Source organism: Akebia trifoliata, chromosome 4, assembly GCF_017979445.1.
Source record: "Akebia trifoliata isolate Shusen 1 chromosome 4, ASM1797944v1, whole genome shotgun sequence".
In the NCBI taxonomy this organism is placed as follows: domain Eukaryota; kingdom Viridiplantae; phylum Streptophyta; class Magnoliopsida; order Ranunculales; family Lardizabalaceae; genus Akebia; species Akebia trifoliata.
This window is the reverse complement of record NC_141378.1, coordinates 45,052,871-45,123,248: the sequence shown is the minus strand read 5'-3', so window position 1 is coordinate 45,123,248 and position 70,378 is coordinate 45,052,871. Positions and strand designations below refer to the sequence as shown.

The 70,378-nt window shown below is 33.6% G+C and overlaps 4 protein-coding genes across 14 annotated transcripts in view; 3 read left to right on the top strand and 1 right to left on the bottom strand.

The window, feature by feature from the left end:
- Positions 1 to 12,953: 12,953 nt before the first annotated feature.
- LOC147405243 (protein EARLY-RESPONSIVE TO DEHYDRATION 7, chloroplastic-like) lies at positions 12,954 to 19,914 on the bottom strand. The gene is made up of 4 exons (XM_086441485.1): positions 18,778 to 19,914; positions 17,914 to 18,080; positions 14,826 to 14,910; positions 12,954 to 13,343 (listed from the first exon to the last, which is right to left on the bottom strand). The coding sequence occupies exons 1-4, from the start codon at positions 19,782 to 19,784 to the stop codon at positions 13,151 to 13,153; spliced, it is 1,452 nt and encodes a 483-aa protein (XP_086297611.1). The 5' UTR covers positions 19,785 to 19,914; the 3' UTR covers positions 12,954 to 13,150.
- A 3,585-nt stretch (positions 19,915 to 23,499) lies between these two features.
- LOC147405242 (ATP binding microtubule motor family protein) lies at positions 23,500 to 38,151 on the top strand. 4 transcript variants are annotated; one of them, XM_086441484.1, is made up of 21 exons: positions 23,500 to 23,650; positions 24,422 to 24,949; positions 25,104 to 25,306; positions 25,425 to 25,548; positions 25,692 to 25,786; positions 26,665 to 26,800; positions 30,295 to 30,360; positions 30,534 to 30,596; positions 30,993 to 31,043; positions 31,526 to 31,608; positions 32,963 to 33,065; positions 33,301 to 33,349; positions 33,475 to 33,680; positions 33,936 to 34,175; positions 34,331 to 34,429; positions 34,515 to 34,586; positions 34,711 to 34,810; positions 34,924 to 35,036; positions 36,566 to 36,690; positions 36,847 to 36,925; positions 37,653 to 38,151. In XM_086441484.1, exons 2-21 carry the CDS (start codon positions 24,467 to 24,469, stop codon positions 37,749 to 37,751), a joined length of 2,589 nt encoding a protein of 862 aa, XP_086297610.1. In that variant the 5' UTR covers positions 23,500 to 23,650; positions 24,422 to 24,466; the 3' UTR covers positions 37,752 to 38,151. The 4 variants fall into 4 exon arrangements, with proteins under 4 accessions (XP_086297610.1, XP_086297608.1, XP_086297609.1 ...); XM_086441482.1 differs by lacking the exon at positions 37,653 to 38,151 and having other exon boundaries at positions 33,478 to 33,680; positions 36,847 to 37,039; XM_086441481.1 differs by lacking the exons at positions 23,500 to 23,650; positions 37,653 to 38,151 and adding an exon at positions 23,695 to 24,132 and having other exon boundaries at positions 36,847 to 37,037.
- A 12,694-nt stretch (positions 38,152 to 50,845) lies between these two features.
- LOC147405241 (uncharacterized) lies at positions 50,846 to 66,013 on the top strand. Of its 8 annotated transcripts, XM_086441473.1 has the most exons (10): positions 50,846 to 51,092; positions 51,159 to 51,406; positions 51,501 to 51,572; positions 57,885 to 58,681; positions 58,802 to 61,368; positions 62,035 to 63,656; positions 63,757 to 63,851; positions 64,193 to 64,318; positions 64,480 to 64,555; positions 65,520 to 66,013. In XM_086441473.1, the coding sequence occupies exons 4-5, from the start codon at positions 57,968 to 57,970 to the stop codon at positions 60,497 to 60,499; spliced, it is 2,412 nt and encodes an 803-aa protein (XP_086297599.1). In that variant the 5' UTR covers positions 50,846 to 51,092; positions 51,159 to 51,406; positions 51,501 to 51,572; positions 57,885 to 57,967; the 3' UTR covers positions 60,500 to 61,368; positions 62,035 to 63,656; positions 63,757 to 63,851; positions 64,193 to 64,318; positions 64,480 to 64,555; positions 65,520 to 66,013. The 8 variants fall into 8 exon arrangements, with proteins under 8 accessions (XP_086297599.1, XP_086297601.1, XP_086297600.1 ...); XM_086441475.1 differs by having other exon boundaries at positions 51,261 to 51,406; positions 58,802 to 63,656; XM_086441474.1 differs by having other exon boundaries at positions 51,221 to 51,406; positions 58,802 to 63,656.
- A 2,294-nt stretch (positions 66,014 to 68,307) lies between these two features.
- LOC147405240 (26S proteasome non-ATPase regulatory subunit 4 homolog) overlaps positions 68,308 to 70,378 on the top strand; it is an 11,350-nt gene continuing 9,279 nt past the window's right edge. The window contains exons 1-3 of the mRNA XM_086441480.1: positions 68,308 to 68,460; positions 68,578 to 68,691; positions 68,892 to 68,997. Of these exons, the coding sequence (XP_086297606.1) occupies positions 68,386 to 68,460; positions 68,578 to 68,691; positions 68,892 to 68,997 (295 nt within the window). The 5' untranslated portion in view covers positions 68,308 to 68,385. The remainder of the gene's footprint in view (positions 68,461 to 68,577; positions 68,692 to 68,891; positions 68,998 to 70,378) is intronic.

Sequence of the window (70,378 nt, the reverse complement as noted above, 5' to 3'; positions counted from 1 at the left end):
GGTCATCTTGGTTAAACATTAAGAAAATCAAACCTCGAGAGACCTTATAATTATAGTAGCTGATTTCAAATTCCAATTAACGTATAATCTTTAGAAAAAAAAAATGTGTTTAATCAATATTTTAAATTACAAAGACTTTTTTGATATATGTGAATTTGCAAATGTTGCTTCGATATCTATATAATAAAACACAATTGTAGGGCATACTTTTGTGGGGGACAAACTTCCATCCAATTACGATAAATTGTAGTAAAATTCATAATTTTTTATAGTGTCTTGTTGGGGGCAAGTTTTGAACTAAAGACTTCTTTTAGTGAAACCTAAAGTAAAGAGTTTTTTTTTTTCTTTTATGTGAAAATTGAAAGTCAAAAATTTTCTTTACTTTTCTTATTTGTGAGAATTGTAGAAATAACTCTTTAAAACTCTAATCCCTCAAATAAATATAAGAGTAGTGTTTAATTAATAAAGGATCTCACCCTCCCTATTGCTTAGATATAAGTGAAAAAGAAATTGGTCTTTGCACGCACATGGGAGCCCAAGGCATCGTGGACTGCAACATATGTGTTTGGGTCAACTCACTAGAAAACACTAATGTGCGCACATCACATGCGCAATAACACACGTGCGCCAAGCTTGGGTTTGGGTTTGTTATTATGTATTAAACATTGGCCTCATTAAGTTTTAATATGTTGGCCCAGTACCGTGATCTATAAAAGGGCCCCAACGTTAACAAAAGAATATATTACTTTCTAGTTTTTCTTTTATCTTTCTACTATACAGAAATAACAGAGAACAAATTCATTCAACTTTTGCTCTTAGCTTCTTTTCAATACATTGTTGTTTATATTGGTTTGATCGAGTTCATTGCAAGTATGATATTTTCGAGTGCACGGTTAGCAAGTTTGTGACTGTTAAATCTTGAAAACTCACCGTCGGAGTGTTTTACCCTATGTATATAATTCTAAAGGGGCGTGAATTTAATTTTAAAGACAATAGCTTCTTCGTACCTCAATCATCGATAAGTTTTTCAAATTTCTTCATGCCTTTACATTCTATTGCTGTTTAAATATATTTGTTTCTAGAACACATAACCAAAGCACAAAACCAAAATACACAACATAAACATCCTATCCAAGTACAATTCTTATAGGGCCCACTTTATTGATTTTATCTTCGCCCTCTCTAACTTTACTATATTTTCTCTTTCATTCATTTAACGCACTTTATTGTTTTTTATTTTTTACCCCTTAACCTCCATTTTTTTAATAATATTTCTTAACTTTATTTTTTTTCACTTTTACTTCCTTTAATCCCAAAGAGGATGCCTGCCTTGTGGAAATATATTATAGCATTCACCTGATAATCTTAGGATGACAATTTTGGTTGACAAAATTTGTCCTAAATGGCTTAAAAGTTTTGGATTGAGCAAATTTTTTGTAAGGATGATCTTTATGGTGAGGAGATCATCATTACAAAAAATCAACTCAATCTGAAACTTATAACCTCATTAAAAGTTGTTTACAAAGTTGAAGAACAGGGGTTCATCGATTTTCATTGTAAATTTGTAATTCACTTTTAATGAGGTTAAAAGTTTTAGATTGAGCTGATTTTTTGTAAGGATGATTTCCTTAGCATAGAGATTATCCTCACAAAAATTAGCTAATCTAAAATTTTTAAGTTGTAGACACCCCAATTTGCACGAACCCATTAAAAAAGTCTCAATTTTCAAAATCTTTAGTTGATATTAATTAAGAACTTAAAGTCCTTCAACTGACCCACATTGCATAATAATTACCACTTAGCACATTTGTTTATGCATACATGCACACATGCTTCATATCATATCATTTTGCAAACTCAAACTTTGTCCTTAATCCATATCCAATTCCATGTCCACTTCTTTAACCCATTGCTTCAAACTCATAAACCGACTCAAGTTCATACTCACCCCTTAATCCAAACCTATGTTCTATTATCCAATCTATTATCCATATCTTATCCAATATCAATTACACATTCAAGTCTAGTTCAAATACCCAAATCTAAACCATCCTAAGTCCAAAACCAAAATCCAATCCTAAGCCTATTGTCTTACACCTCCCCTAAGAAATGACACATGTTGATCCTCATAAGCTTCAACACCCAAGAAGGCTCATCATTTGTGAGTCAATTCTCCAATTTAATTGGATAGTTAACTCCCTTCAGAAATCTCACAATGCCCTCTTCAAAAAGTGTAATCAAACCAAAAATGTGTTTTGGTCTTTGGTAAAAATCTCTAAAGTTAGAAGAAATTTCATCCTACCCCCAAAAGATGGGATTTTTCAAATACATACATGGACTCTTCTGTTAGTTAATTTCAAAAATATACATCCACCCTACCTTTATGAGTTATTTATAAATGAACTAAGGTCTATTTTTTACTTACCACTCCACTTTTACATATGTCACTCTCCTACTTATCCTTCCAAAAACATTTTTGTTCTCTTACCTTATTTACCAAAAAATCAAAAATAAAAAATACTTTTAGGGTTTCTTTTCACAAATTTCACTTTATCTTCATAAAAATAAAAAAATCCAAAAATAAATAATCAAAATCTCATATCATACATCCACTTACATATGCTTAACAATGATGAAGAAATGTGTCACCCTCTTATTAGGATTGAAACACTAAGTTTCTATTCTTGCATACATGCATTAATATTGTGACATTAAAGGAATTTCATCATGAAATCTCTCTAAAAAATACAAATCAACATTTCTACTTATAAAAATAATGTAGGCTATATGGGTCATCATTTTTCATAAGATGTCTTCAATGTCTCACATTGACATCAAAACCCTTTTTGAAGGGAACATTTTCACTTATTATACACACCACCTCTAAACATGCATTTTTTTTTTACTTTCTTAAGTTTTTCAAAAGATTTGTTAAGTTTCAAAAGTAAACTACCTTTGGTGGAGAGGATGGGGTGCCTAAGACCTTCATCATCCTCTAACTGGACTTCTCTACTTAGATCCTAGGTAGGCCATGCATTTATTCATACGTGAGAGTCACTACAATTATATAAAAAAATTCAAAGTCATTTTGAGTACCCATTCACACTTATTTTCAAAAAAAAAAAAAAAATGGTGATTACTCCAAATAACATAGCATTGGGGTTCTACGATGAACATCTCATATTTACTTAAGTCATATAGGATAAATTTTGTCAACCAACGTTGTCGTCCAAAGATTGTCAACTAAACGTTGCTCATATATAGGGGGTTGGGATCCGTTGACTCCTAAGAATGACTCATGAAAAAAATGCATGATCCCAACCCTCTAAACACAAAATCCAATGTTTGAGATTTATGCGTATCTTGATAACACAAATCTTGAAGATATTATCCCGAGGATAATCTTAACCTTTTAATTTTGCATTTAAAGGGTTGGGATCATGTGCTTTTTTAATAAGTCATTCCTACCTACTACGCGGTCCTTTGATGACCTGAGTACACCTACATTGAACTAAATTTGAGTCACAAATTATAATGGTGTCTACATGCCACGTTACAATTAGAGATTAAACGCATTGACCTACGTGCAAGGATTGGTTAGGAGTCCGAGGTCTTTTAAACTCCAACAAAATCATACCACGCAGAGGCCATTCCTAAGTTATAGGAACGGGATATCGTATTGGATCCTGAGTCATTAAATTTTTGGAAAATGTTAAAATAACATTGAAATTGAAATTGTTTCACACATTGCTAAGGTGGATGTGTGTATAGAACCATAAATGCTTTTTCATCGAGATACGAGTTAGAAGCATCCATGGTTCTATGCACACCAATGTGTGAAATGATGGTAATTTCAATGTCACTCTCGCACGCGACTCTTTTTTATTTTTTATTTTTTTTTGGCAAGGCTCACACATTTTTTGTTGTATCATGTATTTTTTTTTCCCTAAGAAAAAGAGATTGACCCGTAATTAATAGGAGAATGTGGATTTTAAGCCCAATTCAAGATATCAACATTGATAGATTTTAATCAACTTAAAAAGATTGCACCTTCTAAATTAAACCATATCTTAATTGCAAAGCCCATATGTGTGTGTGTGTGTGTGTGTGTGTGTGTATTTGCCTATTGAAGGTGTATTTGAGGAGGAAAAACCAATGACACTGTTCTACGGTGATGCTAAGGTGGATAAGGACTTAGAATCATGTGCCATGAGGGGTTACATATAAGAGAAATCCAACATGCACGAAAAGCATTGGGTAGACATTTAGACATCGTAGCACCACTTCTGAGGGACAAATTTCAAAGTGCCTTGAGTAGTAGACCATTAGAAAATATAGGTAATGTCCAAGGCCATTGTATCACTACGATAACCATTGAGTTCAAATTCCGTTATTGACCACTCACAAGGATTTGTTCTGACTTACTTGGTATATCTGTGTGGTTTGTGAGGTATTGCATGTACCTAAGTTAGACAAGATATGGTGTTCTAAGAAGCAAGTTGGCTCACCTAATTGGGCTTATGGGTCTAGACGCCTCATCATCAAAAAAAAAATTATTATATTTCAATAACAAAATTAAATACATCTCGGTTATCGAGTTTGCAAATGGATTTTTCTAGGCTCAACTCACGTTTGAGGCTCTCCATCAACATGACCATTATCCCAAAAATCAGTTCCAACATTTCCTATGGAATTTCTAGCATCCAAACAGTCATATTGACGAAGAGCATAACCCGTGGGTTTAGATGTCATTGTAATTCGTTTGGTACCGTTGGTGTAATGTCCATGTCCAGTGAACAAATTTGGAAATTTAGATTTCCTTCCCATCATACAAATATTAACTTTATATATATTTAAAACAAAACAAAGATGGATACACGACCTTTCTAATTGGCAAAACATCATCAAAGCACAATTATGGTAATTCAGTCCAATATCTCTGGGCCCTACACTATCAACTCTATTGAAAAGAAAATTTCAAGTCTCACAGATCTTATCAAAGGATGTGGAAAGAGCCGTCCGAATCCCATATAATCGCTGCCATTGACCTTCTAAGATATTTAAAAGAATTTTGATAATATGACACTCTTTTTGGCACAAAGACCCATCTCTTTCTTGTCTATGGTGAGAAAAAAAAAAAAACTTTCTGATCTGGTCACCTTGTGACATTCAAAAACATTATCGATGCATTGGAGTTGTAGAGGACAAAATTATATGAACTCTAAAAGAAAAAATTAAAAAAATATATTTTTCACCTTTGAATTTTTTTTTTAAATTTGGGTGTTCGGTAACATTTCATTTTCAACACCTTGGATCAAACTCAAAAAATAATATTTCTTTTAATATGAATATTTTCATGAAATCTAAAAAGCTTTGTTGTTGGATTGTCAATGTGCTAATCAATGCAGGCCCAACGATCCTCTTTTAAGATTTGAAATCTCAAAAAATAAATCGGTGGTAGTGAGTCGCATCACATGTCAAACGTCTGTTTGGCTGTGAGCAAACACTTCAGGGGCGTCAGGGCGTGCATCGAAAAAGGTGTTATATTATCAACACTATTTAAAAACAATAATAATAGTATTAATGAAAATAATGAATTGATTTTTGTAATAAGATCGGGAAGAGCTGAATGGCTCAGTTCTTCCAATCAGATTAGTTTCTATCATGTGAGGCCTATTCCAAGGGTTGACAAATAATCTTTATGATTCAGTCCAATAATTGGGGTCGAAAGCATGACTATAGATCCACGTAAACAAACCGTAATAACTTTATATTATAGAAGATTATTAATGATAAAACGTCACGATCATTTGACCAAAGTATATATATATATATATACACGTTTCTTCTCACACCTTCTCTATCCATATTTACCACGAAACTCATTCGTGGTTTTAAAATTTGTGGCCTCAGAGACTAAGACTTTGGAGACTTATAGATTGAGATATACTCTCTTTCTTTTCTATTTTTTCTTCTTCTTCTTCAATTTTTTTATTTTTTTTATTTTTTCATCTTATTCGTTTATGGTCGACACATTGAATCGACCTTAAAAATAGTCAGAGACTAAGATGACAGGTATGATTCATGAACAAGTTGCGATATTGGGCGGATTTAAAAACATACCCTCACTAACTTTTTTTATATCATAAACTAAGATTATTATCTTTCCTACTTAGTATTTTACATTGAACTTTGGCGAAATCCTTATCCATACTCTTATGTTATCAAATATAAAGTTCCTTATCTCTTCCTAAATTATTATGTGTGGTGTCTAAATCTATAATTACTATTTGTTTGTACCCCCTTGGAAGATAAATAGATAATATTAGGGTAAATTACCATTTCGTGAACCAAATATGACCAATTTTTTATTTCGGCTTAATCGATTTCTCAGAGGTTTTTCAAGTGACGATCTCATATGTTTAAAGAGACAATTTCGCTGGTTTGTTTCCCTTAAAGAGAATCTCGCTGGTTTATATAGTGAAAATCTCACTAAAACTAGTAAACCTGCAAGGCTGTCACTTTAAAACCTGAGTTTTTCACGTTCACGGCTAGGGAACTAAAATGAATAGTGACTCTGAATCGGAATTTAGTTAAAAGTCGATGACGTTTTGGTAAAAATTCCATAATATTATGGATGACCAAAACATATATTGAGTCATTCTCAAAATGATAATCATATTTTTTTAAATTTGAATCAGTTCTTAATGAGGTCAAATATGTCAAAATGTTTGATATTTTGTATCATAGTCCTAGGACCATCTAAGGATGTCTGGGTATTATTAATTTATTTCACAACTCCTCGTTGTTATTCTATTAGTGTATCTACACCAACCAGGTCAAGGTGGTTGTACTCAAATCTTAATAAGTGAATGATTGAAAATAAGCAAAAGTTGGAGCCCCAATAGAAGTTCTCTCGTTTATTGTTTTCGAACGAGGCGTTATAATATTACTTGCCAGGTGACATACTCAAATGACTCCATGACGTGACAAGTTCAAGTACCATAGCTATGTACACATCGAGATATATGATTGCACTTCCCCATAAAAAGTGTATCCGGAGGAAAGTGTCTATCCCGAGGGGTATAAATCTACGGTTCTCACATTTGTCCACGTCATGGAGTCATTTGAGTACGCCACCCGACAAGTCATTTTATCAAGAATCTTCGACAATTTATCTTAACGCATTCAATCAACATCTATATATTATGGTACGTTGCTAATATACGCCATTGGTGTCCTTAACCGATTTTTGTGAGGTCCCCTCTCTCTATGTCCCCACATCTTCCGCTATGTTATATGTGAAATAGAGTGCGATTTTGTTGATGGGCATATAGTTGACGCATGGTAACCACACAATCTTATTGGAGGATTTCTTGAAATATTTTTGCAGCAATCTCTCCATCTTAATTTTGTCTACAATCCTTATACTCTTTACTAATTAAATTCAAATCCAAACACCGTCATTTTCAATTGTAATAGCAAAATACTTATCTTACTAATGTAATAAGATTTTAGTCCTTACTAAGGATCTTTTTACTCATATGAATAATCACATCACCAGTCCAACACTACCGCAGCCCTCTAAATTTCAATGAAAGTCTTAGATCAAAAAATAAATAAAATTCAAGAAACAAATTTTTTTTAGCTAGATGTACATTTTTGAAAATTACCGAACTTTCAAATAATTCCCAAACTTAAAAGTGAAATACAACGGTGAAAAATAACTTTTTTGGGGATTTATTTTTTCAAAGTTCATATAATTTTGTTCTCGACAATATTGAAGCATCCGATCATGTTTTTGGATGCCACAAGGTGAGTCCAAGGTTAGTCGAAAATAGTCAAATATTTTAGAGAAGCAGTTTTCCTACTAACTTAGTAAGATTTGAAATTTTACTAAAGATCATTGAGCTCAAATAGATTATCAATTTGACAATTAAAAACTAAGGTTTTTGTTCCTAGAAAAAAAAAATTATATATTTTTTAATGAAAATGATTTTCTCAAAAAATTCAAATAAAAATAATAATAATGAATGAAAAATATTTTTCTAATTAACCTACAAAAATAAAACTAGGTGTTTCAACTTTTTTACTATGAGAGATATTTTAAGAGAGGGGCTATTGATACCCTAACTTTTACTTATTACATTCCAATGACTCAAATTAATTATCACACCCAATTAAAGATCAAAAGACACTCTTCAAAAAGTACTAAGGTTTGCTTCAAATTACAATCTCATCATAATAAAATATTATAACACTCATTCAAATAATTTCAGTAGTTTTTTACAATTAAAAAAGGTTCATATAAAATCCTAAACTTAAAACAAAAGAATCTAAGAAAAATAAATGAGAATTTCTATTGGCACCCCAACTTTTACTTATTCTCAACTGAATTACCCATTCTCTTTATTTATTACAAAGGTTTGCTTCTAATTACAATCTCAACATAATAAAATATTATAGCACTCATTCAAACAAATTCAATAGTTTTTTTACAATTAAAAAAAATGTTCATATAAAATCTTAAACCTAAAACAAAAGAATTTAAGGAAAAAAATTGAGAGTTTCTATTGGCACCCCAACTTTTACTTATTCTCAACCATTCACTTATTTTCTTTATTTATTACTAAAGTTTGTCTCAAATTACAATCTTAACATAAAAAATATTACAGCACTCATTCAAATAATTTTACTAGTTATTTACTATTTAAAAAAGGTTCATATAAAATCCTAAACCCAGAACAAAATAATTTAGCAAAAGAAAAGAAAAAAAGTGAGAAAGTTTCTATTGGCACCTCAACTTTTACTTATTCTAAACCATTTAATTGTTTTCTTTATTTTTACTTGGGGTGTAATAAGCAAAAGTTGGGGTGTCAATAACACCTACATTAAAATATCTCTTATAGTAAAAAATCGAAACACCTCTTTTTATTTTTGCAGGTTAATTAGAAAAATATTTTTCATTCATTATTGTGTTTTTTTTTTTTCATTTTTTTATCTGCATTTTCAAGAAAATCATTTCATTCAAACAACATAATTTGTTTTACATAAATTTTTTTTTTTTTTTTTCATAATCGAAAACCTTAGTATTGGATTACCTGGTAATTCATTTGAGCTCAACAACCCTTAGTAAGATTTCAAATTTTACTAAGTTGGTAAGAGAAGTGTTTCTCTAAAATACTTTATTATGTCCAAGTAACCTTGGGCTCAACTTGTGGCATCCAAAAACAAGATCGGATGCTTCAATATTGTAGTGAACAAAAGTATATGAACTTTGAAAATACAAATCCCAAAAAAAACAGTAATTTTCACCGTTGTATTTCAATTTTAAGTTTGGGAGTTATTTGAACGTTCAGTAGCCATCAATTTTCAAAAACTTAGATCAAGCTAAAAAGAAAAAATGTTTCTTTGAATTTTATTTTTTTTTATTGAGTTTTCGATGAAACTTAGAGGGATGTGGTAGTGTTGGACTGGTGATGTGGTTATTCATATGAGTAAAACGACCTTTAGGATTAAAATCTTACTACATCAGTAAGACAAGTGTTTCGTTATTTTAATTGAAAATGACAGTATTAGAATTTGTATTTAATTAATAAAGAGTATAAGAATTGTAAAAAAAATTAAGATGGAGGGACAACTGCAAAAGTATTCCAAGCAATCCTCCAATAGGATTGCGCGATTACTATGCATCAACAATATGTGCATCAACAAAATCGCACTTTGTGAAATGTCTAGCTTAAGAAGTCTTCCTACCTACCACATCAGACAAGTGACTCACATGCAATTTTAAATATTTTTTCAAATAGATTGACAGGACCTTTTTTTCTTAAAATTTTGTTAAAAATTCAAAATAATTGTCCACTATATTTTTGTGATTCATCGAATAATTCCTAATTATTGGATTTTATGACTATTTAAAAAGCTTGTACTCATTTGATTTTTTTCTTGAGTAAAAAATTCAAAGTGCATAACATGGGACATGCATTTATCAAAAGGCTAATGATAATCCGACTCTCTTTCTAGACGCCCCCATATGTTCTCTAACTTGGTAGTTATAGAATCATAGATTTTTTTCTTGTGTATCCCAAAGTAAAGGATTACGATCTTGTGATGGGGGCATCTGAAAAAAGAGAACCATATTATCACAACTCTTATCAAAATAAGATTCATCAAAGGAAAATATTGAAGTGACTGTCCAAAACATTGCATTTCACATTTTGTTGACGTGGATTTGTGCACAGAATCATAAATACTTCTCATTCGTATCTCGAGAAAAAGCATCTATAGTTCCATGCACACATCCACATCAATGCAGTCCTTGCGAAGACACTCCAACACGACTCTTCAACAAAATAGGCATTAGAATGCATGTTGCACTTCTATCATTGGCTTATATTGCGATTCTATTTATTTTCTAATAATATATTTATAAATAATCAGTAAATTCAGTTAAAAGAGTTTACCTAATCTAGTCAAGTCAATATTGATGGGGTGCGAAGATGAGACAAAGTATCGAGCTTTAAAACCATGGTGAGGTTTGAACTCACCCTATTAAGACCATTGCTAGATAGACATGAAACTTTTGGCATAGTACACTTTGCTCACAATAATGTTGGGAGTCATTTTAAATTGACTTCCTTCGACACTGGGCTGATGGGCAGTGTGCAAAGAACCATATTTATTTTATCTATGATTCTCTCCACACACCAACGTCAACGTGGTGCCAAGAGGAAGGCATGAATTGTGTATAATCTTCTATTTGACTAAAGGGGAGCCCTTCAATAAAAAGGAGGAAAATGCTGAACTAACTCCGTTGGACACTGTGTTGATGTGGCAATGCATAGAGAACCATTGTTTTCTTTCATTGAATCTAATGAAGAACATTTGTGGATCTTTTGTGCACTGCCACGTGAGCACAGAGTTAAATGCACTGTCCAACGAAGTCGGTTTAGAATGACTTTAAAAAGAATCAGGATGAGGTGAGGTGTCTCATCCAAGCTGAGCGTTCAGACACTTTTGAGGCATTGTTAAGGAATAAGCTATAGTATTTTTCTTTTTTTTTTTGATACATGGGTATCTAGACTTAGTCCGAATAATCTCATGGACACGCCTGTTAAGACGTAAGTCCTAGTTGCAAATAGAAATTCTTTTTTTTTTCTTAACTTATTTTTATTTTTTTAAAGCGTTTTTCTATACTTATGCTTCTCATACTACTAAATAAGTTGCTGTCGATGTGAATTTTTTATAATGGTGGATAATAGGTATGATTAACATTGGGTATTAACTATTGAATCTTAATTATAGGGAATTAAAATTTGAATTTTATTGTGGATTGAAATTTGAAATATTAGAAATATTAAAATATGTGTTGGTTATCTTATTTTTAAATTATAAATTATTTATTTAAAAAAAAAAAAATTTATACACATGAGACTTACGTCTCAAGGTACTGAAAATACCGATGCCTCGCCTCAGACCATAGCGTCTAAATACATTGGTCCATATTGATACAGTCCAGTTTGTTTTACCCTTGCAGGTACAAAAGCTACTATAACAGTTACCTTATAATATTAGACAAAACATTTGATTACCAAATAGGAAACATCCCCTTAAATCCCTGAATTCTTTACACATAATTTAATGACTTGGTCTTGGATCAGTTTGGAAAGTCTAGAATCTAGATTCAATTACTTGCTAGTCCTCTGGATGTGACATGAAACATAATTATTATATTAAATAAAATAAAAAACAGAGATACGAAAGATGACTGACCTTAAAACCTAAGCATAGTCAAATCTTAAATTAAGATGATTTGGTGTAATAATCTGCAGATGCCGTAGTGATGACCCACTGTTTTTTAATTTGATATTATATTCATAAGCCAACTGCCATTTGACTATCTAAAAATATTGAAAGATAGTGAGTCATTATCATCCCCTCCATGTTTTAATGAGCCTATTTGTATTGTTTTGATAAATATCAGCCAGTTTGGATCTGATGAATCAATGAATCAATCAATCAGAATCCAACCCCTTTCGTACGTTAATGATTTTTAAAACATTTTATTGACCTACCCCTCCATGCATCTTTTCTTCTTCTACCTTTAATGAAAAAATTAGCTTTAACACCTCTAACCCTCTCATTAAAAATAATATTTTGTTATAGAGAATTTTAATGCAGGTTAGAACTTTTAGTAGTTGAAGTTGATGGTTTTCACATATAAACTCAAAAAGTGATTTTTTTTTTTTTCTTTTCTTTTGCACTAGAGATTGAAGATAATAGAGCTTTCAAGTCAATTTTCTATTTAGTCCCTCAAATAGAAATGTAGAATATGTCAAAACTTTGAAGACAAAGGTAGTAAATCGAATCAAATCAAACCTTTGTTACTTGTTTCGGTATTCAAACTCGGGTTTGAATGTTTTAAAATGATTTTAAACAATTACAAAAAAAAAAAAATACTAATGTTCATGTTTTGAATATTTGCACAAATATTACTATACAAAATCACAATAACCTCCTTACCTTAAATCACTAAAATTAGCTAAAACCAAATGGCATTGAAGGTTGCCAAGGTTTGAAAACACTTCAACTTAAGAAAGAGCGCTTCATTAACATTCCCCATAAATACAAAATTCAGCGAATTGAAACCAATGCAATGCACCAGTACGAATCACAAAACAAATAGATCCATAACTCCCCAACTCACCCTAGCACACAAGTTGAACTACCTTCACTTCCCTCTGGACATCCCCAGAAGAGGCACTAGCCTCCTCTCCCTCTCTAATGAGCAACAACACACCCCTCCCTTCACTTTCCCAAGCACATATCATGTTATTCCTTTTCAATTGCCTACCCCTTGCAATACAATACCAAGAAACAAATCCATAATCTTTGGAAGTTAGGAAGGCCGGACCCATTGATTGAAATTAAAAAGACAAGAACACCACAAATACACTATAAACATACATGTAAATAATTCCATTCCAGCTATTCGATAACACAAGTATTCGTCTAACATCTAATGACCCATATCAACAGCAACCAAGTACAAGCTTGGCATTCTGTAAAACTTTCACACAAAAAAAGAGCTCATATCAAATCGTGACAAGTACATTTAATAAAATGATCAAACAGGTAAGAACTCGCACTACTTGCTCTTCCTTTTAGACTTCACCTCTGTAGCTGCAGCTTTAACAGCTGACTTAGCAAGGGTAGAGGGTTTAATGGAATTCTTTGGGTTGAGTGCTTTCCGCAACTTGAATACAGCCCAAGCAGTCCCCATGGCATGCCCTGCAGCGTCAAGCCCTTCACTCGTGGCCCCAGCTGCTTTTTCTCCATACCTGCAACAAAAAAAAATCTCAATAAACTACCACATGGCGGTTCATGCTCAACAAATATTTTTGTGCTCAAGTTTAACCAATCTTATCGCTGTTAAAAAGGGTAGTAGAGGCCTAGAGGGTACACCTTCATAGGAACTAGGGCATCTAATAGGGATCAATCACAGCCCTTTTAACATTTACAAGAGCCGTAACAAGAGTTTGAACAATCAAGCCCAAACCTTGATTTGGTGGGATCATAATGAAGTCGGTCTACCTGAAAGCTTCTTTAGTTGATGGAAAACACACATGGGTAATTTAGGCATTGCAAATAGTAGGGGGAAGCTATTAGTTGGGAGATCTAACTATTAACTTCTTTAGTTGATTTGGTGGCACTATATAAGTATTATTTTGAGTTTTTTTAGTAGATCTACTAAACAAAAACTACAAATTGCTTTTTCTTCTCTTAAATTTGTGAAGCTTAAAGAAACCCAATTGTGATTCTTAGGATAATATTTATGTTATATCAATGAATCTATTAAAACTTCAAGAAATCCTAGGTGTGTTTCTTAAAATAATATTGGTGTGATATCAATAGATCTATCTCTTATTCTTATTTCTCACTATTATTTTTCTTTCCAAACATAAGATTCTCCACTTATTCCTTCTTCAATGCACCCAAAACCATAAAAGTCTGTTCTTATTGCCTATTTTACCTTTTAAAACCACAAGATACCAACTTCAAATTTCTTTCAAAATTACAACCCCTTTCCTTAAGATCTTTAGTAGTTCTTTAACCCTAATGATTGGAAACCTAAACGTGAACCAATCATTGGAAACCCTACATCAGCACCAAAAAGAATAAATGCATCTAGGCACTTGCTCTTGTCAAAAAACGACGCAGTAAAGAGAACAAAAATCGCACACGAGAACTAGGATTTATGTGATTCAGAAGTGTGCCTATGTCCACGGATCCGATCAAGAACAATTACCATTCTTTTTCACACGTTTTACAGCCCTAGGAGATCTCTATTTATAAAACCAGGAGTTGTTAAAACGCGTATATCTCCCCAAAAATAGAAAACCCTTGAGAAAATATTGCAAATTGCCTTTTAAGCGACCCTAAAAAATTTGGTCCCGGGGCGCTGCCCCAGCAACTACAAGACATATACACAATACCTCTCAGATAGTAGTTTGATCATGATTGTATAATACAGATATTGGGCAGGATTATCATCCATTTCCAATGTGGTATCTATAAGATTAGGCACAATATGCAATTCAGAATTTAAGGATGTTCTGTTAATGCCCTGGGATGGTCAAAGAAAATACATACCATTCCCAGATAAAAATTCATGCAAGAAACAAAATATGAAAAATGTAAAGTTAACTTGAAAATAACAGGAGACTCGGCTCCAGACAGAAAGGAATGAAGTAACTGAGAAATATTTGGGATAAGGCTTTGTTGTTGTTGTTGTTGTTGTATGAAGTTAACTTTAGATTTACCTGTGAGTAACAACTTTGGTAGTAACAACTGATGTCGTTGACATGACATTCTTTCCAGCTACTTCAACAGCATCACAGACCTTGCCTATTCAGAGACCAAGAAAAAAATTAGAAACCTTATTATTGGAAGCAGGATGCATGCCTCAAGATATGCAGATGAGAAAATTGAGAGGCAGTTCTTTATAACTTTAAACAAATAAATAGGAGTAGAGAGCTCAAGTCAACAAACACTTCACCATGCTCAAAAATTTACTCCAAACCAACCCTCTCAATCTCACCCAATTTAGCAAACCTTCAAACACTTAGCCCTGGACCAACCAAAATTATCCAGCCAGCAGGTACATCTGTTTAAGGAACTTGTTGATCATGTTTTCATACCACAATTTCCTCATTGCTCAAGGTGGATTGTGGAATTCATTAATATTCTAATTCTATGGTATTGCTATCACATCCACTTAAACTAACACTGATGTCTCATTAACGCCTCATCCATCCATGGGATCTATTGGTTTGCAGAAAGCATATAGGACAACCTATAAATATTGACCACAAGCATCCAATGATTCATTGCAACTAAAATTAATTAATGGGCAGTTGAACAGCTGCCACTTTAAGGACAGATCTACCTTTACCTCTACCTCAACTTGTACCCAAGAAAATTTGGAGTGGTTTAAGTAAATAAACTTCATAGCTTGTCAATCCCAAACTCATTTTTACAGCTTGAATAACCTGTAATAAAAACATTGATGTTGATGGAAAGAGAATCCTGTGACCACAAAGAATGCTATTGTACAACTGCCAACATTAGCGTTGTTTCTTGTGAATGCGTATGAGTTCTCTTCACAAATAACTAGAAAGGGTGATGCAAGACGGTGAGGGGAGAAAACAAAATAAGGGGGTTTACGGAAACCTAATTGGGGATGATTTTGGAATTGGGTCAAGGACTTGGGTGACGATCGGAAAAGAGTTTCGAAAATCCCAATTGGCTATATGTTGAAATGTAAAACACAGTTTTACATTTACAACATTTTGAACTTATGATTATGATTTTGGATAAGGATTAAGGATTTGAGATTGGGTTTACGATTTGAGTTAGGATAGGGTAAACCCAAAAGGTAAAATGAAAATTTTATTTCAATTATTGTAGGATAAAGAAAAGGGTCAAAGGTTTAGGTTTATAGGGTAGAGTAAGGATTAAAAGTTAAGGTTTATAGGGTAGAGTAAGGATTAAAAGTTAAGAAAATAGAGAAAGGATCAAGGGTTGAGGTTTGTAGGTTTCAAGAATCAGGAATAAAAAATAAAAAAAGAATAGAAAATAAAAATAAAGATTAGAGGAAAAAAGATAGAACCTTGGAATCACACCAAAAATGATAGATAACTCACTTCACTCCATGAAAGAAACACATTCTTTATTCATCAAAATCTTCATTGTCCATTTATAAAAATTAAATAAATTAAAAAATTAAAAAAAACCGTAATACAATCTATATAAAGAAAATAAATCAAAAATCCTAGTCAGACTAAAATACCAAATAAATAAATCTATTTTTCATAATTTTCTCTCTCCTAATTTTCAAACCTTAATAAACTTAAATAAAAGACAAAGTAAAGTTACTAAACTACCCCTAAATATTATACTAAGACCATAGGCCAATAAAAAATCAAAATAAGTCCAAAAATATAAAATTAAACCCCTAAAACGTAAATCTAAATAAAAACTAAAATCTACTCTTCAAATTTTAATGTCCTCGTCAAAGGAGCTCAACTCTCAAGCACAATGGTCATAAAAGGATGATTTGACAAGTTAACCTAAAGGCAAAATAGAAATTTTGAATCCAGTTAAAGGGATCCTTGAGAAAAGGATTTCATCACTCATTCTAAAAGACTAGTTATTGATTTCCCATGCAAATGATTTTAAAAACATCACCAATTCACAGATGCTAAACCAGATATATAACCTCCTGACATGCCTAACTTCCCATGTAATGTATACTGCCGAAGAGAGGACAAAAAAACAAAGACACTAGGTGACCATACAAATGACTAGCTTTGACTACATTTTAGACATAAGATGACTTCCGTAGAAGCATGGATTACAGCCAAAATCTGCAAACCCCACCCCAAATTACTGACAAGTACAACTAATGCAAATAAGAAATTCAAAACCAACTTCCAACCACATAGTTAACAGAGACTCACGATGGATTAGTCCAGGGGCAGATTTAGAGTGGGGCCGTGGGGGCACTTGCCCCTCACAAGAGTTTTCAAATTCTATGGATTAATGTGCTATTGCAACAGATTTTAGCGGCGGATAAAAAAATCTGGCACTATTGCCCCCTCAAATTTTGTTTTCACTCTTAATTGTCCCCACAAATTTTTTTCTACTCTTGGTTGCCCCCATATGAGCAAAATCCTGGTTTCGCCCCTGGATTAGTCAGATACAAAACCTTTGGCCAGCCACAAAGTCACTAACAAAGCCCGCATACCAAAACTTTGGCAATACATAAAGTAAGTGAGCAAGCTAATGTAGATAAAAAAAAATAAAAAAAAAAATAAAAAAGCTTGACATAGTAGTGTGAAGGACACTTCTCATATCATAAAGCCTAAAGAGGAGGGGGAGAGGGGGGTTCAAGTTGAATCAATCAATCGACAATATATGATAAAATATAACTGAGTGAATGCTATGTGTTACATTAGAAAAGTGAAGTGATGTGGAGTGGTACTCTGTTACTACCACAAACTGGTAAGGGACGACTCCGAAAGATAATACATGAAGTTAAAATAAACAAGATAAGCGATGGAAATTATAAGAAAGAAACGAAAATAAATAAGAGAGTAAGTGAGCAAGCTAATGTAGATAAAAATAAATAAAAATAAAAAAGCAATAATTAATGTTAAATCACCTACTTAACCAAGCAGGGATTGGACCATAAACACAGAAAATGAAATAACGGTTTAAGTACTTAAAAGTCCAGAACAAGGAATCACAAGCAAGAGCACTAGACAGAAGGCTTAATGATACTCAATTTTCATCAGAAATTCAATGAGGAAAAAAAAAAGAATCAAGGGAGAGAAAGGATCAACATACTAAATCCATCAAGAGAAGCAAGAACTACTTCCCCGGGCAGGAGACTGAAAAATTTCTTGCCCACTGTTGAGTTCACAACTGTGCTTGTGATGAAACCTGAGACCATGACTACGCCAGAAAGGATTCCAGTTGCCACTTTCTCCGACATCTTTGACATCTTCTTAACCCTGCGGGATATCATCATAACACTGAGAATGAATACAATTATTGATTTTACATTATATAAACCCAGCCAGAAAGAATAAAATTTCCATCATTTGTTATTTATGATCTGTGGAGGTATGCAGGACTTGGGCTTGTTGCAAAGTGCCGGGGGTTCAGGGTCGACAGGCCCCCGAGGACATTTTTGTCGTCGGTACAACTGCTGGGGGCACTTTCTGTACTAGAAAATACGTTGGAAGCCCTAAGAAGCTATATATTTTTCTGTCTCTGGAAAACCTTATTTCTTTTATTGTTTTCTACGACTTCATCAATGAGAAACTTTCAATGCCCGTGGTAGGCAATTTTGCCAAACCACATAAATCTTCCCTTGTGCTCATTTTGTGTTGTTCTTTTTCTTTTGCGTACTTGTTTATGTGTTCATCGTAGGGTATTTGGGTTGGTTACGCACAACATCAACAAATATTAGGGTCTGCTACACTAATCCTACTTTACCATCCAACTCTATCTTAAGCCATATCACCAAGCTTGGATCCAAGTTGAGGTTTGACACTATTTTACACCCTACTCCAATAAACAGGATTGGGACCAATTCTCGCACAGACAAAGTTTTGAAAAATAAAAATTTGATAAGAAATGTGAAATTTTCTATGATTATAACTTAAAAGAACAAGCAGTAATGCAATAATCTAATAAAGCTCAAACCTTTTAATCCTCTTCAACGTTTCAGGGCTGACCTCGGCCTGATTTGAACACTTATCCATTCTCTTCCTCAGAAATTCATCTCCCCACTTCAATCTATCGACTGTTACTTCACCACACCACAGAATTCCCTTAACCAGCTGCCCTGACCCCGTCGCAATTGCCCTTGCAGCAGACGAACTGTAATCCTCCACATTTGGCGCCAAAGTAGTCCAATAAGATGCTGATCTCTCCTCGATCATCTCCTTCTTCTCCTCCGATTTCAACTCAGCTGGAGATATCCCATTCGCCACCGACCCATCCAACACCTTTGATTTCCCAGAAACTTTCTGTACAGAAAAACTGCTATAATGTTCCAAAATCCCATCCAATATATCCAACAAGTTCTCTTGCCCTTTCGACGCAATCGTGAGACCATAATTCAACAGATTATCGGACTCACTGACGCCATGGCTCTCATCATCGTCACTGGATCCCGATCCGTGCGACGTGGGAAGACGAAGAGAGAAGAAATAATGGGAATCGTCGAGCTTAACCGTCTCCTCGTCTTTGGCTAGGGGCCATTGGATTTCTTCCCCAATTCGAGCAAGAATAGCTACGATATTATCGCCTTGGCTAATACGAACGATTGTTAGTTCACCACAAGCGAGTTCGACACTCTGTTGCTTGTCGATCAGATGAACTATGGCACCAGGAATCTTGATGAGGATCTCTTCGAGCGAATCCATTGGAGCAATGGGTTGATGAGAATTGGGGGAGATTTGTTGGGTATCTTCGTTGTCTGGGAAGAGATTCGCAGCAAGATCATTCATGTCAAGCGAAGGGTATAAGGAAGACGAAGAAGGCTTCGAAACAATCACGGGCTCAGACGAATCGATTGAGGGATACAACGAGGATGAAGATCTAGGGTTTGGGTTTGGGTTTGACATGAAAAGTGAAGAATTTTCTGGATTTGTTTGGATGACTTCTGGGTATAGAGAATTAGAGGTTTTAGGGTTTTTATAACTCATTGTTACTCTGGTTCCGAAGAAATATAGAGAGAACTTTGGATCAAAGTAATTGGCTGACTTCAGGGAATTGAGAATGAGTGGCTATTTTTTATCTGATTCTCAAGAAATAAATGCAGAGAGTGATGAGTAACTTCGGAACGAAGAAATGAGAGATCAGTTAGAATTCAAGAGGTGAAGTAATACGTGGCGAGAGAAGAAGAAGCCGCGTAAGCAAGCTAATCTGTTTATTTTACAACTGTCCCAATCGCCGCGGTTTTTTCCAAAGAATCTTGATTCTATACATCGAGGGTGGAGGATTGAAACCCTCTTCCCACACTTCAACACATGCCACGTTAGCAAATTCCAAGGGATTGATGTTTGATGTTTGATGCCTAAAATATCTATGTGTCTACGTATTGACCACGTCAACCGTGTGTAGTCCGTGTACACTCCATAGCGTGAGCCGTGAAGAGTGTCGTGCTGGAGTGACCTCGAGATTGTATCTCGTATATCGCACATTAGTGAAAATGTGTAAGAACCATTAACCATAGATGCTATTGGGGTGACTTCATTGGAGGACACGTGGACAGTTTGATGTGGTGTCACAAGCAGACCCGTAGATGGATTTTCTTTGAGATATTTAGAAAAAAGATATGTGATTATGTGCTTTTGTCACGCCAGTCACGTATGATCACATCAACTTGTTACATAAAAACAAAATCCAATGGCAGACTTGTCGACCAGGAAATTCCAAAATCTCAAATAAATTTTTTTTAAAATAGAGAGTTAATTTTTCGCGGTTTTTGAATTTTAATTTTAAGTTAGGAAGTTCATTAGTGGTCTATTTCCACAACTCGAATTAAGTTCATAAAAATAATTTTAAATTTAAATTTGATATTTGATATTTATTTTAATCTGAATTCTTTTCGTGAAATCTAAGAGACTGTCATGTTGGATTATCAATGTGATAATTAATGTGGCCCTGCAATCTTTTTTAAGATTCAAAATCTTAATTTTAAAATTTCTAGATAAAATAAGTGTAAGGATGTAGAAAAATTAATTCTCTTTTGATTTTATCTTTTTTGTCACGTGTAAAATGGTTGGGTTGTTGTATTTAAAAAAATTCTTAATGTTGTTAGGGTAGTCAATGAGTACCCATTTAACCCTAAGTGACCCAGATTTTATTGAAATTAATTAGAACTAGATCTAAAATGGAATCAAACTGATATGAATCAAAATAATTAAGTCCTACCCATTGGACACCCAGAAGTATTTGAAAATGATTTATCTAGTGATTTCATTTTATAAGCAATTTATTAGTGCTCATCCCAAAATTCTCAAACTATTTCATAACCAACCGTCCCACCTTCTCTTTGTCTCCTATCTTTTATCCTTTTATTTTTTTTCAATTTTTCTTCCTCCCTTTGTCCCACCCCTGCTTCGCCCCTCCTTCTCGTTCTTATCATTTTCCCCTAATATTTTTTCTAGATGTACTCGAACAATAAAATTTGAAACTTTTTTTCCCATTATAACCATTTTCCCATGGATTCCAAATCCCCAAAAAAAAAAAATCATGCAATCACACCCATACCTTAAATGGACTATCAAGTTTACCTCATAAAAAGATGGGGTGTTTAGAAAAAAATTATTATGTCAAGGTTCTTCAAGTAATCTTCCAAAAATGAATTCGTTGAGAAAAATAATGCATGGCTGTTTATACATGAGAAAATTTCAAAAAGAATGTTGGTTTTTGGCTTTGGGGGTAGGGTACTCAAAGTGAATAACAACAAAGATGGAAAGATCATCTTCCTAAACAATTGGGTGGGAAAGGTATTTCTCCACTAAGAACATAAAATAATTTCCAATGAAAACAAGCAGTAATCGATAACTAAATTGTATTTTTTGAAGTGAATGGAGTTAACAAAGTTTTAAAAAAAAATGTATTTTTTGTCAATGAAACATTGACGAAAAATAGCCACAAATTTTTAAGGGACAAATAAACATTAGATGCAATAAAGTTATATTTTCGCGTCAACAATTTGCCTTCAGGGGGTAGTTGAGGAAAACCAATTAAGTTGGAGATTATTGTTTTAAAAAATGAGAGAAAAGGGAAAATAATAAAGTTTGATGGATATATTTGAAAATGAGGGTAGAAGAGGAAAAAATTGAAATTGAGAATTGTCCTCGAGATTTGTAAAAAGATTAAATCTCAATCCCTACTTATGGGGGGATAAACCTTGGAAAGTGAAAATTTATGTTTTATTACATAAAATATAGTTCGCTCGATCTGAGCATCTTCTTTAAGGTTAAGGGAGGTAAAATAATAAAATTGGAAGGGTATTATTATTTATAAAATAAAAAAAAAAAAACAAATGAGTAAAAGAGAAAAGATTGCAAAGTTATAGGGAGTATTATTGAAAAGGGGGTAACAAAAAATTGAAAGAATATTATTGAAAAAAGGAAAAGAGAAGAAAAAGAAAAATAATAAAATTCAAGAGGTGAAAAGGAAATGTAATAAAGTGAATGGAGTGAACCCCACACAAATTGTAGCTGAATTTGATGTTTAATCCCAACAAAATTATAGCAAGATGAGCCTTACAACTGTCTTTTATTATATAGATTTATATTTTTTGGATCAGTCTATTTGTACTGACCGTTTTGTGTGAGTGCACCTACTTTACGAGCGCACCTTAAAAATAATAACACTTTAATAAAACCTATTTTTATTAAGTACACCCACCTTTCATGTATATTTAACACTTCATATTTTTCCCATTGTCGTGGTCTCACATGTTAGCAAATGAGCCATCATCAACTTCTCCTCTCTCATTTGCAACAAAGCAACCAAGTTGATGCTAGATGTTATTCCTTTCCTCTTCTTGTATATATTCTATTACAATTGTAAATCATAAGAAATGGTAAAACAAGAAAATTTAGGATTTGTTTTGAGATAAAAGCAATGCACTTCAATTGAATTGTTAGAAACTGTTAATAACTCATGAAAGCATGAAAGTGAGCATTATTGAAAATCTAAACCCATTTAGTGATAATATTAATATAAAAAAAATGATTTATAGTCAATTCCAAGTCTTCCAGCGTCGACATGGATTGAGCCATGTCAACATGAGGCTTTCAACATAGCTTTATCCACGTTGACATTAACCTATTGTCACACATAAAAATTGAATTATTTACTTATGTCAACATGCCCTTATTGACATGGTCATTTTCATGTTGATATTGGTTTGTCAACACGTGAAAATCCCCAAAAAAATAAAATTCTATTCCATCATTTTATTGTCTTTTATTTATTTATCTCGTTAGTTCTTTGATTTATATTTCAAGATCACCATTCCCCTAGTATTGAGGTAATTGAGTTCAACAGTGAATTTATATTATAAAAAAAAAAAAACACACACACACACACAAACAAAAACAAAAGGGAATTTTTGATTAAAGTTGACTTCGATTAATGTATTCTATAGGAATATAGATGTTGGAAGTTTTGGAGAGGTGGTGTCGTCTAAGAGAGAAAAAGGTCAGTGGTTCACTTTGTCTCTATGCGAGATGTGAACAAGAGGTTAGGATTTTTTATTTGAAACTGGTTGGTGCACCTATTAAATTTTGGAAGGGCATAAAGGTCAGTTTTGTTTTTATTTTTAGGTGGTGCACTTACAATAAATGGATGGTGCAAATAGAGCATTTTTATTTTCTTTTAAAAATCTTACATAGCAAGCCAGGTCAAACTGGGTACGTTTGAAAAGCACGAATACTCCCGCTCGTTTTTTTTGGTAGGAAGGAGACTTTATGTTCTCTGGTTGTTTTGGAGATAGAATTGTTAATGGAGGGGCGAGTTGGATCGCTCAATTGAATCGCCAAGTTCAAAGGTAGTTCTTCTAATACAATTTTGTTCCATTTTCAGTGTATAATGTTATTAGGTCGAATGAAACTGGATTTGTCTTTGAAGTTCGAGTTAGATTCTTCACAGTTTCACACTTTCATCTTAATTACGAGATTAGGGTTTTCAGAGTTGGGTTTTTTCCATTTTCAGCCACATTTGTTGAAATTGGAGGGGTGTGTGTTCCTCCCGAGTTAATGCAGTGTGTTCTTTAGTAGGATCAAACCCATTGAGTCTGCCGTTGAAGGTTTGAGTTGAAATTCTTGACTATTATCTTCATAGGATACTAGTGTTTGTGTTTTGAGTTGTTCCATTTTCATTTTTTGAAAATGGAAGAAAGTGTTCCTCCCTGAGTTACTTCAAGTTTTTCATTTCGTCTGGTAATTTCGAAAGATTTGAATTCATGCTAAGAATCATACGAGATATTATCTTGGTTATACTGGGTTTTCTCAGATTATATTCGTATCTGTGGTAAGTAGTGTTTTTTTTTTTTTTGAACTTTAAGATCTGGGTTTTTAATTTTGAATTAACCCATTTTAAATGCCACAGTTAGTCTTCTTGGTTTTGTTAATTTATCTCTGTTTCACCCATGGAAGGGTTTTGAGTCTTGGAAGTTTGGTTGACGATTTAAGCTACTATCCTCAATTGTGGCTTGGGTTTTTAGTTTTGGGTCTTGGTTTTGAGGGTAGGGTTACTACCAAAGGTACACCTAACTTCTCAGGATCACTTTTAACACAACCCGTCCCTTCCGTCGTTGCAGATTACAAACAAAGAGAGAAACAGAGAAATAGAAAAAAAGGGTCTGATGGAATTCAATAGCCCTCCATATACGGTATCAGTGAGAAGAAATCCTCCTAGGAAAGCAAAGATAACGCCAGCAATCCATACCCCACATCTCTTGACAGCATCTACTCCTTTTGTCTCGAAAGATATACCACCATTTTCTCTTGAAGAAAACCTCCAGTGTGAGGTTCCCCAAAAACCTCCCTCTCTCTTGAAAACTTCCATTCAAGAGGAGAATTCTGAAAATATTAGAGTTTTTCTTCGAATAAGACCCCTCAATACAATGCAGAGTAGAAAGAAAAATGGTGATGGAGAAAAAAATGCTCGATCTAGATCAAAGGGCATTTCGCCAAAACAGGAGGTGAAGAAAAATGAGATCTGCTTATTTGTCAATGATGCACGATCAGTGACACTTTCACCGCCACAGAGTATGCAGGATTCAAAACGTGTCAAAACTGAGATCTATGATGGTTTCAGCCATGTATTTGAACCTGATTCTTTCCAGGTATGGTTCATCTTATTTTTCTAAGATTTATCACTTTGTATTTCTCTTCATTCTTTGTTTTGTTTTTGTTTTTTTTCTTGGGTGAGGGTTTGGTGTGCTTGTCTTCATTCCAATGCTAGTTTACTCCTAAAAGAAAAATAATTCTCTCTTCCAGAATGAAGTTTATGAGAGGGTTATGGATCCTCTGGTATTGGATTTTATTGGAGGAAAGAGTGGAATGCTGGTCGCGATGGGACCTACTGGTTCAGGAAAGACACATACAATTTTTGGATGTCCGAGAGAGCCAGGGATGATCCCTCTTGCACTTCAAAAGATTTTTAATCGCACAGATATAAATGATTCTTCTAAGATGACAAGGTAATTGGCAATATGATTCTATACATATCTGCTCTTATTCATTAGTTGTACACATGACAGAGTATTCAATTGCTCAAACTTCAAGATGCATTACTATCTTCGATGTTTTATTTCACAGGTCATATTATATATCAATGTTTGAAATATATTCTGAACGGGGAAAGGGAGAGAAGATCTGTGATTTGTCCTCAGACGGAGCTGATTTGTGTCTGCAACAATCAGCTATAAAAGGTCTTCAAGAGGTAACTTATGTCTTCTTTTTTTTCCTGATAAGTGATTCAAGAGGTAACAAGGTTTCTGTTTTTTTTTAATATCCTTTCTTAATTCCTTAATTTAATATATTATGAATAGTGGCTAAGGGATGTCCATGCATCCTGATTTGCAGGTGATGGTTTTGAATGTTACCGAGGCAGAAGCTTTGATAGCACGTGGAATGTTGAAACGTGCTACTGCTATGACAAATTCAAACAGTCAATCAAGGTGCATAAAAACTAGAATATCTTGAGTAATGTAGCTTGGGGATTTCTGATACGATATTGCTATTAAAATGTAAATTTGTTGTTTCTTCTCCATTCAATTGGATTGCTTTGTGTTAACTGACGTGGGTTTTTAGATTCAATTTGATGAATGAAGCTCCTTCTTTGTCTTGGAATGTTGGAAGTCTTTATGATCATTGGAATTTCTTGGGTGTCTTGTTGGAAGAATTTCAGTCTAGTTTCATGGTTTTCTATAGAAAGATGATGTTTTGTCTGTCAATGATGCCAGATTAACTTCTTTTCGCAGAAAATGTGTCAAGTATTGGTTGACAACTGAATTGGTTTATGTACCTCAGTTGAAGTAGTTCAATGACCAAATTATGTTTATCTTTCATAGTTTGTATTACCAACTTTGTAAATTCAATTATGTTTTCAAGTCCAGTTTATCGATTCAAAAAAAAAAAAAATTATAAATTCAAATGTAAAACGTACAAGGAATACTTACTATTTAGTAACTGATAGGCCTATAGATCGGTAGGGAATGCATTCTTCTTCTTTTGTAACTATTTGTACAAAAGAAAAAAAAATTCTATGGAGCAACGAAAGTTGGATATTCGACATAGAAGATAGGTAACCTCAATATACTATTATTGTTTACTTCCTCACATACCTCCAAGCACATAAAACTTTCAGTGACTTATTGTTCAAAAAAGTCTAGAATTAGTTATTGATGGGAGCTGGGTCCTTCTCTTTATTGTTCAGGTACCTCAGTTTCCTGGTAGCGTACATAAACTTTTGGAGATCTTTTTATGAATTTCTGAAATACAGAATTAATTGGTTTTAACAAGATGATTTCTTTTATGCCTTTTCATGTGCTTGCAGTCGATCACAATGCATCATTAGCATCCACAGTGCTCCTAAAGTGATTGATGGTGAAGTTGAGGTTCTGCCCAACAATGCTGTTTTGACCATTGTGGACCTTGCTGGAGCTGAAAAAGAAAAGAAAACAGGGAATCAGGTTTCCATTCTTCACCATAATTTCTTTCACTCAACTAAATCCTTTTTTCCCTTAAGATTATGATTATGTTCTTTGTGAAAAAAAAAAACAGGCGTCGCTAATACTAGTTGCTAGATACATTCCCATAGGTTATATGATATAGCAACATGCTTACATATTCTTGGATATATATGGCAGAAACTTTATCATTTCATTTTTCTCTTAGAACACTTTTCAAAGAAGGGACACATGATATATAAAATTACTAAGATGGATTTGTTATTCAAGTTTCTTAAGGAGGTTATGCTTCCGTACATAACAAAAGGAGTTAAAGACTCATTACACCATTCTACACAAAGTAGAATTTCTCTTTTTTTTTATATTTTATATTGCAGGGTTTTCCCCCACCCTTTTTTTGGGGTGGGACTAGTCCTTACGGTTGCACGCTCCGATCCCACAGAAGTTTCCCAATGTGCAATAGGGTAAGTTAGGAGGGCACCCAGCTTCAAAGAAGACTAGAGGCAGCAAACCCTATCACTAGTATTACTGCTAAGCCAATCTAGGGGTGGGGAAGCGTAGTTCTCTTAGTTCAAGAAATATTTTTGTGGATCAGTGGACCTCGTAATCTTTATATTCGCATCTGAGAATTTTTACTTGCTCATCTAAATCTTATTCCAATTACTGGGTTGGTAGCATGAATCTTATTTTTCCATTTATCTCTATCATGAAGCATATCTTCAGTCAAGACATGTTATTCATATATTTTCTTACCAACTTCATTCATAACTAGTTCTTTGAGGTATTGCGTTATTTGTTTAACAATCTTAACTAGTTATTCACCCTTCACCCTGAAGGGTTTGAATAAGTCGTAATGCCTATATTCTATCTTGGTCATACCTATCTTAAAACCCTTAGTTTATGCGTCCTGATTTGGATTTACCCCCTCTCTAGTTTGATCTACCAAAACTGCATCATCTATAAATAACATAAACTAAGCTACCTCTCATTAAATATGAGCAGTTAATCGATCCATAACTAGTACGTATTGTCTTAGTGCAGATTCTTGGTGCAAACCTATTTAATTGGAAAGTCCCTTGCCCTTCCAAACACTATCTATAACTTCGTCATACATATCCTCAATAATGTAAATATACGATCATCTTTTTTTCTAATATCCACCAATTTAAAGCGGTAGTTACTATAAATTTTTTTTCTAAGGCTATAAAAATCATGTGTAGATGCTTCAGTTTTTCCCAAAATTTCTCCATTGATTGTTGACCTTCTTGTCATGAGCCAAATTGGTTCTCTGTTATCATTTTTCTTGTATTAACTGCTTCTCCATCTCTCTTTTACAATATTTCAATGTAATTTTTAGAATTTGTGTTATGGGGATTGTCATTTTCATGACCATTCTTTTGTCGCAATGAAAATGTCTTATTTTTTAATTCAGGAGGGGTTTTTTTTGGATTCCATATCTTGAATATAGATTCTATATTTGGACTAGAAAATAAATGCATTATTTGTTTTATCCCATAATTTTGCACATTGCATATTGCGATTGTAACTGTTAACCAACCAACCACTCCAAAAGAATGATTTGTTGGAGAGGGAGGTGAACTATGAATAAGAGGGTCACAAGGCTTAATGGGGTATGACACACCCAAGAGTGGAGGAAAATATACACTCAACACTCCCCTTCACACATAAAGGTGGAAAGAATCGAACCCATGACTTATACGAACCTAGCACTTTGATACTATGTTAACCAACCAACTATTTCAAAAGACCAATCTGTTGGAGAGGTGGAGAACTATGAATATAAGAGGATCATGGGGCTTAACTAAGGTATGACACACTCGAGAGTGGAGGTAAATACACACTCAACAATTACTATAAACGGGAAATTTTTTAGAACTTTTCCTCTAATCATCTGGCATTCTCTTAGGGTTTGTTATTTACAGAAGTCAGCTTTTGGAAGAAACGGAAGCCCAGAGCCTGAAAAGCTACATCCTGCAGAAGTTTGTTCGTTACAAAAACATATAAGCTAGAAATTGATGTTCGTTTGACAACTTTTTATTGTTGGATTCTGGTAAAATGATCAAAATACCCTTAATGTTGATAATGCACCCAGAATACACCAAAAATGATCAGAATACCTTAATAAATATATATATATATATATATAATAATAATAAATTTATAAATTTTATTATTCTATAGAAATTTCGGCAACATCTCCTCTTAAAAAAAAAAATTACTTGCATAATATAAAGTCTAACATTCACATAAAAATGAAGGGTGTTTTGGTAATAAAGTAGTGATGAATTGCTTTTGGTCTTGGTCGTAAAGATGAAGGGTATTTTGGTAAAGATGGAGGGTATTTTGATAGTAATTCCCTTTTGGAAGATGAAGGGTATTTTGGCAATCTCTTTTTATTTTTAAGGTTAAGTTGATTGGAAATTTGATTAAAGATGAAGGGTATTTTGGTAAAGATGAAGGGTATTTTGGTAATCCCTTTTTGTTTTTAAGGTTAAGTTTGGTTGGAAATTTGATTAAAGATGAAGGTATTTTGGTAATTCCCTTTTGTTTTTTAAGGTTAAGTTCGGTTGGAAATTTGATTAAAGATGAAGGGTATTTTGGTAATCTTCTTTTTGGAAATTTGATTAAAGAAGAAGGGTATTTTGGTAATTCTCTTTCATTTTTTTAAAGTGAAATTTGGTTGGAAATTTGATTAAAGATGAAGGGTTTTTTGGTAATTATCTTTTATTTTTTAAGGTTAAGTTTGGTTGGAAATTTGATTAAAGATGAAAGGTATTTTGGTAATTCTCTTCTGTTTTTTTATGGTTAAATTTGGTTGGAAATTTGATTAAAGATGAAGGGTATTTTGGTAATTACACATGAACTGTTTTACATTTTTGGCTTGTCACAAAAGCCATTTGAAGAAGTCTCTTTTGGGTGACTTCCGTTAGGAGCTACTTTTTGGCTTCAGTTAAAATCTGCCGGAGTAAAAATGCTCAAACAAACATCATTCATCTGACTTTTTTGACTTAAAAGCAAAAAAAGCTGGTTCCTGAAGCTCAAACGAAAAGCCCCTTAGTCTCAAAAATCTTATTAAACAATTTAGTTAACTAGAATAATTTGTTTTCTTCTGTGCACTTTCAAACTTCTGTAAGTGTAGCATTTGGGTTATAGCCTTTCCTACTGTCACTTTGAGTAAACTTCTTTCACTTTTATAATCTTGATTGTATGGCGGTTTAGATTTGTAGTGATCTTTTATATTATTAGTGTTTCTAGGTTTTTGACTGGTGGACATTTAATTGTGTTGCCATAAAAGGTACTTCTGTGTAAACAATTGTAGTTAATCATGTCGTTATTTTGAAGTTTGATGAGATTTATATCCTTGTGTAGTTAACTGGCTAATCTTTTATTAGGTTATTTAATTCATTTTTGAAGTTGGAAAGAGAGTTATAAACTTATAATGGTATATATGCCCATTCTGGTTATGTGATCTGCAGGGGACAAGATTGTTAGAAAGCAACTTCATCAACAACACATCAATGGTGTTTAGTCTGTGTCTAAGAGTATGTGGTTTAGGATTGACTTTTTTCTCCTAGTATCATCTTACTGTATTTCATATGATAAATATTTTTTCTTGCTAACTTTGTATCCCATAAGGGAAAATGTTTGTTGATTGTTTGATGGTTCATCAAGGATTTATATTCAGTTTTATTTTCTGCCCCTTCCCCCATTTCAGTCGTTACTGGAGCACCAAAAGAACCCCAAGAAGCCATTGCAGAAGCACTTCCAGAGCTCTTTGGTAATACTTTCCCTTCATTTAGTTCATATTTCATAGATTGCATTGTGTCATACCTTCCAACATATGACCAATGTTTGAAATCTTGTTCTGAGGCAATGCTTTGGTCAGAAGAAAAACCGAAATATTCTGAGACAATCCAGAACATTCCTGAAACATTTAATGCTGATGATATTTTGCTTCGGTTTCGACCAAAACATAATGTTCCCCTGAAACATTCTAAAGCAGCAAACAACTTTGAACCATGCACATGATCGTTTAAGTTTGCATAATGTATGTGGCACTTTTAACCTTTTGATGGTGTCTGTCAAGAATTTAATTCAAATTGTTTTTATGTTTCATATTTAATTATATGAGGTCTAATTCTCAACAATAATTGACATTAGTTGTTTTGGACAGTTGACCAGGTATTTAAGAGATTATTTGGAGGGCAAGAAGCGGATGACCTTGGTATGTTATTTTCATACACCAATTTAGTTGTCCACTCACTATTTTCAGTTCCTGATGCGTTTGAGTTAGATTTATTTATTTTTTAAAGTGTTCTCTTTCTTTGTCAATGTACTTTATATATATTGGTAGACGGATGGGAGCACTGACACTATATTTATAACCCATGGGTTATAGGGTTACCTTGCTTTGATTTCGTTGACTATTGACAGCATGACTTAGCTTTTAACTTGAATTATACCAAAGAATAGTGTTCCATTGAGCTCATTTCTTTTTCTCTTTCTGATATATCAACTCTTATCTATTTTAGGACGTGATTAAGTTGTATCTCATGCTCATCAGTTCACGATGTTGAATTGTGATGAAATAATTTGGCGAGAACCTTTTGTTGTCTACTCTTTTGTCATAGAAAGCTGATGTGATTCGTCTCTTCAAGGAAACTTGAAGAATATTTCAATGACGTTCTTATGTATTCTGTTTTGTAGATTCTAACTGTAAAACCAGGGAGTCATGATTATCTGGATACATCCTTTTTGCTTAGACAAGCTTCGCCTTATATGAAAATCAAGTAAGCTTATTAGTTCACCTGTTCACTCTTTTATTTGTTGAGAAAACCTGTGTTGGTCACAAATACCCATCCTATGTGTTTGTCATGCAAAATTTTAATATTGTGGTAGTGGCACTCTTCTGGTCTATTGAAAACATGAATGTTTAGCCCACCCCCTTTAATGAAACAGCCCTACAAAACCAGCCTGGTAGGTGATCCCTCGCTGTTGGACTTGAAAATTTTGTTTTTCATCATGGGCCTGGATCCAATGCCTGTCACTCATGGGCTTCTTCTTGAATCCCTTGATAAAAAAATCACTCAAATTCCAAGTAGGAGTTTTCCAGCAGTCTGAGTATGGTGTAGGTGCATCAAAGGCAAGGCCATATCATGTGGTCAATGGACCCAAAGAGAGTGCCCAACACCTTATTTTTTATAAACCATTCTTCTCTGCCTAGTTCATTTATGCATCTCTTTCGTCACATCTTAGAAATTGAAGCATCTTTCTTGTAAAAGTTTGAACATGTTTGAGTTTGACCCATTTCTTTTCAATTATGGCTTGTTTAAAAAACACTCTTCTAACACAGCAAGGAATTAATTTTTAAAAGAATGCAAGTAGAATGGAGGGTTTCTTATTTATCCAAACACAATATCAGAAAGAGATCCATCTGTCTATTAGCCATTGCAGAACTAATTGTCGCTAGCACATTGTAGTCAGCTTGTAATGGACAGAATTAATTGTCCTATGCTGTTGCTTTCTCCATTAACATCAGATTCTCTGAATGTGTTAATCATAGAACAGGCTAAACTTCCCACTTGTACCAATGCTGTAGACTGGTTCAAGTTACACTATCTTAATTGTAAGTTGGGATAAAGACTGTATGTCAATGATGCAGCCCTCATATCCGAACTGCAAGGTATAATGTGGATTATTTCATTAACTATTAAGATCCTCCCTCAAGTTTCCTATTATGGGAAATAGATTTTTATTTTAATTAGTTTACTTTTGCTTGAATGGCTGTGCTTATTCTTACAATTTCTCATGTAAAATTATCAAGCATCCCCATAATTTTGGTATAAGGTTGTGCCAAAGATCATCTTTCTTAATTGCCTCGTGAACCACATGCTAAAGTTTTTTTTTTTTTTTTGTTGACATTATTAAAATATTGTGCACACTAAATATGATGTATGGGGCCTTATGCTAGACCATTTCAATCTTAGGAAGTTATTTGTTGCTACTTATTTACAAATGTTTATTTCCTTATTATTCTCAGGCTTATTCATATTTAATATTATTTTAATTACTATCTTCTTTTGCCTTCTCATGCGTTGTTTTTCTTGATTAGATGATTTAAATTATATTTTGTTTACTTTTTAGGTTCAAGAATGTTGAAGAGCCTTATCAAAAGAGACGAACTAACACATTGCCTCGGGTGGAGGAACCTAAAAGAAGGAAGTTTAGAGATATGGATGCTAACGTGGTATTCAATTGTGTCAATTATATTCTATAATGTTTTTATATATTCATTTAAAGAGTGCACTTGTGACTTGTGAGGCTTACGGCCTACACTTGGAGGCTTGTGCTTGATACGCCCCATGCCTTCCAATTTAAAAAAAAAAAACATTGGAGCTTGAGATACATTAAATTATACTGCTAACCACCCTTCTTCTATTTTCTATCATTTCATTTTAATTCTTTTTTTTTTTTCTCCTAAGATTGATGAAGGAAAGAGCGCTAGAGATGAGCACCCGATTCTTGAAAAAGGTACCAAAATTCTGTAACCATAGCTTTTTATTTTCTTTGTACCTCTTCTATTCAATTAGCATTTGTCCATGATTTCTTTTTTGGATTTCTGTCAACAAGAACATGTTACTGCTTATTTGGCACAGAAGTGATTTCAGAATCACTCCAGCAACTTGAACCTCTGAATGTTGCAACTTCATCTCCAAGATCTGTCAAATTGGAAATGAAGGAGAAAGCACAGCTTGAAGAGTATTCTGTAGAGCTGGCAAGGATGAAAAGAAAGGAACAAGTCTTGCTGAACTTCTCTAAGGCTTTATGGAATGTTCTAAAGCAATACAAGGAAAAACTTGAGGTTGTGACCATTACTAGTTTTTCCTTTGACTTTAAACTTGTCACTTTTGTTGCACCAAGGAGGTATTAATGAAAAAGTATGAAATAAATACAAAAAGCTATGTCATATTATGAAGAGGGTTTCTTCAAAATTTTGAAGCTGCCTGCCTGCTTCAAAGTCGGACTCATTAATGAAGGAGTATTTTGAAAATTCTGGTCTGGTCTATTTCTTAAATTTGACATTTTATCTTGTTTGCTGATATTTATTATGAAACAGGAGTCAGAAGATGAAATCAAAAGTCTTAAAATGAGCCTTTACGATGAAAATTCTCGATATTTGGAGTTGAAAAAAGAACTAGCCGATTTGAAATCCTATGACCATGCACAACATTCAACTGGGACATCTTCTGGTCTTGAAGTTGTTACAGATGCTGAAATTGGTGTTACTGGGCCACCACAATTGACAGAACATGAATCAAATAGCATTTGTGAGGGTTGCAGAGAGAATCTTACTCCAGTTACGTACTTCAACTTTTGTGGAAATTTGTTTTGTAGTAATATCAACTTGCTGCAATTATGAGGTTCTTTCTTTTAATTTAATTGAATATGTTGATGGTCATAATGGTTTGCTCTATCCTCTTAATAGTCCAAGAATCTTTGATCTATGTTTAGGTTGTTGTGGACTCTTGTTCTCCAAACCTCAAGACTTATGTGTCTAACCTTGAGAAATGTGATACCATTGAAGAACAGAGTCAGGAAACTTCCTTGCAGGTTATTTTGTTACTATTGACTTGCATTTATTATTCTTACTAGAAGGGTCCCTTATTCAGTAGACTAAGAGCCCTTTCTCTCTCAGACGCAAGGTCCTGACATGGTAATTGATGATTCAAAATTTTCAGTCATAGACCTCAAACAGCAGAACTATCAGGTAAAGAACTATTTCTGATCTTAGGAAGTAGGCATTAATGACTATGATTAGGATTTTCATTTAACATTCTTTATTTTTGAGGATTTTTGGACTAGTTAATAAGTCAACAGCGCTTGTCTAACAGAATTTTGAAATCATTCCTGAAAGGGGAAACAATGCCGAAGATTTAAAAGATCTTAAACATGTGGAAATCAAGGACAGCTCTTCAAGTGCTGATATAGCAGGTTTAATTTTCTAAATTTCTTTTCTGTACTTAGTACTTTCATCTCTGCTTGATCTTTGAGTGTTATCAGAACAATAATTTACCAAGCTGTATTCAATATGGTTTTCTTTACAGAAAGTGGTTTAAAGCTTTCAGAGTCGATAGGCAGCCTTTCTCAGTCACAGGTTCTGGTTGGAGTTGACAATTCTCCAATGGTGGGGAAAACAATATCTAGTCAAGAGGAAATGGTTATGTTCTCAACGAATACCTTTAACTCTGAATTTTTATCACACCATCTTTTTTAAAAAATCAATTTATTTATACTGCCCTTTCCAATCTTTAGCTTTCTTTTGATCCAACCTAGATCTTTGCCAAAAGTTTAATTATTTGGATGGCTACTTGTTGATCTTTCACTATATCTGTATCTTTTATACAACATTAAGAAATGTTAAAAAAAGTGCAAGACGTATGTGGGGCAATTCATATCTGTGAAATGAGGTGTCTTTCCTCATGGATCAACTTCATGGTCTCTGCTAGACGTCCTCCAAAGCCATTGCACCGTCCTTGTCTTGAGCATTTTGCAAGAAAGCATTATGTTAGGTCATCTCCTTCTCACGGACTCTAAGCCTTGAAGCAGCATAAGTTGTAAGCTTCAAATTTAAAAAATGCTAAGAGATTCTATAGAAGTCATAATTTTTTTTTTTAATAAAAAAAATGAACCAACAAAAATAAAAAGGAGAATTTCAAAATGACAGGCAGGTAAATTTGAAAATCTGTGATGATTGTGAAGCTAGGTCACATGGCTCACAAGTTGCAAGAGTGAACCACTTGTAGATTGGGGCTTTTGATGAAGTTTTGGTGTGAATCCTAGTGTTTCATAATCCTAAGAAATGTTGTGTCAGACTTTGTTCAAGTAAATGCCAGCTCAATAGAAGTTTTATCCCTGTACCCTGAAATCTTTAATAGAGGGGACCTGGGAGGTAGATTGGGGGCTTTGGTGAAGTTTTGAGTGAGGCTTTCTCTATTAACATAGATTCCTTGTTTGAGATTTTGTGATCTTTCTTTTCCATATTAAATTCTTTTTTTTACTTTTCATTTTTTCTTCCAATTCTTTGTGAGGATTTATGAGAGAGTTTTGTATTCTTGGAGAGAAGTTCTTGATTATAGCGAGCAGGCTCAATTGAGGTATTCTCCATATTTTTATATTTTTTTTACCACTTATTTATTGAATCACATTCTTCTGTATCTTTTGATTAATTTCTCTATTCTCCCATCCACTCAAATTCTCAAATGGAAGCCTTTCGTATATTTCTTCCTGGAGTTGTCTAGAAATTGAAAAAAGGGGACCCCGGACCTGTAATGTGATTATTCCAAGTATTTTTTTCATGAGTTGAAGATGAGATTTAAACTGTTGCAAGGAGTATATACTCAAACCAACAGCCATGAATTCTTTTGGTAGTGTGTGACTTCTCTCAATTCTCACACATGGACAGGACACCCTTGACTCTCTGTATCTGTTTCATCAATTGGAAGATCAATGTCACTCTGCTTCAGCCATTCTTACCGTTTCACTATTTTAAAGATTTAATCAACACTGAATTATATTCCATAATGGCTAGAGGAACAAACAATATTTATGAAAAATTCTCACTTTGTTGCACTTGTATTTCTTTTGTGAGAGAATTATCCCTTTCCTGCTTTCATTTGAGGACAATTTACTTTGTTATTTCTTATTGTTCACCTGAATAAGCCTCTTTTTGGATTGCTTCTATTTTAGGCATTGTCTAAGGTACAGGTATCACCAAATGAAGAGGTAGTAAATGTTGATACACACAATGCCAGCAAAAGTGGATCAAAACATATGAGTCCTTGCAAATCTTTAAATGTAGAGAAACCCAGAAGGTCAGTGCATGGCATTTGATTAAAGAAATTTTTGGATGATTTCTATCTATTTTGTTGACTGTGTGGCTTAAGCTTAACTTGCACCTACTTAAACTAAAGTGCTAAGAAAGCTGCATGCCCTTTAAGCATATTAATCTACTTCGCTATGGTAAGCAGGAGATTGTTGCCTGCATCATCCATATTACTGAAGGAGATTAATGATTTGGATTTGGAAGATGAGCGTGAGAAACCAAAGGTGAACTCTCTTGTTTTATTTTCAATGATATGTCATTGTTATTTATAATATCTTCCTTGCTATTCTTCTTTTTTCTTCTGTAGTCCATGAGCCATGGTAGATAGTATGTTAGCCCTCCTTATTCATTTTCTTTTTGACGTATTAGAAAAGCTGATAGTCCTGCCAAGTTTTAAAGATTTTTTTTTTTTCATATTTAAATATTAAACCATTGGTTGATCGGTCCACAGGCAAAAATCTTTAAATGTAGAGAAACCCAGAAGGTCAGTGCATGGCATTTGATTAAAGAAATTTTTGGATGATTTCTATCTATTTTGTTGACTGTGTGGCTTAAGCTTAACTTGCACCTACTTAAACTAAAGTGCTAAGAAAGCTGCATGCCCTTTAAGCATATTAATCTACTTCGCTATGGTAAGCAGGAGATTGTTGCCTGCATCATCCATATTACTGAAGGAGATTAATGATTTGGATTTGGAAGATGAGCGTGAGAAACCAAAGGTGAACTCTCTTGTTTTATTTTCAATGAAATGTCATTGTAATTTATAATATCTTCCTTGCTATTCTTCTTTTTTCTTCTGTAGTCCATGAGCCGTGGTAGATAGTATGTTAGCCCTCCTTATTCATTTTCTTTTTGATGTATTAGAAAAGCTGATAGTCCTGCCAAGTTTTAAAGATTTTTTTTTTTTTTTTTTCATTTTAAATATTAAACCATTGGTTGATCGGTCCACAGGCAAGTAGAGGTGGTAAGAAATTTGCTGCTTTGGAAAGAGGACGAACTCAGGGTAGCATGTCTCTTCTTAGGTTGCTAAGGGGCAATGATCGTCTCTAATTATAACAGATGAGACTTGAGAGTTGTATATGGTTTTCAGTATTTTGGCATTTTGTTTGTTTGGTTCATTCAGTTTGTTTCATTGTGCAATTTGCACAGTACACGAGTCCTTTTTTGCTAAAAGCTCGTGTCAAGTCATGTTCAACCACAATAATGCCACCGTATGTACTACCTCACTTGGTGCAATAGTACACAAGTTGATATTAGTTTACAGAGGAAATTTATAGGATGGTTGTTTTTTGGTCAGAGGGAGATCAATTGTATGTATTGGATTTAGAAGATACGAAGGTATATTATACTAAGGAGAGAATAGCCATGACCTTTGCCCCCAATTTCTTCAGCATAGCAGAATTTCAATTCTTGAAATTTGGACAGTCTTCTTCTGTGTGGGTTTTGGTGAATATTTTATACTCCATTACAGATGATTTGCCTCACTAACCATAGTCTTCTTAAGATTAACAGAAAATGACTAATATTCTCATCTTCAATCTCGTGTCTAATACCCTTTATTTTTCACCCAAAAAGCCATCGTCATTTTTAAAAAATTAGTGATTAGGAATTATTAGGTAAGGGCAGACTTTAACCAACATTACAAACCATGTTCATTCTAGAGTAGTGAACCACAAACATGATTTCGAATAGAGCAAACCGACCAACCAGGCAACATTGATTGAGGCTCCTATTGCCTATACTACCACATAAGACAGGAAAAACATGGAATATATAGTAGGCAATTTCAAATTTTAGGAAATATGAAAATAAGAAATGAATTTAGGGGGCATTTGGATTAGAATGTCAGACTCTGATTCCAAATTCTAATTTTGGATTATTAAAATTAGATTAGAAAATTGAGTTCTTGAATCCAAAACCTCATTTGGCCACTATGAGAGCCTTGTCTTGAGGTTCAAATAGGATGATTTGGAGTCACCACCTAATTTTATGATCTAGGAACCAATGATTGACTCTATGCATGGATTTAGATCAGTTTTCAACTTGAATATAGAGTCCAAAGGTTAGACTATGGGATACATAAGGTGTTGGGTGTCGGTCTCACCCAACACATGGTTTCTCACTTTGTCTCTACTGCAATCCCATTAATTTATTTTATGGGTAAATCAAGTTGTATGTATTACGGTTTTAAAAACATGAAACATTTGGAACTTAAAGCCAAAATTTGGATTTAGGCTGATTTGAGATCCAAAAATGAATTAGTGTGTTATGTGTCTCCAGCAAATACATGCATTCAACAAATTTTGGTGTGTTAGCAATCAAAAAGCTTATTTCCTCATAGATTCTGGAATTCATTGCTTCGTGGGGTTTCAAGCACTTGACCTACTCTTCAAATTACAAAAAGATCTTTACTATATAAATTATTACAGGGTGGTGTTCGGCTGACACTCTTACAATGACAACGCTATCAAAACGTTTTATCCTATGTGGGTCAGAAATTTTGGATTGAGTTGATTTTTTGTGAAGAGATCATCCTTATCAAAAATCAGTCGAATCTGAAATTTTTAAGTCCATCAAAAGTGATTTAAAATTCTGAACTGTCGATTTTTTACTGAAAATTTATAAATCACTTTTGAAAGACTTAGAAGTTTCAGATTTGACTGATTTTTAGTGAGGATAATTTCCTCACCATAGAGATCATCCTCACAAAAAATCAGCCCAATCCGAAACTTGTAAGCCACATAGAACAGAACTTTTGTCCTCCTAAGAGTGTGAGCCGAATGCTCCACTCCTCCATTATTTCAATCCCACGACTGTTATGAACACGTTAGTTTCCTAAAATTACAAAAAATGTGCTTTTATTATGTTATCTTCAAACTCACCTTTCATAAAAATACATAATATTTTAAATTAAAAAGTAGCCGTAAAAATAAATTAAATGAAAAAATTAGATCATTTATTTAAAATATTTTTTTTTATAAGTAATTAATCATGCAAAAAATTCCTTTTTTTTTAATTTTATTATTACATTTACATGTGCATTGCGCATGGCACCTACTAGTGATATTTAATGTGATTAGACTTCCAACTATTATTTTACGAGATATATTACATAAGAATTGATGAGGACTGGTTACTGAGTAATGATTTCATGTTAAAATGGTTATGAGAATGATGCTTGATTACTTACCCACAAGATATTTTTTAAGTTTTAAGAGACTTGTACCTAGGATGTACATTTTACCCACAACCCGTTATCTGAATGGAAAATCTTACTGAAAAAGTGGGTTGAACCCGATTGGGTTTAGACTGAACCAAAACAGAGAAAATTTGGTTCGAGTCTGGGTTGACTCCTCCAAAATCGGATCAAACCCATTACATGGATCAAAAACTAAGTTATTATAATATGCTAATTTTTATAAGTTTTAGTACAAATGCTAACTTGGTGTGTTGGTGAGACGTGGTGACTTTGACACAACCTTGGTTCGACTCCTTTGAATCGAAGCCGAACCTGAAAAATACTTAAAACTTTCAATTCGATCTGGGTTTGGTTTTAACCTTTAGAACTTGAATCTGGACCGAATCCAAACCCAAGATTTTTGGGTTAGTCTCGATTTTAGTCAAATCCAAGCCAAACTCGAACATTTGGTTTGGTTTGATTCAGGTTTACCCGAATGTACATTCCTATGGGAATGAAACTCAATAGAAACAAAAATATATGTGATAAAAATTTGAAGGCCAAGGTAAGCATGTAAAAATCTGGGGAAAAAAAAAAAAGTTCTGAACTTCTAGAACCCACCCTTACCTAAAGGGTTACCTAAGATTTGGTGAATAGCTTTGATTCTCCATGACATTCCTAAGGATTTCTAATTTGATTTGGGTAAAGATTTGGATGAGGATAGGCTGGGAAGGGACATATCCTAGGATTTTCTAATTAGATTTGGATAAGAAATGAATTTAATTCAAAGCTAAAGTTAGTTAGCTAGGGATACGAGGAATATTGGATGGGTTAACTAGGAATGCCCCCCAAGATTTGTAGTTGGATTTGGAGACAAAATGAGATTTGGATAGAGATTTGCTAAATTTGTTGTGCTTTTGGCTATCATCAATGAGGGTTGACTATGATCAAGGGATCTTAAATGGGAATATGAAGGTTTTTTTAAGGAGCTTCAATGATAATTGGTGATCTATTTGAGAATGGTCAAAAGGGTTTGGCCATGATGAACCAAGTTACCATGGTCAAATAAGGTTGACCAAGAGAAATAAGGATTGACTATAGTCAAAGATGGAATAGGTGGTTCCTAAGGCATTTGGACAGTTTTAAAACATGTTTTTTTCTTTGAGAAAAATGAATGTTTTGAGATATTTGATGCTAGGAATGTGGGAATGCCTGCATCTTCTCGTTGAGATTAAAAAAAGGGGGGGGGGGGGGTAAAAGTTGAAAAAAAATAAATGAAGTTAAAATGGGTAAAAGTGGGATAAAAATAAAGTTTGAGGAACATTATTAAAAAATTGAAGTTAAAGGGGTAAAAGATGAAAAACAATAAAGTGGATTAAAAAGTAAAAGAAGAAATATAGTGTAGATCCCCCCCCCCCCCCCAATAACATTTTAGTAAATGGTGGGCTTTACAATTGTGTTTTATTATATAGATTTCGACATAAAAATAAGGGTAAGTCATGTCAGGGGTATTTTAGTTATTTAAAAAAAAAATGTCTAGGGAATATTTGATTTTGTATATAAATGGATGGTTTCTTGCATGAAAATGATTTTTCTAGGCATAAAATAATTTTATCATTTTGAAGGATTGGGAAGATTTGAACAATATTGATATTAGGGTTGCAACCTGGGCGGACTGGTCCAAACTCAACCTGATTGATAGACAAGCCTTGGCCAAGTTATGTAAAAGATGAGGTTAGAATATATCAACCCAATCTCAATTCGAGTTGAGCTCAAGTTGAGGCATCGGGCAACCCAAATCAACCTGAACCCAATGCCTATATACTAATATATAAATATATTTATATTAATTATTTTTTTATTTCATCTTCTTATTATTACTTGTGGACAATTGGATATTATTAATGTGTGTTTTGGTTTAGTATGGTTTGTCTAAATATTCTTTCAATGATAGATTTGGTGGTTGTATGTCATTTTATTTATTAGTGGTTTTTTTTTTATGTCAAATTTTTTAGGTATAATATTTATTCATTGATTAAAATAAAATTATGATTATTCAATGAGTCCTAGGCCCGATGGTCAAGTTGAGTTGAGCTTAGATTTACATGAGCTCAAACTTATTTTAGAAAATCAAACTTGGATTGAACTAGGGTTAGGGAGCCCAAGCTCGATGATCAAGTAGAATTGAGTTGAAGGTTCTACAAATTGGGTTGAGCCTAGATTTAACCTCTAACACACTTAAGTTCTAGCCCTAATTGATATAGGTTTTTTGGAACATATAAGTTTTAATTGATGTAAGTTAAAAAGTCAAATATGTGCTATCTATTAACTGAACTATTTTTGAAAATTGATTTTAGAATTTAAACTTATAACGCAAAAGCGTTATTAATATTAAAAAAATTTTGGTAAGAAACCAATTCCAAAATCATGTAGAACAAATTATATTTCATTTATGATTTGAGTGACTTTTTACTCAAATTATGGGATAGTCACTTTATAATTTGAACCAAAACCCCATATGTTGGGGACAAAATTATTTGTCCAATTTTTAGACTTTAAAAACGAAGAAAAAAAAAATCCTTTTGATTAGGAAATTGGGTGACAATGTATATGGGTTAACTTGATATATAATTGATTTAATCTAATTTAATAGGAAATTTTAATTGACACTCCAAGAAACTCTAAGGTTCTCGTATTTTTAGGGGCACTTCAAAATTAAAAAATATATATATATATTTTGGGCAGTCCATGTTAAAATAAAATAAAAATAAAATTGTTTTTCCACTTTGGCCCACCCTTAGAAGTTGTGACGTGTCAATACGACTTCCCAATTTAATAACATTAGGTTTGAAGCAAAGTCGTAGCGTTTAATAAAGAATGTGATACATACCGATTCTAATAAGATATTGAATTAACTGAAAAACTATACACACACCAACAACTTCGAAAGAGCTATTCAATTGATTTATCTCTATAAATTCTATTTAGCAGGTTTTTGTTTAGTGAAAAAATAAATCATTTACTTAAGTATATACCCTTTCTTCTTATTCTTTTTTGATAAGTATATATGTCATTAAAATCCACAAGGGGATGAGGGTCCTCCGAGATACAAACAACCAAACCTAGGGAGTAAAAAGAACAAAGTCAAAAGTAACAATCACTTACAAGAAGAAAAGATCAACTCATTTAAACACAAATCAAACCCTCGAAGAACACACCTTCAAAATCTTTGTTCAGCTTGCACTAGTAAAAGAGAAGACCCAAAATATTTAAAACCATATATCTTGTCGATTGCTCTTTTCCCTGAAAGATCCTCTTGTTCTTCTCTTTTCAAATGCCCCAATGATGGTAAAATGGAGGATACCCCAAAGATATATCTTCTTTCTCTAAATTATATTATGATTCCACCCAATAAGAGAGCCACAAACATTGGGAAAACTAGTCTATATGGAAAAAAGAAAGAAAATGAGTCCACAACTTAGAAATAACAACACTATGAATTAAGATATGATTATCTAATTTTTCATAATTTTTACAAAGATGATAAAAGTTATGATCATAGAAACCCCTTAAAAAAAAAAAATTCTTAGGTTGATTTTTTTTTTTTTTAAAGAGAGGCCAACCAAATAAAGAAAACAACCTCTTGGATGGAACCAAAGACAACAAAATGGAAGACTCTCGGAAAACACGAATGAAAGAAGACAAAAGGACATTATGAAAAGAACTAATATACTTATTTTCGCTGCCCCCCCCTATCTTCATCACTCACCATAGGAAGTGAAGAATTAAGAAGTTCTAAGAGAATACTATCTCGTTTATCTACCAATCGTTAAAAATTCTCCTAAAGCCCAAATCCCAACCAAGATTAGTTTCATTACTTGTCAAATGGTCTTTTATGGTTCAATTTTATTTTAGAGGTGTTATGTACATAATTTTTTTTTTGAATTGATAAAGGAGAATCCCCACGCTACTTGTCTTCCCAAACACGCACCTTATCCCCCTTCCCTATCTTAAACCTAATCTTCCTATTGAACTGATGAGACATTTTTAGAATATCTCTCCACATATTACACTCATAAACAACTTTTGCCTTCCAATTCTCCCAACCAAAACTCTTCTCCATGTATTTTATTTTGATTACCTTTCTCCACAAGCTCCTTATTTTCTCCCTTAAATGTCATGACCACTTCCTCAATTCCTTCATACACATATATACATATTCTCTTTCACTTATCGTTATTACTTTTAATATCACGTTTTCACAAAATATATTGATTTACTTCATAGCTTTTCTTAGATCAAGTTCATTTATTAAGAGTTTCATAATTGAATCAGATCCCATTAAATATTGGAAAACATTGAAGTAACATTAAAATTGACGTCGTTTTAGACATTGTTGGTGTGGATGTGTTCATAGAACCATAGATGTTTTTCATCGAGATATGAGTGAGAAGCATCTATGGTTTTGTGCACACCAATATCCCAAACAATGTCAATTTCAATATTACTCCAGCAAGACTCTTAAACATTTGTTTGGACCATAGTATTGAATCATTTTATTATAGTTGTTGCTCTCACTCCCAATCCTTTATGATAGTTTCAGAGCTAATGTATTTTTCATTTCCTGCTCTCACAATATTGGAATCAACTTATAAATTATTTGAAATTTGTTATCTATCTAGTACTTCACTCTGCAACCACCATATTAAATAACTATTTTTTTTGTTAAACAACTACTACTCAATTATGTCCTAAGAAATAATTGTAATAAAATATCTATCGGTAATTTATTTTTTTGCAATGATGTTTTTTAAGTAACAATTTGATTAATACTTTTGCATTGTTAATCTCGTAAAAGAATGTCTATCTAAAGCAATAAAAAATAATCGTAATAAAATATTGACAATTATTGCAGATTGAAGATAATAACAATGTAATAATGAAAAAATAAAATAAAATGTTGATATGTTTTCAAATTCACTTGAAAAACTTTTAAATTGATAAAAGATATATTAAATATTTGTTACTAATAAATAATAAAATTTAATTTGTTGTAACTAGTTGGAGGTTGTGTGAGTAATAATATCATTGATACTAGTTGTGATGATATTTTTGTCCACATATTTCTAGGGTTGGGATCATGTGTTTTTTTCACAAGTCATTTGTAGGAGTCAAGGGATCCTGACCCTAAATCATATGAGGTTAATATTAGTCTTAGTTACTATGATTGATGAAAAATTTAGTCTGACTTAAACACGATAACTAATAATTAGGGTTTTCACAATATATTTAATAATAATATTATTTTTTCCTTACAAGAAAATCTTGAAATAGAATTAACCAATTTAAGATCTTATTTAAATAAAAGAATATACTATGAAGATAATACTCACCATTGACCCTTACACGATGATTGCCAAATTAATTGTTGGGGACCTAATCCTCCTTATTGTGTTTATTTATTAATTATTTTCTAGTTTAACTAGAGTTCATGCAGTGAAATTTTATAGAATCGTCAAAATCATACTTTTGACGATTTTAAGAAAAATGTAAAAGAAAATTTTGTCTTACGTTGTAAAACATTTGACTTTATCGAAGAAATTGTGTTGGATGATCTTTAGCTCTTGTTAGATTTTGAATGCTAGTCTGTGTGTAGAGTGGTGGTTGAACTCTTGCATTTTTATATTCATAATTATTGACTTTTAAAAAATATATATAAGCTTATTTTTAATAAGATTGGTAACTCAGTGATGGAAAGGATTGAATCCAAACCTATGGTATCCTCATCCTAAAATTTACCAATTAAGTTAGCTAGCATTTTCAATATAATTTTTTTATTTGGTTCGATAAGAATTTATCATTTAATTGATTTTTTTATTATATTTTTATTAGGTTCCTTAAAGACTATTTAAAATGTGAAATTTAATATTGTTACTTTTAATAATTTATATATTTTATTATTAGCTTAATTACATTAATTAAAATAATTATTTTTTGCTCAATATCCTAATTTCTCACAATTGATTGATCAAAGATTTTATTAATAGATGTACAACTACGATAGCCAAATGCTTAAGAGTTCACTTATTAAATAATTTTTCTTCTTCATGTTGCTGGATAATTTATTCTTATACATCTTATTTTTGTTTCTTGAACATCTTGTGAGTTACAAAGTAATATATATAATAAAACACAACGATGAGCCCAACTCTTTTATATCCCTACAAAACAATAGTTACAAATTTGTAAAATAAAGATATTGAGGCAAAAGAATGGTGTTCACACAACTCTGCTCATTTATTGTGTTTCCTCTTCTCCTCTTTCTCCAAGAAAATATAACGGTAGGCCCTTCTCTTTTTTACCCTCACAAAATTGTAAAAACGATTTTGTAGGGTATAAAAATCGAGACAAAAGAGTGGGGTCCACACAACCCTGTTTTATTTTCTTTTCTCCCCCCTTACACTTTTCAATAATATCCTTTTTACTTTACTAATTTTTTTCTTTTACCCCTTTAAACCCAAAGAGGACGTCCATGACGGAGGCACGAGTAAACTTTTAATGCATATGTATATACACACATAATGGGGACGTTAGCATTCTCCAACACAATTTTTTTTCAATAATACCTTTACCCAGCTTGTCTTTTAGTGAAAAAAGATAAGGACATATTAGACTTTTTACAGAATAAATATTTATTGACTTCATAAATGTTTGTCTTTTACATAATAAATGTTAATGACATTTATTCTTTAGATTTAATATTTTGTTTGCAATAAATATTTTGAAATTAATGCAAACAAGTATTTATTCTATAAAAGACCAACATTCCATATTTTTTCACTAAAAGATATAATGGATAGGGGTATTATTGAAAAAAAAAATATGATGGACAATGCTAACGTCATCATGAGGTTTTTAACATTAGCATCCCCTTTTCTCTTCACCCCTTCAACTTTGTTGTATTTCTTCTCTTCTCCCCTCTTTTTTTATTTAAATAATATCCCTGTACTTACTATTTTTTCTTTACCCCTTAAACCCATAGATTTTTCTAATTTTATTATTTTCATCTTTTACCCTTTTAACCTAAATTTTTTTATAATACCTCCCTCCAACATTATTTTTTTGTTTTTACCGTCTTAACCCCAAAGAGAATTCATATATATATATATATATATATATATATATATATATATATATATATATATATATATATATGGGTTAGGTATGAGAACCAACATGTTTGTTCTATGTGGCTTAAAAGTTTCAGATTAAACTATTTTTTTTTTTTTTTGTAAGATGAACTCTATGGTGAGGAGATCATCCTTACTAAAAATCAGCCAATCTAAAATTTCTAAGTCCATCAAAAGTGATTTACAAATTTTTATAAAAATTTTACAATTCACAATTGTAAATCACGTTTGATGGACTTAGAAGTTCCAGATTTGACTGTTTTTTTGTGAGGATGATCTCCTTGTCATATAGAACATCCTTACCAAAAATTAGTTCAATCCGAAACTTTTAAGCCACATAGGACAAATGTGTTGGTTTTGAACGCCACTCAAGAGGATCTTGTTCGGCAAGCAACGTTAAGGAAATAAAATTTGTCCTGTATGTTTTAAAATTTTCAGATTGGGTTGATTTTTGTGAAGATGATCTCTATGACGCAGAGATCATCCTTACAAAAATATTAGTCCAATCAGAAACTTCTAACCCCATCAAAAGTGATTTACAAATTAACAATAGATAATCGATAGTACACAATTTTAAACCACTTTTGATGGGGTTAGAAGTTTCAAATTTTACCTATTTTTTTTCATCATAGAGATTTTTCTCACAAAAAATTAGTCCAATCTGAACCAGTTAAGTTATATAGGACAAATTTTGTCTCCTGATATTGTCTGTCAAACGTTATATATATGATTAATGAATTTAACATCTATAACTATTATAGGTGGAGGTATATGAACATTTGAAATTAGATGATCAATAATCATTATGATATAATAATGTACGATAATCGAACTTTTAAAATGCATTTAATGTTAAATAAAATGAGTAAAATTGTAGCATAATTAAATATTTATATTATAAATATATTTATGATTTAAAAATATGTAATCTAACAATTCCCATTTAGAGAGAAGTTAAAGAATGTAATATTTTCAATTATATATTTTTGTCAATTATTATATTTTCTTTAGTGATGTTCATTTATTTAGAAGTTAAAGAAAAAGTAAAGTAAAGTAAGTAATTTTAATTCCTTTATTAAATATAATAATTTGAAAAATAATAAAAGATTGGATATTACGGGATATAGTGTTAGAAGTTTATTCACTGGATTTTTTCTTTCAAAGATAAGAAACATCTTAAAAAGAATCTATAGTTCATCTCAGTTGATGGTTAGATGAGTTATTAATATATTGAAAATAATTTTGTAGGTTTCCATAATTTTATAAGATTTTCTTTTATCAATTCATTAAACCTCCAAATTTATTTTACCATACATTTATAATACGAGAATAAATAGTTCTCATTAATGATCTCTCATATTAATATGACACAAAAATATTTCACTTAATATTATTGCATTGTTGGCTCTACCACAAATTCATATCATTTAGGTGTATAATTATATAATGCATTTGGTTTCCTCATTCAATATTTGATTCACCACAATCCTTTCTAATCCTACTATCTTCTTTGATCGTTAATTTCTAGTTGAGTTTTTAACTTTTTACAACTTCTAATGGTTAGTATGTGATGATCATACTGATACCACTAATAGTTCGTCCTTATATTATTATGTTGTGTCACTTATGTTTTACCTCATGCTCTCGATAGTATTCATATAGTCTTCCAGTCGAGTTATCAACCCTCAACAACTTTAGTGATTATTATTTTAAGATCCTTATAACACCATTAACAATTCACTTCTCTTTTATTATAATTGTTTGCCTTACATCTTACTTCATGCTCTTTATGGAATTCATAGGCTCCTATTGATTAGTCATCAACTTGTATATCTTATATTTTTTTTTATCATCAAGGGCAAATTCCATCTTATCCTTATTTTTTTTCATTACATTCATCCTAGTTTTCGAGATTGTAACATTACTTATTTCCTTTATTTGTCTTCTCCTTTAGTTAGACTCGTCATACATTTTCTTATGGTTGCAATCACCTGTCATTAGTTCATTCTTGAAATTTGTCAACTTTTAATGAGCTCACTCTCAATTCGTATACTTGATTTTATTATCGTTAGAGTGAAGCATCAATATCCTCCAAACCTTTGCATGATGTCACTTGTCATGGACCTAGCTAGTAAATCGTAAAATCCATGGAACATTCGAGTTAATTCTTCAATAATAATCTAATCAAGACATTTCCTACTAATAAATAATTATGATAACAAAATAGTCCTCTAAACTTTTGCATATTATACTAACACGTATAACATTTTAGATGATTTCTTCAATTTTCCTAAAATAAAAAAGAGTTTTTAGAAGATGTCTCCAATTTTTCTAAGACCTAAGGTAAGAGAGAAACCTCATTTAATTTGTATCACATGATTAGGACAAATCATTACTTATTTTTTATTTATAGAAACTATTTTAATTTACGATCTAAATACTCATGATCAAATACTAAGTTTCTTGTATTGTTTAAATTGCATTGTAGATATCAAGCGTGTGTACCAAACCGACTATAACTAAAACCTAAAAGTGAAGAGAATAAAAAAAAGTATGTAATTATGAATCACCTTCACAAATAGAAATATTTATTTATGTGCTTTCTTTTTGAAAAAAAATGAGTTACGTACCTAATCTAAAATTATATATGGGTGGTCAAGTAGATACTTTACTCACCTTAGATATCTTACAGCGTTGTTTTGTTTACCCTTGATAAACTTAATACGGTTGATGACTTATATTAGTTAGATTCAAATTATTTTTTCAGTTAAGTTACAAAATTTGCTTACTCCATATTGAACCAAGAACTAATGTGAAGCAAATTAGTTCCCATTACGTTTTGTTTTAATTTATGGAATACAATGAGCTACATACCAAATAATTCACAAGCTCAACTATTAAAGTTTGCTATTATTTTTTCATTTGCTTTCTGTATCCTAAAAGACATTTTTTATCTCTCGTAGACTTTAAATTTTCTTCAGTGTAAAGTATATTTGATTCGCTTCATCATCTTCTAATTGTTACCAAATGAATATTTTTTGAAATGCTTTTTGAAGTATAACCATCTAATGGTTATAATTTGGTTTATATCACATTTAATCTTGATAATGAAATGGTTTATGGATATTACAATTTCTTAATTATCACTTTGTACCCATAAAAATTGGATGCATTCTAGTGTGACAAACTGCAAACCTAAATTGAATAGAAAAATTATGGTTTTCGCAAAAAGAGATTTTTCTAAAAAGAAAGAAGATAAAAAATGATGGATTAAAATAAGATTTAAATGATTAAAGTTACCATAGAGGCTGAAGTGCGTGAAGTTGACTGGTTCTGAGAAGATAAAATAAATACGATTTTTGGGAAAATTAAAAAAAATGGAATCTTGGGTAAAAAAAAATCTAGAGTTTTATGGAAAGGGTTATTTCTAGGTTGAAAACTATCAATTGAAGAAAAAGTTGAGTATATACATACCATAGAGATTGTAGAGAAAACAAATCTTGATTTTTGGCTAGAAGTTGAGATGAGGGTGTTTGAGTCTTTTTTTTATAGTAGTCTACTTAGAAGACTGAGGTCAAGTGAAGCATGTCATCAGTTTCAAAACAGAAGGGGTCTCTCTAATATTAAACGAAAAATGAGGGGCATGTCTAAATCACCCAATTTATATTTTTAAAGTGAAGGAGTCATATTGATTTTATTTATTCTTCAGGGAGGTAAGTCAAAAATCTAAAAAAATTCAGAAAACAGGAAACCTGTGTAACTGAGATTCTGAGAAGAAGAAACCACCTCTGGTTCGAACAGGTCACTGTTCGAATAAGAGAGAGAAGAACGTAACGTACATTTAGAGAGAGAAAATGGATAGAGATAGAGAGAGAGAGATAGATAGATGAGAGAGAGAAAGAAAGATATTGGGCCGTTTGGGGGGTGGGGGTGGGGTGCGCAGGTTAAACGGTGGGTAGGTGTGAAGGATAAGTTCATTCTAGAACCGTTGCCACGAGTCGGTGTTTCAGACCCAAACTCCAGGTAGGATTCCTCCCCTCATTAACATTCTTTCCTAAAATTTCTACTAAATTTTAATTATATTTTCAGGAATTTTTACAATAATACTCAAAGCTTAGCTAGCCTGCATTTATGATTGTATCTCAATTCAGATTCTCTTTAACTCTTTAAAAACCCACTTCGTTGCTCAAGGTCCAAACATCAACTAGGGTTTCTCTATATAAAGGTTCCTCCTCTCATAGTTTTTCATCACCAACTTCACATCCTCTAAGCTCCAACCATCATCTAGGGTTTCTCCTTAGAAGCTTTTGAAATCTAGGGTTCTCGATATTTTCTATGTGAGTTTAATTACTCTCTTTCATTTTTTTGTCGATTTTTTAATTTATTTTTATGTTTATTTTTAATAATGGATTGATCATCTGTTTTATGTAGAAGTGGGAGTACCATTGTCAGTTTAATTGTTTCAGTGGATTTCTTCAATTATAGTTTCTTAATCGAAGCTTTGTAAGTGTTCAATCCTTTATTCCTTTCTTTTATTTATTTATTTTCAGAATTCTCATGTTTTTAAGTTTTGGGTGAGAGTTGATGGATTCAAATCATGCATCTCTGCAGCATTGAGCTTTTCTGGTAATTTTTTTAATCACTTTTTAACAGTTTTCATTGTTTAAGGAAGTATACTTGTGAAGATCAACTTATTTATTTATTTTTTATTTTTACAAGTAAGATCAAAAAATTAATTTTTGACATGCATGCATCTGCAATCAAATCTACAATGTAGATTTCAACTTCAAATCATCTACAAGTTGAAACCTTGATCATATTAGGCATTTGATTGCTTCTGATTGTGGTCATTTTTATGTTAACTAGATCTATTGATTTATTTGGATTGTCTCTTTGAAGGAACACGAACGTATATTTTCTGGATTATCTACTTCATCAGTATTTGCTTAAAGTGTTCTTGCATGTCTACTTGAATTATTTTCTGCAAATATTTTGAATCTGTGATCGGAAAGTTTCGTGACATCATCTTGTAGATTTTAACATAAAATCACCTACAAGTTGAAATCTGGATCATATTAGGCATTTGATTACTTCTGATTGTCGTAGTTTTTATGATAACTAGATCTATTTATTTATTTGGATTCGTCTCTTTGAACGAACAAGATCAAATATTTTTCGGCTTATCTACTTCATCAGCATTTGCTTAAAGTGTTCTTGCATGTCTACTTGAATTAATTTCTGCAAATATTGTGAATCTGGGATCAGGAAGTTTCATGAGATCATCTTGTAGATTTTAACGTGAAATCATCTATAAGTGGAAACTTGGATCATATTAGGCATTTTTTATTGCTTCTGGTTGTGGTAGTTTTTATGATAACTAGATCTGTTGATTTATTTGGATGTGTCTTTTTTATCTAACAAGCTCGCACATTTTTTCGGGTTATATACTTCATCAGTATTTGCTTAAAGTGTTCTTGCATGTTTACTTGAATGATCTTCTGCAAATATTTTGAATCTGTAATTGGAAAGTTTCGTGAAATCATCTCATAGATTTTAACGTGAAACCATCTAAAGTGGAAACCTGGATCATATTACGCACTTGATAGCTTCTGGTTGTCGTAGTTTTTATGATAACTAGATCTATTGATTCATCATCTCTTTGAACAAACAAGATCGCATATTTTCCGGGCATTCTACTTCATTAGCATTTGCTTAAAGCATTCTTGCATGTCTACTTGAATTATTTTCTTCAAATATTTTGTAGTTGTTACTATTACTTTTTTCTAGAGGTATGTGGTAGTTCTTTAGGAGGCAGATTATAACATGTGTACTTTTTAAATAAAAAACATCATTTTTCGGATTTTGAAAACAATAATATATATACCATACCATTCTCGTGACAATGCCAATTGGTCAATCTGGCAAGTGTAGAAGGAAAAAATTGAAAGCAAATAAACTGATTGAACCAACTGGATCTGTTGCTTTAGGTATCTTCTTGGTCATCAAAAATTAATCTTTACGTGAATTCGTCCTTGAATGGGAATTGTTCACGAAATTATACTCATAGATTTCTTATGAAAACATTTATAGGTGGAAAGTTTGATTTTCATCTGACAGTTTGTGGTTGTTTTCCTGGTTTAAAGTTCTGTACCATCTCAGACTGTCTCGGTCAAGACTGGAACAGAACATTGATCCTGAAACATTAACTGTTTCAGGATTTTCTTGATTGAGACCGTCTTGGATTTTCTCCTGAATGAGAAAATGTCTCAAGATGAGTTTGTAAACCTTGGTTTTATCAACTTTTATGATACCTATTTTTTTTTAACTGGTTCCCTCAAAAGAATAAGGCTGATGGCTTTGAAGTTTTGACTGCTTGATGCCACTATTATTAGGCCAACTTGCTTGTTTACTTTGATTATTTTGTGTGATTGGGTTAGTTTTGTTATTATTTTACTACTATAAATATTATTAAAGGTCGTGGTAGTTTCTCTTTTAGAAAGCAGATTTTATCATTTTTTGTTCACCTCTGGACAGCTTCCTTACTGCCCAATCTTATTTGAATACCCATCAGTCAATCTAACCAATCTAGAAAGAATAAGTTACCAGAATTAAATAATATGATACTCTACGATTGACCTATTTGTTCTGACGTGAGTGTATTTTTTAACTGGCTAATATTTTTAACCTCTTTCACTTACCCCCATCCTTTTGTCTTCCACTCTCCTATTACCTTTTTCTTTAATGAAAATTAGGTTGCTTCATTAAAATCTGGATTCGGGCATGGATCCATAGCTCATTTGGTTGGCATATTGTAATGCAACTTTGCGGCTGTGGGTTCAAGTCCAACTTACGCACCAAAAAAAGGAAATCTGGATTTCTCATACTTGTTAGTTGGGTGGGATCCCCGACGACTGGTTGCTTGAGAACCCTAAGTAGACAGTCGAAGATGCGTTCTTGTGTCATGTATGGAAGGTTATAACTAAGTTCTATGGAATTGTATGTAGGTTATTGGTAATTCTATGTTGTGTTCTTGTAAATATTGTGTATGACAGGTCATATTCTTTTGATTGATAGTAGTTGAAAACTATGCAAAACATGTGGTTTTCATCAATTGATTTTTTGTAAAACAAATACCTACATTTCTTTCGACAGGAAGTTTAACTTTTAGCTGCAAACAATTGGGTGTTTTTTAGGGTAGATAATGTAGATAAAAACTTCGCATGAGTTTGCATTGAGGAAATGGGGTGAGGTGGATTCCACACCCACCTAAACTGAGAAGATGATTGTGCGGGGGTCGTTGCATAAGTCAGAGATATTTTGAGATACATTCATTACTATCTGCCTTTTATTTTAATTGCAAAATTAATATTTACTTTCACAATATTATGACACACTTAAAAAATTAATATTTTACAAAAAAAAAATATTACATAACTATTAAAAACCTGTTCATTATTTTAAATTATATTTTATTGTTATTTATAAAAGCAAATCAAGTGATGTAATTAATTGAGGATCATGTGCATCACACATGCTCTTTCCCTACTAGTTGTTAAAATGAAGGTTGATAGAAATGTTTATTTTAGCATAATTTTACTACGATATTTTTTATGGCTTACTTGGACTTCATAATATTACTATGATCTCCTTAAAAATGATATTTTACAAAATTGGTAATATAATTATTTTTGGTACCCATGTATCATGGTGATAAATATTTATTTATTTTAAATTATACATTATTGTGAATTATAAAAGCAGCTTAAGCAATTTAATTCTTGAGCATCACGTGCATTGCACGTGCCCTTTCCCCTCTAGGAGATAAAGTGGAGGTTGATAGAAATGGTTTGGAATGAATTTCTTAAAAAACTGGTTTGGGAAGGAACAATATGGATCAACGACAGATCCAATGAGTATTACTTTAGTGCTAGTTGAAAGCTCCAAAAAGGCAAGAGTAAAGCTGAAAATGATGTGAATTTAGGCAGTAAGAAAAGGTTTTTAGCACATGCCTTACTAGAAAATAGCTTTAGATAGAGTTGAATGATGAAAAAGGATTCATGTTGCAACACCAACATTGGGATAAGGCATGGATGATTATGTTATTGTGAGAAAACCTTAGAATTTTCATTTAACATGCTAACAGACTGTTTCCTTTACTACAAAGACGTTTTGGAGTGTTTCAGTTTGTTAGTTGGGTGAGTCTGGAAAGAAAGAAATTATTTAGGGAAAAGGAAATGTTTTATGAAAGGTTAAAAGCTGACCATTGCATTGGTGAAACAGTTTGGGTGCATTATGATTGTTATTGTTTTAACGGTGACATAGGTCCTCAGATAACATTAGAAAAAGTTTGAGATTGTTTTCCAAAATGAAATTTGAATTTGGATTTTACGTGCAATGTAGACTTAAAAAAATGAGATTTGAACCTAAAACCCCCCAGAAATAAGCATTGTCTTGGTTTGCAAACCGTTCTTTCTCTGAAAAACTAAGTGCTAGAACGACATGCATTACTACTACTACTACTACAACTACTATGACAACGGCGGCCCCGACTACTACTATTGCTCTTGTTCTTGAATTCATGCTACAAATCCTCTTTTAAAAAGTAAATTATAACTGGTCCATACATTTTAACATTGGTGTTTTAAGGCATGTGGCGCATTAGTTCTTATGTTATTTTTTCCCTGGATTTTTTCTTTTTTTTTTTAAATTGTATATGAACTCAATGTATTTTTCGGTCTGTCTCTCTCATATCTTCTTCCTATTATTCTCTTTCATCTATTTTTTCTATGCTTTGTTGCTGCTAGCCTGCAACATAATATAAAATAGTAATATTTGTAAAGAAGGTTACTCAATCGAGTGGATTCGTTGATAGTTTTTGAAGTAATTTGTCTTATGTAGAGAAAGTTAATGCAAAAATTAACTTATATTTTTCTTTCAATAAATATAAAATAGTTATTTATTTCATAAACTTTCAATTATTTATATACAACATTTTTATTTCTTATATTTTATGTTAATACTCATGTAGATGATTAAAACTTGGGATTTCATTATGTTGGTTTGGAACTTGAAATTTGGAAATATGTTGTGGCTACCTTAGTTTCTTTTAATATATATATATATATATATATATATATATATATCTTATTTATTTAAAAATCGAATTTGAAAAAATAATCACGTGTGAGTCTTGCGACTTGGGGCACTGACCAACCAAATGCCTCACCTCGTGTCTTAATGACTGACAAGTTTGTCTAATGTGCGTTGTTTTGAAGGAAGTGAAGTTGCCGTGGGTGTAGTGTCTCTTTCCATCTTTTCTTGCTTGTTTTTTGGTGCAAGTTGTTTATGGAGTTTAGGGGTGTTTTTTTTGGCGATTTCGTGGGTAGATGGGACTGGATTTGCAGAATTGCTTTGTCCTAGTCTTGCCTTGCTGTTTTTGTTGTTTGTGGTCTTGTTACTGTTTTTACTTTGTTCCTTGCTCAGTTGGTCATCTCGACCAATTTATTAATAAAATTGGTTGCTTATTAAAAAACAATTGCATGTCGTTCCTGCTCTGGATCCCACTCTTGCTTCCGTTGCTGGTCATGAAATAGTCCAATTTTTAATTTTTGATGTTACTCCCACTTCCAACATAAAGTTGTTTCTTGTAAATAAGGGCCGGTCTATCAAGGAAATTTTAGAATAATAAAAGAATTTTCCCCACTGCCTGCACCTGGTTATGTGAAACTCAGTGCAAACCCCAAACAGGTACAATTGACACCTGTTTGTGTCACAGCACGACATGGAACAAGTATTCCTGCTGTTCCAACCTATCAAATCCTGGAATTGGGATATCTTTCCTTTCCTTAGATTGAGTTTGAGATTCACCCCATATTTTCTTAAACATGCCCTCCAAATATTATTAATTAAGCTATAAATATTTTTATTTCTATTTAATGTTAACCTTTACAGACGTACATTTATTTTTGCCTGTCTATTGACATACATGACTTACAAATTAGTACTTCTATTTTCAGTCCACATGGTCTACGTTTACTTCTCCAATTTCTTTTAGCTTGCCTCACATGTTGTTTTATTAACTTAATTTTGCATAATATCAATATTCTCTCCATCTCATGTTTGGAAAGGTGATAATGGCCAGGACTCAGGATCTTGTGTTCATCTTTCAAGAAAAAAAGTTTTAATATCCTTAGATCCTTCAGAACTTGCTTTTCCATGTTGTTGTGACTCCTGATTTTAAAGCTTAATATATTCTCTTTCTACTTGGATTTCATAAAAATAACTTCATCCCACAAGAGGAGATTTTTATGAAATGAAACGGGCTAGACAATGGAAGTAGCTATCATCCTTGCCAGTCCAATATGCATGGCAAACATGCATCGAGTTTGAGAAAAAAACTTCATGGTTAGATATTCTTAATCAGTAGATCTTACTAGATTGTTTTCCATTGTAACCTTACCATATATGGAATGTGATAGATCCCATAGTTAATATCATTAGACCTGTTGAATGGTGGGTTTCAATCATCTGAACCTGTTCTGCGTTTATGGCATAAAAAGAGAGGACAATTTCTTTCCATCCAAATCTGAAATCCAAGTATTCCTTGGGAACAACATTTGTTTGGAAACAGTGGTTTATTGCTATGCTGTATGTGCCTGCTGTTCTTTTACTGCCAGTTCATGAGGGCTCACGCTTTCAGACGCTCATCACATAACATTTCCTTCCCATTTGGAATATTATCTCCGTATGGTTTTGATTATCATATACCGTTAACAACTTAATAACCAACTACAAATATTATGTTATGTGATGCAGAGAACCACATAAAATTGGTCCGGAATTAACCAAGATACTCTTCTCCTCCATTGCTAACAAAAAGTAGTTGCAAGAAGTGCTAGATGAGTGAAAATTATATGATGCTGGAGGATTTTTTCACCCTAACGGAGATGAAGGACGGGCTAGCATCCGTTTCTAGAGTTGAAGAACTCATTTCATTAATGCAGAAAAATAAAGATGTTGTCGTGAAAAATTTTCACGAGACTGTCCGCCAATGGTACACTGTTGCCAATACGTTGACAGCAACAAAGAGTAATGAATGTCTTGAACAATTTGTTAAGTTGGATGGTCTCTATGCCCTTGATCGGTGGCTTCAGGAAGCTCAAAAGCATAGTAATGACACAGGAGGCCATCCTGTAGATCAATTGATTATTGCTCTATTAGGATCACTTACGAAGCTACCCATAGACAAGGAAAGGTCCATTTCGTCTGGAATCGTGACAACTATCGAGACTCTTGTCCAACACAAGAACTCTGTAGTTCACAAAAAGGCAAAGATTCTCTACGATTGTTGGAAGGGAAACAATAATGATCCAGCTGTCAATTTTTCTACTACTGTCAAAGGAAGTGCTGTTGAAGATAAACATGTAGTGGAATCTGTTGGGAGCGAATCACATCATCAGGACGTCTCTGATACAACTCCGAGTCAGCTTATTGAGAAGGATGGCTCATGTCAGGAAGGCCTTTCTATTATGGAAGAAAGTAATATTAAGGCTAGGCTCTCAGATGTTTCAGAGTCGAAAGATGTCACCAATGATGCGTCAGAGAAAAATAAGGTAAAGTTTCACCCAAATAAATTTGGTTATTAATGACTTTTTCTTTATTATAAAATTATTGTTTATAACCAATCCGGACCTGAATATGTTTCTTTTTCTGATTCTGCAAATGCTTGGCAGTCTGTGATGGACAGTGATCAATTGAAGAGGGCGGAGGATTCTGTGACTCCTTTCCCAGGGAACGATGATGTGAAAGATTTTGCTGGGGAGTCAATTTTGAAGGAGGGAGCAGGAGAGGATACTGTGACTACTGATGACGTCCTAAAATCGATTGAGGACGCACAATTCTCTGAAAAGATTGGCAAGAAAGAATCGGACATGGAACTTGATTTTGTGATAGATGCCACGATAGAAATTGCTAAAGATGTGGAACACAAAGTCAGATCTCCTGAGAAGAATGCTGATGGTGGTGGTGTTGTGCAGCTTAACACCCCAGATTCTGTAAAGGGTGAGCGGGATCAACCCATGATGGAACCGCAAAACGAAATGCCAACTGGACAGAATCTTCCTGGTGGGGCCCTTCCTCGAAAGGGAGAGGATCATTTAGACAAAATTGAAGATACCTTGAGTGACCAAGATTCGTGCCAGGTTACTGAAGCTGGTCAAGAGCCAGATGACAAAAAACTGAGTAACAAGGGTGATTTTGTTATGAATGAAGAGGTCCACTTGGGGGAAACGGATCACTCAAGTATTCCAGATGGTCAGAAGGCACTCAATGTTGAGGGGAGCAATTCGAAACAAAAGCAGACCCTCAACATTGATCTGAATTTTGTTGGGGGAAGCAGTGATGGAGCCGCCATACTCGCAAAAAATATACCAGCTTCATCAGGTCTTCCCTCAGGGTCATCTTTGATAGGGGCGAGTACGAGAAGAGTGGAGATGCCGAAGATGGACTTGAATAGTGCTGATGGGAATGATACTGCTGACCTCCCAAACCGCCGTTTTGGCCCGTCGTCATCAATGCGGTTGATGGGTGTTGATCTTGATTTGAAGGACTTGATCAATCAAAAGAATTCTTATGATCCACAAGTAGATCATGGTAAATCTTCCTCCACCCGCCGTGATATATACATCATGGGTACAAGAGTGACGGTCGATGATTCCTACTTCCTTCAAAATGAGGAGATTTCCGAGTCAATGATTGCCAACTCTCAAAGGGCAGATGGTGTGGGGTCATATCCTGCAATGACTTATGCACCCCCAACTCCAGCAGTGGGGCACGGTGGCCTCGGTATTGGGCCTTACATCCCCATCTCTCAGGTTATGTATGGAGCCAATTCTAACCCACCAGGTGGTGTGGGGTCATATCCTGTAATGACTTATGCACCCCCACCTCCAGCAGTGGGGCGCAGTGGCCTCGGTATTGGGCCTTCCGTCCCCATCTCTCAGGTTATGTATGGAGCCAATTCTAACCCACCAGGTGGTGTGGGGTCATATCCTGTAATGACTTATGCGCCCCCAACTCCAGCAGTGGGGCACAGTGGCCTCGGTATTGGGCCTTCCATGCCCATCTCTCAGGTTATGTATGGACCCAATTCTAACCCACCGGCCTACACCCTATTCCCTTTTGGCAGCGGACCATCAGGTTTCAACTTGGTTGGACCACCCAACATCGATGTGAATTCAGGTTTGACAGTGTCGGAAGATAGGAGAGAAGATGTCGAGTTGAAAGTGCTATTTCCTATCGAGCCAGATGGTGAAAGGTCCCTGGCCCAGCCCTCGAGTGCAGGAATGACAATGAAACGAAATGAACCCTATGGTGGGTTTGACCCATATCCCTTCATTCGCAAACCGAGGTCACCCCACCGTGACTTCTAGAGATGCTTTAGTCTCTTTTAACTGAACGCTCCTATTCTGAGAGGAGCATCTGTGGTTTAAGAAAAAAAAAATGTGGAAATGGTGCTGATCTCCGAACTGAATAAAACCGGAGGATGGATGGATGCAATCTGGATCGTGGGATGGGATCGATTTTCGGAGAAAATAAAACTTTAGGTTTTCATTGTTGTTTTTTCTTAATTTATGTCTTTTTCATGTTTTATTTCCAGTGTTTGATAGAAGCCCATTTTGGCCAGCGAAAGCTGAGTATATGTGTCTCATAGATGTCAACAGAAAATGAAAGAAACAGTTTTTTTTTTTTACAAAGTGTCTGGTGTTGTTGTGCTGTGATGGTAAATGCCCAAAACAAAATGGGCTCGAAGTTTTTCTGGTATGAGTTATATTGGATGATCAATCGAATGGTTGGCGTTCCAAGTAAAGAGAGAATCAAAAGCGCTTGATGGGCTAGGGCATAGATGATGGAAGTACCTCTCCAGGTTTCGGTAAATATTTGCAATGCACGCTTGGTTTTCAAACAACACACACCATATTTCTTGGTACTGATGCTCTATGAAAAACTAATTTAATGACCTAAATTCCCCATTAGCCAGTATCTATACCCTGATGATGGAAAGGAATAACATATGAAAAAATCCTTTTCCATCCTATTGACCTGCTTATAAAATGGAAAAAAAAAAAAAGAATTCTATCAACAGAAAAACAACAAAAATTCTTTTTCTTCGATTCAATCTCCAATAAGATGCCGATGTCAATCACAAAACATGGCAGCACAAGCGTTTTGAATATCAGAATTCAAGCAGATGAATGCATATCTTTGTCCATCAGTCCACAACGACATCAGCACAAACAAGGTAAGTGTTCTACACCTGAATAACCTTAAATGTCTGCTTCAAGGGTTGCAGATGACTGATTTTAAGGAAAAAGTGAAAAATCCACCTTGATTGTTTCTTCTATTTTTGAAGACAATTGATTGTTATTTAAGTAATTTATTTCTGGTACCATCCTTAATCCATCTTTTAACCTTATAATCCATCTCAAAATCCGATCTTAGGGTTTGTTTTCATCGTTTGTATAATCATATTTTGTCTTGAGGTTTGTAGAATTCCATCATGCCACGGGATTTGAAGAATCTAGGGTTCAAAAGCTAAAAGATTTCCACCCCGAAATCAATGGTTAAAGATGATTAATTCTGAATTTTTTTTTTTTTTTTTTTACTGATTATGAAGAATCAGAAATTTCTTCAATAGAATTGTAACAGATAAACCTGTATCTTTAACCATCGTCCATATCGGCATCCACACAAGCATTAGTCTTTGTCTCTGTCTTCTCAACCTTAAAAGTCTTATTCAATGGTTGAAGATGACTGATTTTGAGGAAGAAAAAGAAAAACCTAATTATTTCTTCTGATTTTTAGAAATGACCGATTATTATTTATGTTTTTTTTTTTCCCACTGATTTTTATGTGTTCAAAATTATAGTGGAACTATAATTCTTACTTTCTTGATCCTCAACTTAAGGTTGGACAAGACAAACTTCCATGTTATCAGAGCTATCCTCTTTACTGCTCTCTTGGCCCTACTACATCCAATGGCATTTGTAAAGACAAGAATGCAAGGTGATCGATCCAGATTTTCCCACATGCATGGAATGTCGGTATTTAGGCATGTATTGAAAAATACATTGTATCCCTGGTATTTTCAGAGGTTTTGGCATTTCCACTATTGGGCCATTGCCGGGTAGGTCTTGGCCTTGACAGCATTAGAAGTATCGAAAGAGAGTTTTGCTGGAGTAACATTGAAATTGACATCGTTTGGGACATTGGTGTGCACAGAACCATAGATGCTTCTCACTCGTATCTCGATGAAAAGCATCTATGGTTCTATAGACACATCCATGCCAGCAATGCCTGAAATGATGTCAATTTCAATGTTACTTAAGCATTTTCCATTGAAAGATTCAATGCTAAAGTACACTGGAGATTTTGATATGCCTGAAACCACATGCATTGCTATTGCGAAGTATCGAAAGATACAATACTAAAGTACACTGAAGATTTTGATATGCCTGAAACCACACACATTGCTATTGCAGAGTGGGTGCCATGCATGCTGTCAAGTCTAACCTCTTCTGCATACTACGTGCCTTTTGATGTAGGTAGTCTGGTATTATTTCCTCTTGGTTTTTCTTCAATTAGAACGTAAAGACTATCCCGAGCCACAGGAGAAGACCTGAATATTAAAATTTCCTTTGTTAAAGTCACTATAATTTTTGCAATATTTTGAGTACCAAAGGAGGTGAAGCAGTGCATTCTATTGCTACTTTAATTTTATGGAACTTTTTCTCAGATTTTTCATAGGCTGCTATTGGTCCAAGGCCTTCCAGGGACTACGATTTGTAATGGGCCATTTGATTTCGTCTGTAAAGTGGTCATGGTTGAGGTTTTTCGTGGTTTATAAATTAGTTTGCATTTGGAGGTATGTATGCCTCAGCAATCCAGTAATCTAGCATAGTTTTTTTTTGTTGTTGTTATGTTCTTGGTTTGTTGTTCTTGATTTCCTATCAAAGGTGGTTTGTGGAGTGCCTACACACTGAAGGTCAATGAGAAGAGTGACTCTGCTCCATTCCCTTTCATGAAGTGATGCACATCTTCTAGATTGCAAATGCTGTGTAGAAGAACAGGCATCCAACGCCCCACAATGCAGGAAGTCATTCAAATTAAAAGCACTAACAAATTCAAAACAAGTTGCCCCAATGATCACTGAGTCTTCACCACCAAAGTCTGCTGCTAGCCTACTACGTATTAAGGAAACAAAGGAACAGCGAAAATCACCTCAACCCAAAATCCAGCTTTTAAGTTTGGTGGTCAAAAGCTCTCTGTACAGGAAAAGTAGTGGAGAGGAGTGAGAGGGGTTCTTAACTGCTACTATTCCAGCTCTACTAAATATGGAAATTCAATGTAAGCACCAGTTAAGATGGGTTGGATTTATGAGAAATAAATGTCTCACTTGCAGTTCTGTTTATGATGAATTGAAAAAGAAGTCGATGGAAGCACAATCAATAAAAGCTATAAAAGACTGCCACTTAAAAGGAGATCAACCTGTTCTAATTGTTGGTCTCCAATACTCACTTCTCTTCAAAGGTTGGTTCTTAGATGACGATTGTGAGAAGAAAGGCAGGTATAATTTTTTTCCTGTGTTAGATTTTGGCTTATTTTTATTCATTTTTTTTTTCTATTAAAGATTTGGGGATCCTAGATGCGATGCTACAATCGGAATCAAGGCTAGAAGCTTGCATGCTAACTCATTAAAGGAGCTAGACTTCTATGTCAAAAGTGGTAAGTTTTACTATTTTTAATTTATAACTGCATCACATAAACTTCTTAGATTTTAGTTTCTTATACATTTTTTGGTCTATTTCTCAATTTGAATTGTTGGTAGATGTTGGTTTTGTCTCATGGGTTTTGCTTGAAACTTGTTTTATGAAAAGTTATTAGTCTTTTGTGTTCTTGATGAATTGGGTAATTGGGCTTTTTGTTTGGTGATTGGTTATCTCAATTTGATTTTCGTTTTAATGGTTTTCTTCTGAATTTATAATGGGTTTTTACTAGATAGTATATTTGTAGTTGTGTGGTCAGTTCTGTTTTTCTCTTTTTTTAATGGATAGTATATTTTGCAGGCTTTCATATAAGCTGCTAAACCCATGCTCTGGAGGACAAAAACTGTTGTTATTCCTAAACTCGGAAATTTAGCGTTTCTTGACAGAAACAGCCATTTTTACAAGTTTCTCATACTTAAATTAAATGTGCTACTCTATGCTGTTTCAATTTCTTTGTTGTATTAGTCTTCGAACTGAGTCACAATCTTTGGGCACCATTCATAACGTGCCAGACTATCCTATTACCTAAACTTATTCTGCTACCTTGCCTATTCCCAAGTTTTGTTTACACTCTTTTGTCTCTGCAGTAGTCCACTCAGATGAAGATCTTGTCTTATACGTGAACAAATGGCGTGAGGTTGGGGCTTCACTTATAGCTGGCAGGTACAGTACGACTCCGAATACTCTCAACCACCCCCTTCCTTGATAGAAAATAAAAAATAAGAATAGAGCAAGAAAAAAAAACTGGGAATAGTGAAGAAAAAATTACACAAAACGAGCGTAGGGGCTACCCCCTCTTTCTTTGATATTTTATTTTGGTAATTTAATTAATTGAATTTAATTTGAAGAGTGAGCTGTAAATATCCCCTTAGATGCTATGGTTTGAGGCTGAACTCTGAAGTAACTTTTTATTTATATCCACACAATTTTGAAAAGTGTAATGATTTTCTGACGCCCACCCTCTGATACACACCCCCATCACAGAACCATAGATCATTTGCCTCAGGATACCCATAATCATAAATCTTTCTTGTGTATCACGAGGCAATTGATCTACGGTTCTGTCATGGGGGCATGTGTCAGAGGGGGTGTTACATTATCACAACTCCTTCGAAAAACCAAAATGGTCATAAATGCAAAGAGAGATTTGAAAACAATTATGTGTGTAGGGGGTTAATTTGGTAAGGTATCTGGACCATACACGTGTCCAGATATTAGATTAGCAGGATAATAGAACTAACCGATTTTTTCCTAAGTGGTACCTAGGACGCCCCTCTCGTCTGAAGGGCAGAGCTTGGATGTCAGCTCTGCCCAGTATATAAACCGAGCAGGGTAGGCTTTTGAGTGGTCTTCGAATCAACTCAGATCTGATGGTTTGAGGGAAGATCCAAAAAATCAAGGGAGTGGATAACGGTGTCCAAGAGAATCTTTCCCTTCTCAGTATCCTCTCATAAAGGTAAGGAATCCCTGAATATCAGGGATCTCTAGGAGATTCCTTATTCGGAGAGATTTCTCAGAAAAAGCTATAAATAGAGGAGAAAACTCAGAAAGGAGGGGTTCAAAAAATCAGAGAGTCCATTATTGATTAACTATAGAGCTGACTTTATCATTGGAGAGTTTTTGACAGGTACTACACCGGTATCACCATCGCAGATCGGAGGGAGCAAGGAACATGAGACGATTAGAGGAAGCTGAGTTGTAAGAGGTAACACGAAATCACCTCTACATCTCAGTCGTCATCTCGAGAATGTGCATGTGTGCCTGATTGAGTTTCTTGCATGATGGGTCATGTACTAGGGTATTCTACTTACCTCTCACTGTGAACCTTACTCAGTTGATTCATTGTTGTATTCTTGATCTTCTCTGGTGTTAACTATAGAGTTTTTTCTATTTAGATGCTGGGGTTGACAAACTTTTCTCTTCTGTGAGCTCTACTTGAGTTCAAAGCCTAAAGTTAAATATTTCTATTGAAATGTAATTGCAATCCACCTCTTGATGTTGCTGATGGAGGTCATGTATGGTTTAATATTTCTATTGAAAGTTAAATATTTCTCAGATTTGTTAGAGATTTTTTGGTTAGTTAATTGCAAATATTGAAATATGTAGGAATTTTTTTTGATCTCTTGATTTCTATAGGGTTTGTCTGAGACATTTGAGTTTTGGATTCTAGCTCCTACCACATTGTGAAAAAAGATCCAATAAGCTGCTGAAAATATTGAATATGTTTAACTGGTAGGGATTCGAATGGGCTTGCACTTCTTTAGGGATTCAAATAGCTATTGTTCGAGAGATCCTTTTGTTATTTGAAAGATCATCATAGATGTTATACAAACATGTTTTCCCTCAATTTTTTAAACAACAATTGCCATAGAAAACACAAGTAAATCATTTATAAGTAAAAAAAATAGTGTGACAATTACTTCTATATTGTAGCAATTAATAATGTAGATGTATAGATCTTTGCAAGCGATCTCAACAGCATATATAATAAGAGTCAAATGGGTGACTGGATCAAAAAGGTATTTATAATTGATGTTTAGGGTTGGCATAACATAGTAGTGCAGTGGATTGTAAGAAAGTGAGAGAAGACGTAATCAAATGGCCAAAAATCACATTTTTTCCGACTTATTTCCATGCACAATCTAACAGACCCTTAATGAATCCTTCTACTAATACTGTGATGGCTTGGATTTCAATGAGTAGGAATGGATCTCGATTGTGGGCCATATTTGCTTCTATATCCTCAAGTCTGCTCTTGATCAAGGGAAGGTCCAAAAACAGGACATAGATTGAGCTCTTTTCAATCTATCTTCTACTCTACTGTGTTTTGGTTTTTTTGATGCAAACCCTGAGAATGGGAAATTCGGAAATTTGGGACCTAGGGAGGTATGTACTCCAGAACATAGGCAACTTAGCTTTGAAGCGGCGAGGTAGAGCATTGTACTTCTGAAGAATGATAACAAATTCCTGCCACTAAATAATAACAGAATTGCCTTGTTAGCTGTTGTTGGTTCAATAGCGAACGATACAGGCAAATTGGATGGCGACAAGTTGAGTGTTGTTATTTGGGTACGAATCTTTAAGTTTACATGGTCATTCGAAGGGGATCTCTTAACTTTGCAGGTGTTCCTTGTAATCCGAAAGGCTTCTTTAAGGGACTTCAGGCATACATACCAAAGACATCCTATGCTGCTTGTTGCCTTCACGTGTCATGTATGTCTAACGATGGGTTCAAAGAAGCTGTTGGTATTGCTAGAGAGGCTGATGTTGTTACTGGGTTGGACTTATCTCAAGAAACCAAAGACGCACGACCGGGTCAGCCTACTATTGCATGTTAAACAGGTGGACCTCAGAACAGATGTTGCCCTTATAGGCAAAACGTCTACGATACCCGTCCTTGTGGGTGGGTGACCTATCAATGTCTTGTTCGCCCAAGAAAATCCGCAAATCGCAAGCATTCCTTAGGTGCCCAACAAATTAAGCTTGTCGGGTACGATTAGTTTCGATAACAATATATGACCAAATATGTGATGGGCCTGATTATATTCACATTGATAAACAATTACGGAAAAAGGTTCTACTTATCCTTGGATTGCATTTTCAGGAATAGCTATCAGCCAGATTGCATTCTTATATACTCATGGCTTCAAAACTCATCCAAGACTGACACTTATCACCCGAGTCATCTTGTTATTGCCCAGCAATGAGACGGACGGACAGGTCAATGTATTGGACAAGATTTAAAACTCACATTTATTTTTCTCATAGTTGAACGAGACGTCTCAAACATATTGAAAAACTCGTTTAAGATGACTTGGTCTTGTTCACGGACGAGACAAATTTTAAAACCATGATAAGGCTCCTATGTATATGTTTTAAAGTATGATATGCTTAGATTTCTATTGAAAATTTTGAAATATTATTTTAAGTTATTTAAAAAAAATAAAAATTAAACTCACAGAAATCCTAATTTTTGTAATAATGTGCATTTGCACATGCCACCATCTAGTAAAATTAAAGTTAGTAAGGAAGATAACAACTAAATTAATAACAAAATGGAAGGTAAGAATAAATAAATAGATATGTTAGGGTATCAAAAGTCCTCGATTTTTCTATGAACTATGATTTTTTGACGCACCTATCGTATCCCGAGGCAAATGATCTACGGTTCTGTGATGGAGGCATATATAAGATGGGGGGGGGGGGGGGGGCACCTCCTAAATCTTATATCTTGATAATTAGAATTGAAAGTTGAAGGATACATAATCTTAATCTAGAGGTTCCCACAGTTCCCACTCCCACAGGTTCAAGATGACAGATTGTAAGATGAAAGTAGTAGGTTTTTTGGCCACTAGATGATTAGGTCATTTCTATTAGTCTCTCAGAGAATACATGGTCAGAATACAACATAAGTTCTTCTTGTAAATTTCTCAAAGCCTAAGGTTATTTTCGGAAGCACGACTTTTTAAATAGCAAAGGAATCAAGAAAGCCAATGTGCTCTCTCTCTGTCTGTCTACTCTTACGTTTTCTGCAAGTCTGTGTCCAATCTCCAACAATGGTTCTCGAGGTCAGTAATGGAACCATCTTATGATCCACGTTCATCAGTCTTCAATTTAATTATTTTTCTTAGGGTTTATTACAGATTAGGGTTTATTAGTCTGATCGGTTGTTCTTGATTCATCAGGCGACCATGATCTGTATCGATAACTCCGAATGGATGAGGAACGGAGATTATCCTCCCACGCGATTCCAAGCTCAATCCGACGCTGTTAATCTCATCTGTGGAGCAAAAACACAGGTTACTTTTTTTTTTTTCCCCAAAATTCTGTTATGAAGTTTATTTCTAGGGTTTTTTTTCGAGGTGATCTCTATTATATGTGATTTTGATCTCTTGCAACCTATGAATGTGCGGAATTTGTGCTGTAATTACGTTGAATCTGTTTAGTTTTCTTTTTTCATGACTTGAGATTGTGAAATTTATTGATGTTGGTTATGCAGTCTAATCCGGAGAACACAGTGGGAGTTCTAACGATGGCTGGCAAAGGTGTTCGTGTTTTGGTCACTCCTACAAGTGATCTTGGCAAGATCCTGGCTTGCATGCATGGTGAGTTTTTTCTTTCTCCATGGAGTCTCATTATTTGGTTTGATTCTTGAGTTTTAAGTCCGTATATGTATATGTGCAATGCCAAAGGTTCAACATGCTGGTTTGGTAATATCTAAATTGGCAATTGGCACCAAGGTTTAAAATTTCATGTTGAGGCCATGTTTCGATCAAGGGAAAAATCAATACTGTTTTGACTGAAACATTTTGAAGCATTCCGATACATTCCTAGAATAGTTAATGTTTCAGGATCAATGCTTTATATCAGTCTCGGCTGACACTGATTATTTTGAACAATGATTGGCACATCTGGACATTAACTTAAGAGTGATTGTTACTTTGATAGGTAACATTGACAAAACTTGATGCCCCAATTGCTTTTAAGCTTCTCAACTTATATGTGACTTGTTCTTTTAATGGGAGGATCCATTGATCAAATGATGTTCCTCCATTCCAAAAAAAATTGTTCACTAATTAATATGTATGGTATAGATAGAAGAGAAAGATAATCTACACATTTGTTTTTGGCTTATTTAAAAAATGTGGGAGTCTGATATAAGATCTTCGGAGGAAAATTTTCTAAGGTTTAGGGTTTCCAAAGATTAAGGTTAAAGTTATACTAAAGGGATTAAAGAAAGAGGTTATAATTCTGAAAGAAATCAAAAATAGGTATCTTGTAGTTTAAAAAGGTAGAAGAGAAAATAAGAAAAGGTTTGTAACGTTTCGGGTATGTTGGGGCTTGTGGAAAGAGAGGAATGTACGCACGTTCGAGGAGAAGGAAAGTTCCATGCAAGAGCTTATTTTTTGTATTCTCGGTTTATTGTTCCTTTGGTGTAAGCAATTTAAGGAGTTTAGGGGTTTCTTTTTTAAAGATTTTTTGTTTAGGCGGGACAATGTAATCAGGGAGCAGTCGCTTTGCTTTTCTTTCTCCCCTTCCCTTGTATTTTCCTTGAGGACTTATTGTACTCTTTTAATAAATTAAACTTATAAAAAAAAAAATAAGAACAATAGTGGTGGAGAATAAGAAATAGATCTATTGGTATTGCACCAATATTATCTTAGGAACCACACCTAGAGCTGAAGAGATAGATCTATTTGTATCACACACATATTATCTTAGGAATCACACCTAGGGTTTCTTGAAATTTCATAATCTAAGAGTGAGCAAGCTACAGTTTTTTTATTCAATGGATCTACTAGAAAAATACAAAATAAGACTTGCATAGTGTTCCATATATTTTTCCTTATCTGGCCATTTACAGAGTTTTAAGTGAGGTTTCCTTTTAGCCAATTCTGTGCATTGGGCATCATCTCCTTTTGCTCCCTGAAATTTTATTGATGTGTTTAGGTCTGTTATATACCGAAGAATCTCTCTCTGTTCGCA

Bases quoted from the DNA above. Each gene is read 5' to 3' on its own strand.
- LOC147405243 (XM_086441485.1), bottom strand. From the start codon at position 19,784: ATGAGTTATAAAAACCCTAAAACCTCTAATTCTCTATACCCAGAAGTC. The intron at 18,081-18,777 runs GTTTGAGCTTTA...GATATCCCGCAG, and splicing joins ACGTTGAAGAGGATTAAAAG to GGTTAAGAAGATGTCAAAGA. The intron at 14,911-17,913 runs GTATGTTGATCC...GTCTCTGAATAG, and splicing joins TGCTTCTCTTGATGGATTTA to GCAAGGTCTGTGATGCTGTT.
- LOC147405242 (XM_086441484.1), top strand. From the start codon at position 24,467: ATGGAATTCAATAGCCCTCCATATACGGTATCAGTGAGAAGAAATCCT. The intron at 33,350-33,474 runs GTACCAAAATTC...TATTTGGCACAG, and splicing joins GCACCCGATTCTTGAAAAAG to AAGTGATTTCAGAATCACTC. The intron at 36,926-37,652 runs GTGAACTCTCTT...ATCGGTCCACAG, and splicing joins ATGAGCGTGAGAAACCAAAG to GCAAGTAGAGGTGGTAAGAA.
- LOC147405241 (XM_086441479.1), top strand. From the start codon at position 57,968: ATGAGTGAAAATTATATGATGCTGGAGGATTTTTTCACCCTAACGGAG. The intron at 58,682-58,801 runs GTAAAGTTTCAC...AATGCTTGGCAG, and splicing joins ATGCGTCAGAGAAAAATAAG to TCTGTGATGGACAGTGATCA.